The sequence below is a fragment of the Wolffia australiana genome, chromosome 3 (genome assembly GCF_029677425.1).
Source record: "Wolffia australiana isolate 7733 chromosome 3, ASM2967742v1".
Classification (NCBI taxonomy): Eukaryota; Viridiplantae; Streptophyta; class Magnoliopsida; order Alismatales; family Araceae; genus Wolffia; species Wolffia australiana.
Window position 1 is genome coordinate 22,607,218 of NC_135837.1, and position 72,089 is coordinate 22,679,306.

A 72,089-nucleotide genomic window follows, 5' to 3' on the forward strand; every position below is an offset into this window, starting at 1 on the left:
TTTTTTTACAAAATTGTTTCACTCACTCCTGACACCTTCCAAGTGTTTTAGTAACTGACATTACATTGCGTCTACTTCCAAGCATTTTCTTCAGGAGAATGACATGATAGAAAATACAAAGCATCATAAAGAGAGCCAGTAGACATTTCTACTATATTTAAATTATAAGAAATTCTCACCCATTTTGCGTTTATGGAAAGGCTTGACTTCTCAGGTGGAGATAAGGAGCAAACAGAACACAAGGCGTTGAGTTTTGGATTCTTAGTGAGAAAACAGTTGGAAATTTGAGTATTTGAAGTTTTGAGAGTATCTAATATTTATTGGTCTAAGTATTTAACCATTCAACGCAATATGGAGTAGGAAAAAATTGAATGTGGTGCCTGATCTCCCTTTCGAAATCATGCTTGCAGACTATCCTGCATCTTCCATATGGCAGAAAAACTGTTAGTATATTAATTTACCTGTCATAAGAACTGATTAATTTAGAAAACGCATTGAAGTGAAAGCCCCAGGGATTATTGAATGTAAATCTGTGTACAAACCTATGCAAACAGGGTTAGAAGCAGTGGGCAGTGGACCTTTATCGTTTGGGGACTCGCCGACTGGCCCACCTGTGATCGATATCAGGATGGTAGAAAGAGATAAAAGGTTATGGAGTAAATTAGTTCTCTATTGAACCAACCATTAGAAAGTAAATTGAATTACATTATGGGTGTACCCCTCCTCCAAGCTCACCAACCAATAGAAACTTTGACTCAGAGTCGGTAAACCAGCTGCAACCCTAATAGGAGCTGCTGAATTGGAAAAACTCAAGAGGCTCAAAGTGAGCAGCAATAATCTCAAGGCCTTTTTTATTGACAAGATAGAAAAGAGTAATTAAATGGAGCGTACAGATATCATATTTTTATTACAAAATCTAATTCATTTTTTGTAGACTATGGATTTCAGACCACATCCAACATACGAATAGGCAAAATAAATTGAGTTTGACACTAAGAGAAAGGTCCCATAAACCAAGTACCCTGCTAGAAGTTTAATATATATTCAGAGTTAATATAAATCTTCACCAAAAAACCCACTGTTTGTACATATTATATTCATACATGAATTAAGAATTACTAGAATTATTGATGTAGAGGAATACAAATCAAATCTTAGCAGAGTAGAAATCTGCTGCGTTCTGGCCTGTAGGTCTTGTCGCTGAGCATGTAACCGAAGCGATGCCACCACTATCTGTATATGATTCTTTTTTTTCGAACATTCTCCAGAATCTTAAATTGGAACTTCATATTTAGAACTTTCTTTAGCTTCAAAATGAAGGTTGAACTTAATCTGGATAATATAGGAATGAGAAGGGTTTATGAGCTGAGTGAGGGAATGAGGAAAAATCACATAAAACAAAATGGTAAGAAACTTCACCATTGAGCGCAGGCATACAATTCATGGTTAATCAGATAGCTCTGAGTTCAAGTGGCATTTCATCCCTAACCCTAAAATGTGAGCCTTAGTCTTCGACGATACAAGCATCGTATATAAAACTATAGCAAGTAAGTGATACGGGCCTACCTCTTTAGAGCCATAGCTTTGAGTGTAGGGTTATCTGGGTTATAATTAGAGCTTTAGCTTTGAGTGCTACGGATAAACACAAGGAATGGATGCCACTAATACATCAGTTCTTTGGTCCTTGAGTTTCCCCTGATATAGATTTTTTATGATAATAAATGATAAAATCCAGTCAATTAAAAATCTATTCCAAAGAAAAGAGTGCCTAATTTTTTTTTGAAATGGTGCCACCTTTGTGTTTTGGATAATATTAGCTAGCCAGCTAGATCTAAAGGCACTTGTGAGTCCATTTCTTTCTTTACAGAACACAGAAACGTTTGATATTGAACAAAAGTTCCAACCTCAATTTTATTTCTAGCCTATGTTTCTAATTTATTATCGTTATGATAATTTATATATGCCATTGACATGACATTCTATATATATTTTTATAAAATTATAGGGTTATAATTTTTTTAAAATAATAGTTTTCAAAGTAGTTCTTCAGATTAAATAGGTAGAAGTATGGAAGCCCTCTACCTGAGTGGACATAAAGATGATCAAAGTAGACTAATCATAGTTAATGACATATGTTCTGGTAAGAAGGCCCCTACTTCCAATCATTTGTGTTTTTGTCTCTGTTTTTTTCTTAGAAATATACATTCTTGAAATCCAGGGGGGAACACCATACATAGTAACTCAGGTCAAAATTCAGCAGCATCGTGGCCGGACAATGTTCAGGAGATTCCAAGAAATCCAAGTTGATTTCATGTACATCACAAACTTGACTGCGACTATCAAGTACTTTACCACAATTTATTATGACACAGAGATCTATTAAGGTCAACCCCAATTCTGCAAGGAATAAATAAAAGAGGAACGCAGATGGCAGCACAAATATCTTTTGAAGACATCATCAATACATCGATTATAAAGTGCATGATGAGTTGACGGGAGTAGTCATTGTGAATGGTTAAAGTTGGATATTTTGGCCATAATCTGTGAGATAATTTTTATGTACATGAGCCTTGAAAAATATAAGGCTCTTGCTTCTTTTATTTGCCTTTCAGACTTTCCATGGGGCATGACCCGCCATGAGGACAAAAGGAGATGTGGTCGTTAAAAGTGTATAGGGAATAATGGTTCTGCTCTGGGCCCCATAGTATTGTCCTATATCAGTTTTTTTCCAGTAATAGTTCACTTATTTACTGGTTCTATATAGTCAAGGTCAAATTCCAGTCCATACACCACTTGTTGGGGAGGAACAGGGGTGGGTTCCGGGGGGGGGGGGGCATACACACAGAGCAAGAGCAAAATGGTGCATTGTGGGTTGGGGGGACATGCTTCTTGGCTGCCCTCGAGGCGATAGAGGAGAAGAATGGTTGAAGATTTATTAAGGGAACACAAGTTCTAGTTTGGGATTGTCAAAAATTGGGAATGAAATTCTAATCTTGGACCGAATTTCTTATTGAGTAAATGTATAACCATTTTCAAAGGGAAAGAGACATTGCACATACGTTTATGTCACCTTGAAGGAGAAACTTGTGTGGTACTTTGTTAACATGCACAATGTGTCTCTGATTGATAATGCATGAATCATGGAAACAGTTAAGCATACTAGTAGGGTGAGACAATCTTGATTAGACTGTAGATCATGATCATGATTGATACTGATAGAACGGTAGATGATGATTATTAAAATAAATGGGGATCGCGATTGCAATCATCAATTCAAGATGCAAAATCATGATCTCATCAGTGATACAATAGCTGGTCAGAGCATATTTTGGAAATAAAATAATCACAAAAATCTTGGGCTCTATTGATCACACACATTTTAGTAGGTTAATATAACCATATTTACATTTTTATTTGTATTAAATTAATTATATATTATTGTCATCAAGCCTAAAATGATTAAATTTAGTTTTAGAATGATATTTTGAATTTTATGAATTTAAAAGTATTTTAATGATTTTTCTTGCATTAAATTCTGAAAGAACATACTTTTTTGAGTTGGACTATGATTTTTCATGAATTTTTGGCATTATATTAGAAGAGATATCATTTTTTCAAATTTATAAAATATATTTTTATCAATTAATATCTAATTTTGAATTATTTAATGGCTCTCTGACTTTTTCGAAATTGAAGGAGAGAGAAAATCAGAGGGTTGAGAATGATCCAAACTCAAATCACGACACCTGACAACCCAGAAGGATTTTCGGGCTGAAATTTTTAGTGGCTCTTCCTTTTCCCACCTCTTTCCATCTATAAGGTTGTATTTATAAATAGAGCCTCATATTTTTGTAAAAACCATCTTTGAACTTACTTCCTACTAGAGAGGCTGATTGAAAGAGAGGAAGGGTCTTGAAGGTCCATCAAGGTGTTCTTAGTGTTTTGATTGATGGTCATATAAGTGGAGAGGCTGATCTGCATCAGAAAAGAGCCTTGATCCCGACGGAAAATAGGGATTTAACGTTAGTGTTTTGACTTGCATTGGTTTATGGTTTATCTCTTTCACATATCTTTAGTTGAATCTACATCCTTATTTTCATCATCATCTCATTATCATCACTATCTTCCATCATCTCATCCAACCACAACCATATCCAATCTTGATCTTGACCTCATAACCTTTGTCTCATATAAAGCCCTAAATCATCTAGTCCATCATCATTTTCTCCATCTCACAACCACCCATCCATTCTTCAATCACATCCATTAGTTAGATCATTATCATTTCTTCTTCCACCATTCTATTTCACCATCACCCATTCACATCCATTCACATCCATTCACCTGTTCCATTATCCTATCTTATTATTCATCATCTACATCCATCATCACTTCACATCTTCATTTATCTCTCCCTTTCATTTACATTTGAGCTATCCACGTTCTCATACCTATTCATCATATTATTTTTCATATCGTCCTTAAAATAACTATCACCCTCTCACCACCTTGGATTCATTACATCACAATCTCCTATTTTATATGTATCTCATTTCATCCCTCTTGAATCATCATTTCAAAAGTATTTAAATCATAATATTTGTTCCCTATGGAGACGACCATAGCTCATCAGTAACTAGTCAAATTATTTTATGAGTTAAGGTTTATAATTTTTATTGATCAACTTGAATATCAACAAAAAATTAAGACCCTAAATTTGAGCTTATCAACAATCTGAAAAATAATTTCTGAAGTGAAAATCCTAACTGAATCAGGTTAAACTATAAAACAAGAGATGATTGAATCATATTGTATGGAATACATTCCCAGACCCTTTTTTTCTATAAAAAGTACCTTCAACATGTTCATGAGTTCACTCTTAGATTTATCCACATGTTCACTTCGACAATGGATCTCCTCTTTGATCTATTCAATTATTCTTGAAGACCTACTTGATCTTGCCGTAATTTTACCACATTGGAAAAAATCCTAATAGAAAAAAAAATAGGGACACAGCCAAGGTTGGTTGGCATGGGCACTGCTAACCTTCAACATGTTCATGAGTTCACTCTTAGATTTATCCACATGTTCACTTCAACAATGGATCTCCTCTTTGATCTATTCAATTATTCTTGAAGACCTACTTGATCTTGCCATAATTTTACCACATTGGAAAAAATCCTAGTAGAAAAAAAAAATAGGGACACAGCCAAGGTTGGTTGGCATGGGCACTGCTAATCTGCATTTTTAGGAGGTTAATCTGACCATATTTACATGCTTATTTCCATTAAACTGATTATATATACATGTTATCGAGTTTAAAAATGGTTAAATCCATCTTTAGAATGATGAATTCTGTGCCTTTTTACGTATTTTCTGGGACTTTTGTGGCAACATATTCTGAAATATAATAATTTTTGAGTCAAAACATAATTTTCCTGAAATTTTGACATTATATTCATAAAGATATGAATTTTATAAGTCCAATTAAACACATATATATTTATTTATTTATTAATGTTTTTTGGTTTCATATTTTATTTATCAGAATTTTAATATATTTTTGGGCTTTTATTTCTGGAATGCCATGTGTTGCCATTCCATTCGTCAAACGACGACCAACCCACCAATTAAGGTTAATGAATGATGACAACCAATTATTGATCATAGACCGTTATGACATCGCGATTAGTGATGCCATAATGGCATGTAATGCTTAACATTATTTTTCTTATTGTTTAAATCATAGGGGTGACGTGGCCCAATAAAAAAAGGAGCATTTTTTTCATGATAAATGCGACATAGAGACCAAGACTTAAAGACCTAAAATAATAAATTTCTCCCTTTCAACTGGTAAAAAATGACGGCGACATCTCATGTGTCATGAGACATGTGTCAAGCATGTGTCTTGTGGTTATTAGTCTATAAAGAGAGCACGCTGATGTGACATGCACTGATGCACAACCATTTCAAACACGACATACCTTATTAATGGGTATATTTTAACATTAAGTCATCGTGCCACATGTTGCTTCAAGCAAATATATTAGGTCTTGATATGTGATGATCCATAACTTCGATTGAGCTGAAATTTGAAGAGTACCTTCGTCTTATGCCTTCTATCTATCCATATGGTTCGATCTACCAATTGAGCTCCTGATCTTTGTAAAAGTGAAGTTGTAATGGTCCATCAAGTGTGTTCTTTGTGTTCTGAGTGCTTGGAGATGATCAATAGAGAAGTGGGGAGGCTGTTATGCATCAGGAAGATGCCTTGATCCCAATTTAATAAGGTAAGGACTCTTACCTTACATTGGCCATTCTTCAACACATTTAGGTAGATTATTCATCATTCGTATCCATCAACATCCATAATCTGTTGGGTTCTATAGGCCTAGATCTGGATGAACAGAACAAAACGATGCGCAGCGGAAGACTTTTGCGAATCGAACGGCATCAACAAAAATCATTGAAATGAAGTACCTTTGCACGAATCTCATTCATGATTTCTTTGATCCCGGAGCGACACTAGTCGAGCTGTTCAAGTGTGCAGCCTCTAGATGTATTCACGCGGTCCTCGGCGCGTCGGATCTCCTCCTTCTCGTTGACGAGCCCCGTCTTTCTCCGTCGGTGTTGTTACATCGTCCCGATCACATGAGGGATGGAGAGGGGGTGTGGGAAGAGTGGAGAAGAAGGGGAAAGGCCCCTGAACAATTCTGGCCTGGGTGAATTTCGTTCAGGGCCTTCCCCTATTTATACTAAGTGGGTATTTTGCATAAACCCCCCCAAAACTTAAGTATATCTTCCAACGTCCAAAATACCATTTGCGTGTGACCCTCTAGGCCCATGTATCAGTCCAGTTAATGACTCCAACGGCCCAATAACCTTTATTGGCCTTCCAAATTAATTAACTATATCATCATATAGATTGATTAACGTCGAATCGATTTAACCCAATCGATAGGTCAAGACTCCGACACGTGGGGTGCCAAGGTACACCTCGTGTCTTAGAAGATACAAAGGAGTGTGTATCGACTCCCTCATGGAACCTGTTCATCATCGGTTACCGTGTATGTATAATCCCTTATCCACTTGACACTCCTTGGACGACTTAGGGTATGGTAAACTGTCAAACCCTAATCGGTCATCCGAGTTAGTACTAATGCATTCAGAAATCATCAAAGGACTCTTCTCTTGATATTTCACTACCTTGGCCAAGGACTTCATCGTATCATCTTCCTTGAGCTGTCACCTTTTATACCAAGGGTGGACGATCCCATCTTGAACACTCAATCATCTTTCTAAACTTCTTGATATACCCGAACTAAGACCGTTTAGAATCCCATGATTAGAGACTTTTTGGGAATAGTCAAAGTACAACCGTCCGTCCACAAGATGTCTTTGGAGTCTCAAGTCTAAGGATCACTCACACAATCGTTACGTGAATTGACCTGATTGACAGTTCAGTATAATACCATTCAGGGATTTGTACGGATCAATTCAGTGAACCCTTTCCACTAAAGAGCACCCACTATCTATCCTTAGTGTCGCCACACTAATGGCTCACGTGCACTATAATGAATATGCTCTCATCATAATTCACTAAGTCCGATCATGTATTCATGGACTTCATTATACGCATCCCACGTGCACTATAATGAATATGTTCTATTAATGAATATGGAACGAGATGTGGAATGTGTGATTGACTTGCCGGCCACATATATTTCCATCATAATCATCCCTGTCCATCATCATCTACCATCACAGCACATCACCTTCTCTGTCACGATCTCATCACATCTCCGTTTTCTACTTATTTTAGAAAACTTAAATCACTAACTCCCCCATTTTATCCATTACTCTATTGCTACTTCCACCACGTTTCGCCTTTGCATTTCTACTCTTTCTCACCCTCACATCCTCCTTTATTCTATTAAACCCTAAGTTAGTGAACCCTAAATTACTAAACCCTAAATCACATCCTCCTTTATTCTATTAAACCCTAAGTTAGTGAACCCTAAATTACTAAAACCTAAATCAGATACTTCCTATCTTTATTATCATGGTTTGGATTTATAGAGTTCTTGGAAATCTCTCACTCAATCATAACTTACTTATCTCATCACTATGGAAAAAATAGAAATCGTTATGTTCATTGAAACCATGATCATCTGAGATAATGTCCATTTCCTAATTAGAAAATTTGGAAAATATAATGAATATCTTTGCCACTCAAATAAAATTATGTTATTATGGGCTAGAGATAATTTGTTAGAATTACTAGTTGGAGGAACCTAGCACCTCTTCTTTGATGCGATATGTTCTCATTATCCATACACACTCAAAGTCTTCTATGTGTCTCATCAAATACATGGTGTATGAGGCTATAATAGGGGAAATCACACATCATATTCAAGATTACCCTCAGGTTGTCCATCTCTGATAACACCCTAAATTCTGTGCTTAATTCAAGTAATTAGCACAATTTCATGCATTTAAAGAGTTTAAAATAGGGTTGTTATCATATATTTACATGTTAATTAATATTCTAAGTAAATTCCAATTTTTTGCAAATGTTTTATTAATTTATGAATTTTAAGGAATTTTTTAAGCTTAAAATAACTCTATTTAAATGAAAATGGCAAGTTCAAAAATTATTTTTAGTTTTATAATTAATGTGGGGGATGAATTACTGAATTTTTTAGATTTTTCTAGAATTTTATCAGATTTTTTGGGAGTCTGTTCGAGAAAGAAATGAATTTTTAAATAGAAGGATGGTATATTTATAAGGAAATTAGGAGTTTTAAAGCAATTCCTTAAGTCGGAGAGATTTATCTTAAATTTTGTTGCAAATATGTCCTTAAAATAGCTCTCGTTCGCCCATTGCAGGCGTAAAGATCCAATTAAAATATTTGTAGGGTTTTATCAAATTAATTGGGATTTATGGTTTTTTTAGGAAATATGGAGGAGAGAGAAAGCAAAGGGGAATATGCATAAATATTTTTTTGGCAGCATCCATCTGCGTGCGCCAATTTGTCCAGGGACTTTTCTACAAAATTTTGGGAAATCGAGTTACCAAGGCCATGTGGCGTAATCTTGGCCGTCGGAAATGAATATGATGGCTTTAATGCATTCAGCGAGAAACCTTTGTTTGGGCTGTAAGTTCACCGCCTGCGCTGCGATTACAATGCACATGCACGGGAGGTGACATGGCCAAATCTGATTGGCTAGAGGTGTTAAAAATGTACAGGTAAGTACATGTCAATATGTCTGGTGTTCTTTTTATTTTTGCCGTGAGAGGTGGCACCAAAACAACTTTAAAATGCGCCAGCCAATCAGGAGGAGAAATGCGATTGCATGTTCAAAAATTAAATTAAATAAATAAACATTGATCCAGTTGCCCAGATTGATCAAATTTCATTTATTAAGAACTTTTGATCCTGAGCTCAAATTTGGATTTTCTCGTCTCGATCTCCTATTTCTATGTGTATGGTTGAATCATTCATATCAAGCCCACATCGATGGATAAGAATTAATTATTTATGAGGGTAAAATGGTAATTTTTACCATTTAACCTAAGTGTAAAAGCATAAAATCGAGTTGAGGAAGTCATTCTGGAAGGGGCCGTTTCACATCTGCAAGACAGAGAGGAGAACCAGCATGGATCATCTGTATTCGGTACATTTTTTCATTGTATTTGAATTTTAGTGTAATTTGGATTATGTGTTAGTGAAATTTGTGATTTTTCCTATTGATCTTGGTCTGCATTTTTAAATTGTATGGTTTGAGTGGCATGTACGAGCCCTTACTAGGATTGAGAGGAGAGATTATGAAATTGATCTAGCTATTCCATTTGAACATTAAGAAAAAAATTTAAAAATGTTTGATTTATAGGATATATTAGATTGGCTTTATGATATAGTAGTTAGTGAATTTGGATACCCAATTCCCCAAAACAAACTAAAGTCAAATCTCCCTCTTAACCCCTCTACTCGACTCCTTTGATCCTTTCTATTGGATCAAAGAAGTCAATTTAGAGATCCCTAATTCTTCTAGTTTTCCCATCTCTTCTACCCTCCTTTCTAATTTCTTAATCTAATTTGGGTAATTTGATCTTCATTGAAGATTAAATTAAGTCTAATTAGGGTCAAATATTCAAGTAGATAACTTATTGAGTTCCTTACTAGCTTCCCTTGGACGATACATATACTTATCATTATACATATTTAATTAAGGTTTTATATATTTTATTGTATAAGCTAAAATCAACAACGGTAAGGGATAAAAAAATTTCATAATTCACCCCTTATTTTTGGCTTATAAATCTCCCTGATTTCAAATGCATACATGTAGTTAATGAATGACAAGATGGCAGACCTCCTAGGACTTGATTCATGTAGGTATTCAATGAGTTTATACTCTAGAGGTCACTAGTTGAGCTTTCTACTACTAGAAATATTTAGACAAGGTATAATTAGACCCAGGTTGTCACTCATATGTATGATTGTTGTTTTAAGAGAACCATTGCCTTGATGCTTCCACATAATCATTACTTTTATTGTTCTTCGATCCTCCATTTTTCTAGACACAAGTTCTAGAATGTGTTCATATATGTGCACGCATGTGGAGGGCCTACAGATAGAGCTTGATGCAGTTGAACACCCACTTAAAGATATCTGGATTGACACATCCAGGAACAAGAATATTAGGATCAGAAAACAACTTGATGAGACCATTAGATGACAATATAATAACTATCTTTAGTTGTGTACATGACCTAAATATAAAACTATTTATTCATCCCTATTAGGAGAATATAATCATGATTCCAGTTTTTTGGCAGAGGCAAGTGTTGATTGCTTATGTTGGAAAAAGTAATAGTGAAAAAAACTAAGAGGGGTTGACTTGATGCTCTTAAATTATCACCTCTTATCTTCCTCTAAATTTAATTTTTACACTTCTGTATTAACACTCACCACTATAATCGCTTTGAAACAGTGTTTTTCCCTGGTACCATAATTCACCCAAAAATAGTTTCTAAGACTCTAGACAATCTTTAGCCAAAAACTAATAATTCATTGAAGTTAGAGATTCAGCCATTAATTTTTGCACTCTGGTCTCATAACACAATCTGCAAATATCTAAAGTTATCATTTCTTTAACTCTTCCCATTGAGGCTCCTCCACGAGCATCTTTAAGTGGTCTTCTCTTCCCCAATTCTTTAATGAGTCTTAAAGAATCCTACATCTCGAATCTTCATCTAAGACTCTCCTAGAAAGGCCTTCCTGAACTTGGGTGCTTCAACCTGAAATGTTAGTATTGTATGTCCTTTCCTAATACTATTCTAGTTTTCTTCTCAATGTTTCAAATACATCTCCAAAACTAAAATTTATGTAGGTCTAATACATAACAGTCTTCAACTATTTCTTAAGGAACAACTGCTTCTATTTTCAACAGATTTATAGTAAAATCATTTTTAATATTGTGGAAAGTTCAATAACTGAAATTACAGAAATGACTCAAACAGGTCAGTTTAAAATAAACTTATGTATCATTACTGTAGACAAATGTGCATAAAGATTTCAAAAGAAATATGAATATTATCACAGAGTTAAGAACTGGTAAATTCTTCAAATTCAAACTTCTGATTCATTAGAGTAGAAAAAATTATAGAGACATGAATATTTTCAATTTATTAAAGCAGTATAAATATGAATATAAAATTTTATAGAGACTCTGGACAGTTTTGTAGAGAAATAGTGAGAGAAATTCAATTTTCAAAGATGTAGATCTCTCCAAAGCTTTTGATACTATAGACAGTTTTGCAAAGAAACATTGAATTCATTAAATATCTAGATACTATAGATAGTTTTTAGAGAGAGAATTAAAAATCACAACAATAGAAAGTTGTCGAGAAATTTTAGACTCATGAATCGAGTGTAAAAGAGAAACTTCAGATTCCATAATGAGTAGAGTTATAGAGAACTCTCAGATTTAACAATGAAGAGAGTTTCAGAGAAATAATCATCAGAATCCGAACAATGGCACATTCTCAAAGAGCAGTATATTCTTCTTGCTGATGAACACATTACAATATCGCTTTGGCCCTGTCTTTGACTCCACCCAATTTTTTGGGTGCTGCATCCTTGGGAGACTATGATTATTTTTTGTGTTTTCCTATCCTTTGCTCCATAATTAAATCCATGAACATTATTTTTAAGTCTCATTTCTGTAGTGAATCAATTCAGTAACATACCACAAAGCATTTATTCTTAAAAGATTGCACCCAGACTTTTAGCGGATACAACTAAATTGCTGGTCCCAAAAATTCAATTAGTATCAAGTGTTGCATCAATTAAGTTACAGGTGATGCTAATTACTGAGGTTATCCAACATTACAAGGTAAACATTATCCGAAGGTTTGAATTCACAAGGAAAAGCTTATAAAACACCATTATAGGGTGAGATGTTGCATTATATGGCCTTTAAGTGGATGAAAGAAAAGAGATCATACAATGGCATATTTTGAACGAAGTCAGAATGACATTAAAAAAATGATCAAATCACTTATGGATGGGATCCATTATTTCTTGTTTTCTTAATTGAGATGTGTTGAACTGCTCATGTGCAAAGCCTCTAAATGTATCCATCCAATCCCTAGCACATTGAATCTCCTCTTTCAGCTATGTGAACCTTGTTCATGCTCCATTGTTTTATTATGTTGTCTTGATCAGATTGGGAATGGAGAGGAGCCAAGGGGAGAAGGGAGAAGAAGGTAAAGGGCCCTAAATTTTTTTGACCTGGGTGCATTTTGTTCATGGCCTTAACCCATTATACTAAATGAGAATGTTTCCTAAAAAACCCAAAACTTTAAGTATATCTTTCGATCTCCAAAAGATCATTTGTGTGTGCCCCCTCTAGGCCCATGTATTATTCGAGTTAACAACCTTAGTTACCCAATAACCTTTTATTGGACTTTCAAGTCAATTAACTATATAATCATATAGATTATTTAATGATTTAGAGATTAAATAAAATTGATAGATTGAGTATCTAACCTGTGGGGTGCCAAACTACACCTCGTGCTCTAGAAGATAACAAGGATTGTATTGAATCACTCATGGAGCCTTTCTTTCATTCATGACCATGTAATTAAAGTCATCGGAGTTAGTACTGATGCATTTTAAAAATCATCAGAGAACTCGTCTTCAATATTCCACTATTGTGATGGAGGAGTTCATCACATTGGCTTCCTTGAGCTGTCTTCGATTATACGAAGGCTGGATGACCCCATCCCAACCTCTCAATCATCTTCTTTTGCTTCTTCATGCGCCCTAACTAAGATTGTTTATATTTCCATGATTAGGAACTCGTAGGTCATAGTCAAAGTACATCGGTCCATCCACAATACATCTTTAGTGTCTTAGGTCTAAGGACCACTTTTAACACATTAACATGAATCAACTTCATAAAACGTTTGGTATAATAACTTTCAAGGATTTTTATGGATCAAATCAATGAACTCTTTCTACTAAAGTGCTCTCACTATCTATCATTAATGTCAGCACACTAATGACTATGCGACCAACCTCAATCATCACATATGAGTGAGACTATATAGTGCAATTCTACTTGGATACTTAATAGTCCTCATTGAGTATCCTTCATTAATTTTTTTAAATAAGAATATTTGGAATATACGCTTAAATACTAGTGATGTCCGAATCATGATCTCATCACAATGCATATATTCATGGCCTTCACAAATTTGTATCATGTATTTATTTACTTCATTGTGAGCATCACACTTTCACTATAATGAATACATCATATTAATGAATAATGAAGGAGATGTAAAATGTGTTATTCGCTTGCTGAACACATATTTCCATGAGCGGATGCACCGTCATTATTTTCACCAGATTTTTAAAGTTGAAATAAATAGTGTGCCTTTGCGGTCTGCTTTACCCAACACTAGTGGCACTTAGTCATCCCATCCAAATCAATCGTAGTCATCCTACGTCAATTTGCTCAAATTCTCTATGAAATTGGCATAATTAGTTACTCCAAAATGAAATTTTAATGGTGCTGGTCCGCATAAGTCAAGGTATTCTAACTTCAGATGCTTAAAAGTCCTTTAATTTTAAGTTGAAAATGGACTTTTATTACTTTTCTGAGGTTTACAAATTTAGGGAAAAGGTGATAAGTAAGTTTGGATGCCTTGAGCAATTGTGCCTAGAGGTACGGGAATTGTGTTCACCTATTACTTTAAAATCCTATGAGGGCCACTAGTTCAGGAAATGACATATTGATGGAGAGCATCAAGACGACGCCAATGAGTCATCAGCGGAGCCGTCATCGCTGTCATCAGCATCGCCACTGGTCCGAGTCCAGCCCGATCGGCATGCCAAAGTGTCCGTGAAGACGCCCGGGGTTTAAATGCCCCCGGTAGAGCACGTCCGCAAGTGCATCGTTATGGTTTCGTCTTCGTCCGTATCGGTTTTTGTCGTCATTTTCATTTTTCACGTCATTTCATTTCCTCTGTCATTTAGTTGTGTTTTAAAAAAGGGGGGTCCCTTATTGGACTCCCCTTGTTGGACCCTTTGTAAGGGGCCCATCATGGCCCTATATAAGGCCATGATGGCCCCCACGTTCTCTTTTAGATCTGGAAGTGTTTGTTGCAGTTATTCTACGTTTTCAGATCTCATCCAAGGAGAAGAGAAGAGAGGAGGAAAGGAAAGAGGAAGAAGGTGAAGAAGAAGGGCAAATCGGAAGGGAACCAAGAGGAAGGGCTGGTCGTGACTTGCCTTTTGGTTCTCTCCACAGCCGATAATCACTCTACGATCTTCACCGTGTCCGGGTGGATTTCCTCGTTTGATCACTGGATACGTCCCTAGAAGTCATCGTATTGCGCCTTGGGAAGCATCTTCGATCGCTCCTTCTGCACGGGGAAGCCTCAGTCGTGTACCCAACAATCAATCTGCACGATACGATTATTCCGTCGTGACTGATAATCCACGATCGTGGATCAACGACGGCTATAAAAGACAACCCTGCGGACAACTATGGCCTGGCAGCCATTTCTTCTACAACGGTCACTGACGCAAAAGGGCTTCGGTGTTAATAGGACAAGCTGCTGGCGCAACGCGCTCATGCACCGACCTCGACTGCCAGGTTTCTCCTGTTAGACTAACAGATCTCAATGGTTGCTGAACTCACGCAAACCTCTCTGGGCACCGACGGCTACGACGTGAACGACCGGCTATGCTTGGTCAAAGTCTGATCATCGACGGCATCTGGATCAGCGCTCGCGCCCTCCAAGTGGCGCCCAAAATCACCTACACTGGCAGCACTATCAAGAAATTTGCAATATAGCGATTCCCTTGCATTTGATCACCTCCCCAACATGAATCCACGCGATCTGTTTGGTTCCACGGACCAACATATCGCAACATTGTACCGTAGGCGGTTGCACAGAACTGGGACCTGCCTTCGAGCTTTCTGATGGTGCTCTCAATTGCTGCCTGCCTCCGCTTGTGCCGACTACCCTAAGGCAGCGCTGACCAACATCAACGTCGCCAGAATCACTTAACTACTTCGACATAGCCTCCTGTGTCACCTCCCGCCACCAGTTGGGCGACGTCTATCCATCTCCGAACCGCTCTCATTGTACCCGTCTACACCGACCTTTGCACCGACGAAGATTTCAACGATGAGCGACGCCAGTGCCAAGGTACGCCGTCCCTTGCTCGCTCGTTACATTAATTTCTACAGTACATTTTTTGCTGCACTCCACCGCACTTGGGTTAGTTTAGGTGAGAGAAAATTATCAAGAAACTATGTGTTGAGCGTCTTTCTAGGTACGGGCTGATCCCGTTCGTTACGTGCGAGGCCCTACGGAAATTACTCCGTTCGGCGCCGAAGTCGCCATGGTCGCTCCGACGAGGGTCAGAAGGTCACCGTCACCATCAACAGTTGCCTGCTACGGAGCTTGGAGTTTGGCGAATCATCACGGGTCGGGGCCTGCACGTACATTCTCATAGGTTACATCGCATCACGTAGTTACATTTACTTAGGTGACTTATCCGTCGGACGACGCAATCGAGGGCGTCCGACATCACATATCCTAGAAGTAAAGGTCATAGTTAATGTTCCCCTAAAACCCCATAATTTCTTTTCATTCACCAATAATAATGAGACTGAAAGTAAATAAACACATCATTATGTGTAGTTAGTTAATGAACTAATAGTAGGTTTCTTCTAATTTAGGATAACATATAAAATATTTGAAAATTATGGGATGCATTGTTGAATGAAGAATTTAGATGAGAAGGCTTTATGAAATTTACAAGTCTCAAATATCGTTGGAGATCCTTTTGAAACACAAATCTTCAACAGAACTTATTGAGACATAGAAGAGTTTGTGGTCCGTCATCCTTGTGAATCTGATAAACCCAAAACATGGCATGAAATTAAACATATTTTCAAGGCAATTTGGGATCATTTTATGTGTATTATATCAAATTTACAAGCATTTTCATCTCATGCACTAAATGGAGAAAGTGATAAAACAATGCATTTTAATGTAATTTTTACAAAATTTACAAGTCCAAATATTTATTGGTAAAATGTGTTTAAAACATTGTTAGTGTTACTGAGATTAATGCTCCCTATGGTATGTCAATCTGAGTTTTTGCAGGGAAGAAGTCAAAGTTGAGCAAGGAAATAAAAGAGAGAATTAGAGAGGAACAAATGATATATTGAATTCATTTTTTTGCGTTAGGTGGACAACTAGGGCTGAGCCAGAGCGCAGAAGCACCCAAGCCAGGCATGGGCGGCCGAATGCAAGATGCTCAAGCCCACCCGCAGCCCGCAAGGGGAGGCAACCGGCACGAGCCCAACAAGCCCACCAAGGAGGCCCCACAAAGGCTCACGACAATTGAGCACACGGACATGGAAGAGGGAAGTACTTATTTCAATTATCATTCTCTAATGGGATTTATAAAGTAATTATTTTTCTAAAATTTGCCGACAGGAGATTATATCTTATTGTTTCTTTTAGCTCCATGCAACGCCGGGCAGAGAAGCAACAAAGGGTTGGGCTGCGATATTTAGAAAGCTAAAAGGATTTATGACTGGGCTTTAGACCAATCCGGCCCAAAGCCCTTATCATAAGGAGCCCGATTTAAGTATGTTGATATAATCTCTACTATTCGATCTTCTTAAGGAAAATTGGATGGCGAGATCTTCCTATTCTTATTTTTTTTTCTTTATTTTTCATTTCAAGCTTTCTGATTGGCTGTGGTCAATGACGAGGATGGTGGGGCCCTCGGCGGACGAATCAAGACGGTGGAAAGGGCTTATGGGGACATGATGAGTACGCTGATGTGGCTGGGGGTACACTGAGTTTAAAGAGGGTTCACGGCTATGATTTAATCACAGCAGTACACTCTTTTTCACGTGGCATCCAATGGCCAAGGGTAGTTTGCTCTATCGCCACCCCTGGCCATTGTCGTCCTTCGAGCGCACGGTGGTTTCCAGCCAAGGGGGAGCACCCTAGGTGATAGGATGGCCTGGGAGGATCCCCATGGCCAGTCAAGGTTATCTATGGACATGGGAGATCCCTCCCAGGCCTTTAAAGGGGCTCCAAAGGCCCAATTTCCAGCATCTTCTGATCCGGATTTCAAGCGACAGCGGAGAACTCTTTCGGTGGTTGTGTGAGCAAGAGGAGGGGCGTGACACCCCTCTAACTGCTCCTAGAGCTCACGACGGTGCCAGAGGAAGCTGAAGAAGACAAAGAACTGCACCAGCATGAGAGAGAAGAATGGGGGAAACCGCAAACTGACATTAGGGGGCAGCGATCGGCATTCCCACCCCCTGATCTTTGATTCATGGCAGAATTGATACTCTTCTTCACTTCATCTGGATAATAAACAATTAGGAACTTCTTTATTTTTTGATGAGTTTGATTCAGCTTAGAGATCCATCAAGTTTCATCGAGATCTGTGACCCTGACTTCTTTAAAGCATTTTATTGAACACCTGCGCTTCGTCGATGGAGTTTCCTTGATTTTCCTAAGTTTCTTAGTGATTTCGCCCTATATATAAAAATAAAAAAATATAAAACAAATATAATATATATATATGAAATATTACATCTATATAAATCGTACTTTACTATTATCATCGACCTCATAATCATATAATATTATATAATTCACTCTAAATCAGTGTTATTAATCTTAACTATATTATTTGATCACCCTCTTTGATCTAATTAAATACATTAAATAGTTCCTTGTTCTTTCCTTATTTATCTTAGTCTCAATCTTAAACTCTTAGCACATATCAATATTTCTCTAGCTTACTAATCTAAACCTAATTAATAATCTCTCTCTATCTATCAAAATTCTGCTCCATCCTTCGGTTTTTTCTCTTACCTCTTGTTACAATAATTATTCCTCTTAATGAACTCCTTACATTTTACTACGAATAAAATAACTCTTCACTATCTAATTAAGTCTTAATCGTCATTATTATTCTACCAATCACCTATATAAGATACAACTTACATTTAATCAAATACATAACCTCCTAGCTCCTATTCATAATATTTTGCTATTCTATCTATCTTATTAATCTTCTCTACTTCTTCCACTACTATGCTAATGTCATCTTTAACTATGACACCATTAATTCATCTCACTATCCTAGTTTCTTATTATCTTTAATATCCATAAAAATGATATAATTAATATCTGATATTCTCTCTCTCATACCCAGTTTTCTCATCCATTTAATATTTCCTCCGTTTACTAACTACTTACTTATTATATCCACTATCAATGAAATTATTAATCCTAATAAATATGATCCGGTTAACATCCTACTTATAACTATCTCACTCTGTCCTTTTACTACTACTTTCTCTCACTAATTATTACTTATTATCATATAAAAGCCTAACGTCTTCATTTCCCAATCGACCTATATTTACTTACTATTTTTCTTCAACTAGTTTCTTAATTACTATTATTACCTCTTCTTAACTATAACTCAATTATTAAATCCGCATCTAAAGGCCAGTCCTTGTGGAAAAACCCTTGCTCTAACTATACATCTGAGTGAGTTTCTATATTTGAAATTTATTTGATTACAATGACACAAATATTACATACAAATTTATTTGATTTAAGTAAATTAAAATTACAATGACACAAATATTACATACAAATTTATTTGATTTAAGTAAATTAAAATTACAATGACACAAATATTACATACACGATTTGCCTTCATCAAAATCCTAGAAGAGCCATACGATAATATCTTAATTTTCACATTCACTTATGTCGCCATCAGTTTTGATCTTTGGGGCCGGATTATCAAATTTCGCATTAAGGGAAATTGTATTTTGTCAGTTTGGGAGGTACTAAGAAGGTACTCGCAGGTATGCATGTTGGTGGCACACTTGATTAAAGCTTGAACAAGAGCTAAGGCTTTGGAATTTGGTGATCAACTTTATTTTTCAATTTGCAATCAATGATCCCTGAGGCGAATTAGTTATCAAAAGATATAGTATCCAAGAAGAGAGAGAAATATATATATAGAGAGAGAGATAAAGATTGAGAGTTACAGTGTATTGATCGTAAAACCCCAACTGATTAAGTTAGAATATTTTGCATTTATACTATAAAAGTGTGTTGTTATATGTCAGGTTAGATACATGGTTAAGTTATGTTTGTTGTGTTTGCTTAAGTCCTGTTATACTGTGTGTGGTTAAGATCCTTAGAGATGTTTCTATATATTAGATTTAATCCTCACCATTGATTAAGTTAGATTGCTGAAAGACTTCTTTTACCCTTCTAGAAAAATCCATAGAAGAAATGAATGTTGGAAGAACTAATTTAGACCCTAAGTTCATCTAAATATCATGCTCTTTAAAGGGAAGTGCAGTTTCCTTTTTTTCTAGATCACAAAATCCTTTGCTAGAGTTCTACATGCATTAGTGTACTCACTAACTTGGATGATAGTCATATGGAGTTCACCTTTTGAGTCAAGAGTGGCCCCCATGGAAAGACACACATAATCAGAGTCAAGAGTCTTCCCCATGCAAGTACACTTTCGTCGTTTGAATCAAGAGTGTCCAAACAAGAGAGCCCCTATGGCATCTTGAAAGAATATAATTTAAAATTATCAGAGGAAACAAGTGTGAGTAATGAAAATTTGTGTAAAATAAATAATCTAAAATCTATTAAATTTCAAAGCATGTAGCACAATTATTTAAGTTCCTTTCAATGCTGCTTTCACACAATCTTTTGGAAAAATCCACTAAAGAAATGAATGTGGGAAGTATTACTTCCAATGCATGTGTGAGCATTCATGTGTTTGAGGGAGACTCTAAGCTCATCTTCAGATGACACTCCAGACAAGGAATTAATACTTCTTCTTTGTAGATGACAAAATATTTTACAAGAGGTCTAAAGCTGATTGCCCACAGTGTCCTCTTCTGGGAGGGCATCACATTGCCTTTCTAAACTTAAGAATTGACACAATAACAGGACAGGGGTGCAATACATGAAAATTGTAAATAATACAAGGTATTATTTAGAAAAAACTTCAATTGAATAAATTGTGGAGCATGCATCGAGATATTGTGCTTCTTAATCGTTCCTCCCAATCTTGATTTAATATACCCTACTATAAAATTCCACAGAAGTACAATTTCAGACAAGGTGCATGTGTAGAAGGGTGACTTGAAGTTCAATGTAACCACATGAGAGAAGAAAATTTGTGATCTCTGTGTTATGTATGACCATTGCTAAGGGCATATCGATTGAAGTAGATTCCTCTTTTTCTCAAAAACCCCTTCCCAAACTATACAAACTTCTTCCAAAGCATACAGCTTTCTAGATGGATATGATGATATCTAGACAGATGGATCTTATACGAATCATATGATAAAGTACCACACCAATGGACATATAGGAATCCAAATATGCCGAATCGCTCATATTATGATCTTATACATCCTAGGTCTTCCCATTCCCCCATCTGGCTTATGTCCTTCATGTATAAGTGATCCACAGATCTACTTAACAAGACTAAGCAAGGTCAACACTCTGTGTCTAGGTGGGCACTTCAATAAGTTGAACACAAGAGACATAATATATATACAGATTTAAAACTGCCCACAAGCATCTAAGGTCTCCCCCTTCAGCCATCTGGCTTATGTTCTTCATGTGGCAATCAGACCAAGTGACTCTATGAGATTACATCAATACTTCCACGTAGTATGGGTAATGTAGGAGGCATTTATATTTTTCCTGAGGGTTCTTATAATTATGTCTGCTTAACTTTCAAATCGCTTCTGACCATCAAATAAAATGTGAACCTGTTTTTGTTGTAGATTTCAAACTATTTTGCAAAACCTTCGCAAGCCTCAGTCTTACCTTTTGACCATAGGATCAGAGTCAGGAGTGTCCTTTCATAGATATAGCTATTGCATTTCAAAAAAAGGGGAACCAAAATAATAAGATGACACAGGTGTGAGAAATAAGACTTGATTTAGCTATGAAAAACATAATTTGGACAATGAATAACATAAAAACAACTCATTTGTGGACCATGTGATGAACTGTCGTGTGCCTTTCTTATGCTTTCCCTTGACGTCTTCATATATCCTTCTGGAAAATTCCATAAATGAAATGAATATGGGAAATAGTTCTTGATATATCATGATGTGTGTGAGGGAGACCCCAGATTCATCTCCACAGGATACTCGTGACTTCTGGATTGTACATCTCTAAATATTTCAGTATATTTCTCCCTAATTGGCTGATAGTCACAAAAGTTGCCATCGAGGTATTAAACCTTCCCCTCGATGTGAGCTCTTCGTAAGATCAACATGTTATCCCTAGAGTAACTTTTAATCCGTTGAGCAACGGACTTTTCACCTTGCACCATCAGGCCACAAAGGCCAAATATCTTACACGCTTGATGGGTAGATCTTGCAGTCAAGCTCCATTCTGGTTTTGCATTCAAGGGTTAGTCTCTATCTGGCCTGAGGAAACCTTTGAAAACTTCAGTTACATTTTGAGAGTGCCACGTCCAATAGAAAATGTCAACCTGAGACTGTATGTTGGCGCATAAGTATTGACACAATAACAAAAATCCTGCTCCAAGAGTAAGTGGCACACTTAATGGGCAGTTTCTTCTGATCGTACTCTCTTCAAGAGTTGACTAAATAAGTCCTATCGGCCCTATCGGCCCTGCCTGACATGTACCTCAATGATGTCATCATCCTCCAAGCCAAGGCCGGCTGGTGTGGCAGATGGGTTGACTTTCTCCCCGTCAAAGCAGAAGACCAGGCTCTCGAGGTCAACCTGGGCCCACCTTGCATACATCTTAAACAGCTTCTCAAGCTTCTCCTCCTGTCACAAAAGTTAATATCAACACCAAGCTCCATGTATGGATCAACTTTTTTGTCCTCTCTTAAAGGTAGTACCTTGTTCATGCGGAACTGCTTTTGCCCGTCTTTGCCTTGAATGGAAATGAGGATTTTGGGTTTGTCTGACCCAGGTTTGACTTTTTCTTCCAAGACAGCTTCCTCGTCATCCGATCTAGAGGAGCAACTGGCAACTTCCCTCTTCGCGGATTCCATCACTGCCCTCATTACATCCCCCGCAGAGTGAGCAATCGACGTAAGTTCTTCCTTCTTCAACCTGGAAATTGGACCAATTTTTATTATCCACCCAAAACCAAGCAAGGTAGAAATAAACCAAAGATCATTTAGAGATATGCGCAAGTCACCACTTAATCGATGATCTCACATTAAGTTTGACCCAAATTTCACCGCCAGCACCAACCAATTATGCTAACATTGAGTGATTATAAACTTGAGAGAATGTCTTTGCTTCGGTGGCTGTTCTTCCACAATTTTGGACTCGCATTAGAAACGAAGATGTCTATACACAGAAGTAGAAATATAGTGAACGTATAACTGATCTAAAGAACTACATATTTAGTCTGTTAAGAACTCTGATTTTCATCACTGGATCAAAATTCATAAATTCAGAAAAGATTCCCGATATAGATCGACAAGAAAATATCAAGGGGAAAGCATTGGAGCACTGATTTCCCAGTTCAGAATCCTCATTCTACTGCGAGAATTTATTCTCGTCGGAGTTGGAATATTGCAAAAGCAGAAAACTGATTTGGAAGAATACCCGTCTTTAATCTGTAGGGAACTTTAATTTCCATCACCGGATTAAAATTCAATTAAAGAGAATAATCCAGACATTGATTCATGCGAAGAGATTAAGGAGAACGCATTGAAGTTCTTATGTCCTCATTCAGAAGCCGCATGCTGAAACATCGATTTCTTTACACCGGAGTGGGAAAATCGCGAAAGTAAAAACCGAATTCGAATATTGATAATCTTTAACATGTTTGAAACTTCACAAAGCTAAGCTCCCGTAGAATTAAGGAGATTAAGGAGAAATCATCGGAGCTCTTATTTTCTGGAAGAAACAAAGCTAACCCACCTAAGCTCCCGTAGAATTTCGTCCTCTGGCAAGGCCGATGAAGCACCTATTTCTTCCTGCGGCGGAGGAGGCAGCCAGTCTTCCTCCTCCTCCTCTTGATCTTTCTCTTCCACGACCACGGCGAGATTTTCCACCTTTCCATCCGTCTTAAAACATACAATCGCAGCATTAACGAATAAACTTAAATTACAAAATTTTGAACACTGGAATCAACCCTACAAACTCACCGAAGACTCAGAGCACTTCTTACGCTTCGCATTCGGGATACAAGGAGAGCAATCTATCTCTTCATCTGTCTCGTTCAATCATGAAACCGCTAATTAACGACAGGTCTCAGAGAAACGAACAGATGCGCAAGATTTACGTACCGCCATGAACGGAGAGAAAATCCACGGGCTGCACACGAGTGTAGTCGAAGAGAGGCTCTAGTTCTTCGTCTTCTACGTCTGCCTGAAATTCCACGGGCAAAAGATCATCAGAAACCCTAGAAAAATCCAAAAACATCGAATCGATCGAAAAGAAGAGATGAACATCAACAAGGGAGTGATCAATGGCAACCATGACAATCGATCTCCGTAGACTAGATCCCGCACAGCTCCAAATGTGAACGTCGCGATTGTTCTTTAGCGCCTTCAAAGGTTTTCAAACAAGAACTCCCTCGGCGTAAATCGCTTGACTCGGTCGTTTTATAGAAGCCCAATTACACTGCCGTAGTTGGGCTCTTGGTTGACAGTTGATTGGCCCATTACTTTAATGATATAATGAATGTTAAATACAAAGTTGGTTACAAATGAGTGAAAAATTAAAAACTAACCTGGGAAATGTAAGAAAAACTCCTGATGTTTGTTGGATCTCAAACTCTCTCCAGTTAATTATTGCATTAAGTTCATTATGTCCATTGTTCAACTTAAACCCAACAGAACTCCAATTCCTTGTATTTTAGCATCTATTGGATTCATCTGGATATCCTTTCTAACAACCGCAAAAGTCCACTCTGACTTGGCATATATATATATATATATATATATTACAATATCAGACCTTGCCCAATTCTATTATTCAGGTGAATCTAAAACTAATGGGTGTGTCATTTTATATGTGACTTAATACAGACGTGTGACCAGAATGGGGTTACACAAATTATTCATGTTCTTCAAGGATTGATATTGACATAGACCACATTATTAAATCCAAGTTGAATCAGTGTGGGATATATTATCCCAACTATAGCAAAACCTGTAGCCCAAATCCACAGCCCATTTACCCCTTCTCACTGGTCATTGACTTATTTCATCAACCCATTGGCACACACTTGGTAATCGGCAAAGGCCCCTGCCACAATCTGGTAGCCAGATGCACAGACCGAAGCCCATACTTGGATAAAATAAATTTTAAAATATTTTTATAGCCCAAATTATTAATGTAGTTGAAACCCAACTACTTTACGCTTTGAGTTAGAATAAAGAAATTTCATAACATGTATTATCATATAGGAAATAGTGATGTGCTTGGTTACAGCTTATATGAAACATGTTTCAACTTAATTTCATGATATTTTCAGCTCCGGGAAGATATTATTATTTGAGTCTTAGTAATATTCATTCTACATTGAGGATGCTTAACCAGCCCTGAGTGAAAACATGTCCTATAAATATGATCAAAATAAAACAAAAGGAATGTTAGCATATAAAATGACTTTGAGTGAAGAAAATAAATTTGTTTTTAACATCCATTGTTAAAGAAGAAATGATATTGTATGTATAATAAATACCAGGAACTAGATTCAAAGAAGTTGAGAGAAGAAAATAAAATTCAGATCATTGGAAAGAAAGTCATACAAAATGTATACATGAGGTATAATAAATCAAGAGAGTATAATTGATATATATTTTAATCTGAATTCGGTATTAATCCAAATTACACTGATTGGAGATATTTTGTAAATATCAATGAAAAATAAAATGGTGATCAGATTTTGTCTTTAGAAACTCTTTAGTGTAATTAAGAGGAGATTTTATTTATGAGCTTGATATAAAATATTTAAATGAAGCAGAAGATAGACTGAAAAGTGTGTAAAATTCATCACCACCTCATAAGGGCATTGATACCATATCATGTTGCACAAAGGTGCTGATTTTTTCTAGAATGTTTCTGCGTAGCTTTTTAATTAGAAGAGATATTCTCTATGAAGTTTTGTGACACAACATAAGCACATCCCTTCCATCTGTTAAGGATAATTTAAATCATCTTATGATCAATTGTCAACCTATTTAAGTTTGTAATATATTGTAATCATAAAATACATGCAGCTGGTGTGTTTACTATTGGGTTCTAGAGGCCTACATCTAGATGAAGAATTCAAAATGATCCGCAACATAAGACGTAAATGTAATTGTAACAACATCGATAAAACATGAAACAAAGAATCTGTGAACAGATCTCATTCATGATTTCTTGGATCTTGGAGCGAGATGGGTCGAGCTGCTCTTGTGTGCAGCCTCTAGAAGTATCCACATGGTCCTCAGCACATCAGATCTCCTCCTTCTCATTGACAGCCCCGTTCAATTTCAGTCGCCATCATTACACCGTCCTGATCCCATCAGGAATGGAGAGGAGTCATGGGGATAAGGGTCAAGAAGGGGAAGGCCCCTAAAAAATTTTAGCGCGGGAGAATTGTTTCAAGGCCTTCCCCTATTTATACTAAGTGAGTATCTTTCATAAAAAAGCCCCCAAACTTAAGTAAATCATCCGACGTCCAAAAGACCATTTGCATGTGAGCCTCGAGGCCCACGTATCGGTCTAGTTAACGACTCCAGTGGCCCAATAACCTTTATTGGCCTTCCAAATTAATTAACTATGTCATCATATAGACTAATTAATGTTGGATCGATTTAACACAATTGATAGGTTGAGTCTTTAATGCAGGACAACTAAGGGAGACGGGAGTGACGACGAGGGATGGATGACGTAGGACGATCAGGGGGAAGACGTCTCAGGTGACGGGAATGACAATGACGGTGGAGGATGATGGACGGGTTTGGGTAGAGGAAATAAACAGGCACAAAGTTCACACGATCGAGTTCAAAAACCTAAAACCGATGAAATGATGGTGGTGCAGCCCCGTTCCTCGTCGAGGGCGGGAGTACTGTCTTCAACCACCGCGACGATGCCAAAGCACCAAATCCAATACTCGAATTCACATCACGGGGAAAACTCACGATAGAGAGAATTTTAGGAAGTTCCAAATCAAATCAAATCTGTCGGCGGTGGAGAACTCTCGCGGAACATTGGGCAAAGAACACTTCGACACCAAAGAGTTCAGTCGTACCTCGGCACCGTAGTGCGTGAAAGAGGTTGCGGGGAATTCTGGTTGTGATGAGACTGGGCGATTCCAGGCGTTGAATGGCCCACTAGACGAGAGGGTCTGGACGTTCCGGGCGTTGAACGGGCTTGGCGTGGAGCGTGAGGGAAGAGCGAATACACACCGATGGGGATTGGTGCGCGTGAGCGCCAGCGCGGTTGGCGCGTGCGGGCGGGCCTGGGGCGGACGGCCTTGGGCTGCCCTGGGGCGGCCTTGGGTGGCCTGGGGCGGACGGCCTTGGGCTGCCCTGGGGCGGCCTTGGGTGGCCTGGGGCAGGCGGCCTTGGGTGGCCTAGGGCAGGCGGCCTTGGGCTGTCTTGGGGCGGCCTTGGACGACCCTGGGCGGGCGGCCTTGGGTGGCTTGGGGCAAGCGGTCTTGGGTGGCCTGGGGCGGCCTTGGTCGGCCTAGGGCGGGCGGCCTTGGGCTGCCCTAGGGCGACCTTGGGTGGCATGGGGCGGGCAGCCTTGGGCTGCCCTTGGGTGACCTTGGGCCCTGGGGAGGACGGCCTTGGGCGGCCTTGGGGGGCCTTGGGTGGCCTGGGGCGGGCGAAGTCGTTGAGAGGAGAAGAGAAAGGGAGGGAAGGAAAAGGAAGAGAGGGGGAAGAAGGACGGGCGAGAGAGAGAAATGATAGCCAGCGGCAACCAGAAGGAGAAGGGGATAGGAGAGGCTAGGGCAAGTCCTCCAAGAAGAGTCTAAGAAAAACTAGATTCTTGAATTATGACTTGCCTAACTTTTTCTTGACACATTTGCCTATACATATAGGACTTGGAGGAAAGAGAAAATACAAATAAAGACGAGCGATGTGATGAGCGACGTGGTTTTGCATCACGTCAGGGGGCAGTTCTGGATCTGCCTTTGGCGACGTGTCAGGACACGTGAGGGGGCGTGTGTGGGTGGAGACATGCCTGATGCTGGCATGTTGACTTGATTCGGTGACGATGGCGGCAAGTCTTCAACGGTCATGTTGACTTCAGACGACAGTAGTAACATGTCCGATGTCGATGTGTGGACGTCGTCGCCACCAATCTCCAACACGTGGGGTACCAAGCCACACCTCGTGTTCTAGAAGATACGAAGGAGTGTGTACCGTGCACGTATAATTCCTCATCCACTTGATGCTCCTTGGATGACTTAGGGTATGGTCAATTGTCAAACCCTAATTGGTCATCTGAGTTAGTACTGATGCATTCGGAAATCATCAGAGAACTCTTCTCTGATATTTCATTGCCTTGGCCAAGGACTTCATCGCATCATCTTCCTTGAGCTGTCACCTCTTGTACCGAAGGTGGACGATCCCATCTTTACCACTCAATCGTCTTCATGAACTTCTTAATGTACCCAAACTAAGACCGTTTAGAATCACATGATTAGAGACTCGTTGGGCATTATCAAAGTACAACTGTCCGTCCACAAGGCGTCTTTGGTGTCTTAGGTCTAAGGACCACTTATCAACCGTGACGTGAATCAACCTAATTAACAGTTTGGTATAATAGCATTCAGGGATTTGTACGGATCAATTCAATGGACTCTTTCCACTAAAGAGCACCCACTATCTATCCTTAGTGTCTGCACACTAATTGCTACGGAAACTACCATACTCATCACATGAGTGAGGCTAGCTAGTGCTATTCTATCCGGATACTTCGATGTCCTTCTCGTGTATCCATTGAATAGGAATGTTTTAGAATGCACGCTTAAAAACTAGTGATCTTCGGATTAGGATCTCATCATAATTCACTAAGTCTGATCACATATTCATGGACTTCATTGTAAGCATCACACGTGCACTATAATGAATATGTTCTATTAATGAACATGGAAAGAGATATGGAATGTGTGATCGGCTTGCCGACCATATATATTTCCATGAATTCTATCCGGATACTTTGATGTCCTTCTCGTGTATCCTTCAAATGGGAATATTCAGAACACATGCTTAAAGACTAGTGATCTTTGTAATATGATCACATAAGCCAGACCATGTATTCATAGCTTCATTATAAGTATCCCACGTGCACAATAATGAATATGTTCTATTAATGAACAAAGAACGAGATATGGAATATGTGACCGCCTTGTAGGCCACATATATTTACATCATTTACTGATCACAAGGAAATAACAAAAAGTGATAATGCATAAATCTATAGTAAAGTTAAATAATAAAAAATAATTAAGTACACAATGTGCTTTTTTGCATGGGTATTGGGGCTGAAACATAGAAAAAGAGAATAGGTGATAGCCCTTTAATTGAGATGAAACTTAGTATTGTATTTTGTCTCTAGTATGTAAGTAAAAGTAAATTTATGATCTAATTAGATTTATAATATTGAGATAAATAAAAAAACAAGTTGATTGTGGTTCAGGTAGAGATAACTACAAACTCAAGAAAAAAGTTTGGATTCAGGTAAAAACTTATAAACCAGGAGGTTTTTCACCTTTTAAGCTTAAGATTTATACTAAAAAAAATGATGAAAACAAATTGGGTTTAAATATAGGGATATACTATATGTGAAATAAATATGATGTAATAAATGTAAAATATTGAAGTGAGGTTTGAGAATGTGTGAATTGGTAGATAAAGAATTTAAGAATTGAATATTCATCTCTGATTTTATATGATAATAATTTTGAAGATTAATTCTTAAAGCAGTTTAGTGAAAATGCATAATTGTGATTTGATGGATGTTCAAAGTAGATTACGTTAAGTTAACCCTCATACTTCAGATCATACATTTTTATACACATTTATTCAGGAATTATGGAAATAAACATAATAACTTAATATGGTTCAAGATATGCAGTTCACTCGTGCATTGGATGACTACCATTATGTATATGAAGACATCTCACATTTGACCATCTCTCATGTCAGTTTGAAACTAAAGTAATTTCCATGTCTTATTTTTATATCTCATATTAAATGCATTTGACCTTTTGATTTGTGAAAACTATACATTAACATCTACACTTTTAAAGCCCAAAAAGGTGATTTAGCCCTAGTTTCAGATAACCTTCTCTCTCACTGAAAATTACACTACAAAGAGCAACCAGGAGATAACGCTACATACTATTTCTCATTTGTCAACAAGAAAAATCACGAATTCAGGACTCAAGATTTATATGACATGCGAACAAACATGTTTTAAGCTGTTGGCTTATGTAAATGTTTTGCACCACATTCTTTGCTAACATCATATCATATCCATTGGATCTGGTATTATGTTCTTAGGTGAAGTTAGAAGAAGTTACAAGGATAGCATTGTGACAGAGAAATCATGTCATCAACGACCTTGGCCTAAAGATCATCACTTAAAGAATTTTGCAAACAATTTTTGATTTTTTATTGAACATTAAAGTTATTACTAACATCATATATATCCATATAATCTAGAATCGTGACATTCAATTTAGGATTGAGGAAATTACGGGAAAAAAGAATAACATTAAAAATCACAACTAAAATTGAACAGTCAACTGATAGGACAATTTATCGGAAACTTAATCAAAGTTTCATGAAAATATTAACTTCTGATTAATCTTCACGTTCTTCTGAGTCCATGGATACTTTATTTATCTTTTTGTACAGTATTTTTAATTTTTCATGAAAGAGGAGGAAACATCCCACAGCACTCCATCAAGATTTAAAATGAGGAATATTGATTTCTACACATCTTGACCGGTGGTAACTTTGATCTTTAGCAACTGAGGAAAATTGCACCAATATAGAAGATGATAAATACATAATAAGGAAATAAGAAAAACTTAAGTAAATATCAGATTTATTGAACCATGTTGAATTATATTGAATGATTAATTCTCTATATAAATATTCGAGTATCTAAATGGCTTAAATTATCTGTATATGTGTGATAATTTTTATTAACTAAATACAGATACTTTAAATGAATCCTATTATGTTTTGGGGTCAACTAGGTGAAGGTTTTGGGTGCCGAACAAGGTTAGGATTTGGAGGTCAAGTTGAAGGAGGCTAACCATCATCATTTTGTGGATGACTTTGGCAGTCAAAGAATAATGAGCTTCACCAAAAAAAAATTTAGTGGTACTTTTATAGTTAGTTTTTTTGGGAGAACATTCAAGCATACTTGGTTTGTGTTCATAATCACCCAGGTTGGATACCCACTAACATCATTGGTTGCCCTTAGTTTTTTAAAGAAATAACAAATCATGATGTGTCATGTATCTCATTCACTAGATAGGTGGACATATCCCACATACTTTGTTAAATAAGATTGAATAAATTAAAAAAATATAATTCACTCCCCACTTGGATCATTCCTTATTCATTTTTTAAAGGAATTTTTTTTATAGAAATAAAATATTCAATTAGAAGGAAGTAAGGAAAAAGTGATATACCTCAAATTCGTGGTGATACGTTGATGGGAAAGAGTAGATCAATGGCATACCAAAGTCTTAAAAATAATATTAATTATTTATATAATTATATTTTGGTATATTTGATTGTTTTACAGCCTTGGTCACCAAGACAATGGACAGAGACAAAGTCAGGAAGTGTGTATCTAGAGAAGACATAGTAAACGAAAAAAATAGGGAACAATATAAACATTTATAAAGGTATTTTTATCAAACACCATTTCTTAGAATTCATTCATTGATATGTGATAAGCCTAAAAATTTTATGGTTTCATGAGATATAGATATGTCATTAGAGTTTAGACTTATGCAATAATAGTGGTAAATTTTAATTTTCAAAATATAGAAAGTGTCGGATCAGAAAGGGATTGGTCCATAGGAGGCATTTATCCAACAAAATTATTATTTCAATTTTGATTAAATATGTTATATGAAAATTATATTGAGAAGTATCAACATATAATCTCACTAGAAGTCAAGGAGGGGGCTTCTAGATTTGGCTAGCTTGAGAAGCTAAAATGGATGCCCCCTCTATTTATACTTATTTTAAAACTTTTCACAAAAACCCTTATAAATTAAGCACATCCGCCAACATCCATAGATCTTCGGCGTGTTGCCTTCTAGTCCCATGTATTAGGCTAGTTAATAATATTCATGACCCCATAATATTAATTGGACAACATTATTCATTAATTATATCATCATATAGATTATTAATCAAGGATCAATTAAAAACCCAATGAGTGGTCAAGATCTCAACCTATGGAGTGTCACACTGTATTTTATGCTCTCGAAGATACATAGTAGAAAATGTACTCTATCATGGAACCTTTACCTTCATCGGTTACCATATATATAATCATTCATTCATGAGAGACTCTCGAATAACTTGGGATATAGAACCTCAACTCTGATATCTCGACCACCTAATATAGGTAATTTAATGCAAATTTTTACTTAGAGTCAATATCCTCTTATACCAAGGGTGGATGATACCATCTTGACCACTCAATCACCTTCATATACTTCTTGCTATACCTCATTGAAGATCGATTTGAAGCCTAAGATTAGGGACTCGTAAGTCACAAAACATAGTTGTCCATTCACAAAACATTTTTGGTGTCTAGGGTATAAGGACCACTTATATGACATGACATGAAACAACCTGATTATTGTTTTTGTATAATACCGCTCAGGGATTCGTATGGATCATTTTGGTGAACTCTTTCTCTAAATCATATAATCTTTGTGTCTTTACACTAGTGGACACATCAGTAGACACAATTATCAGATGGTGTTATTATACTAGCGAACACATCATTAGCCACAATTATCATATGGTGCTTAGTGTCTTAGTGTCTTTACACTTGTGGACACATCATTAGCCACGATTGCCACAATTATCAGGTGGACCCATCTTATATTTAGTTGTGTCTCAAGAATCCTTTTAATAATAATATTTGGAATTCATATTTTAAGTGTACTAATTCCTATATTATTATCTCATCATAATTCAGTATGGCATTGTGTATATTCAAATACTTCATTATAAATAGTAGAAGAATAATAATGAATAATATGTATTTTACTAAGTTTTATCATGATATGAAAGCGTGGTTGTCTTGACATATACATAATATCCATCACAATATTCAAATTTCATATTCAAACCACAATCTTCCATCTGAAATATGTATTTAGCATCTCAGATCTAAGTACTAATTACATGAACATAGCATGAATCAATTTGGTTGAAAAGGATAAATCCATAAAAGGATTCATACAAATAAATCTATTAGTATACAATAATAGTATATTATTAAAAGAAATCTTTCCACAAACAACACATAGTATCTCTGCTTAGTATCTCCACACTAGTGTCTATTTAATCAACCATCTTCAAAATAAGAGTGGAAGTATACAATGCCATTATATCATGGCATTTTGATTTCCTTATTAAATTTGTATGAATAAGAACATTTATAATTTTTTTAAAAGAAGTAATCCCAGTATAATGATCTCATCATAATTTTATCATTATTGCATATATTATTGGACTTCATTATAAGCATCACATGTATGTATAATTCCATCAGATATTTAGCATCAAAGGTGTTATCATTAAAATAAAATGTCTTTCCTGAACCAAATTTTCAATGATCCTCTTTAATACTTGGTATGCCAATTTTATTTTATTTACATCATGCACTATTATCAATCACCATGAAATATATCAAGCCCATCGACTAAATGTGTAAATATATCAAATCCATTGAGCATAGAGGGACATATTTTTATAAATTAACTTAATATTATGTGTCTTGATTTGACCTTGAGATAAGTTGAAATCATTTTCCAATCCGAGTTTATTCAGATAAATGTAAATTAATTTCAATTTTATTATTTTTTTAAAAAATAGGAGGTTTTTACTACATTTGTGGACTCTTATAATGCTCTGGTCAATAGTTTAATTGATCATTGATATGATTGGCATCGTTTGGTTCACTTTTGATTGAACATTATACACATTATTATTACGCCAAGTTATTTTTTAACATTGAGTTGAATTCTCCACAATATTACTGTAATGATGTCTGAATTTACTTTTACTGAATGCAAAACCAATAGTCTAACATTTGAGAATAATAGACAATAAATGTAATTGAATAGCGAGATTTTTTAATACCATTAAATTGGCTACATATGAAAGTGATTAGTGACTCATCAGTTAATCATGAACTGGTTTACAATTGAACTTATAATTGTGATTAATGATTAAAATATTATACCCTATAAATATTTTTTACAGATAAATTCATAAATTTCAGAATTTATTTGTTATTAGCGGATTTAGACATTTTGATTGAATAAGTGAAGGCCGGAGGATTAAATGAAGGAATATGTTGAGGATAATCCAAAATATTTTTGGAGTATATTATTTTGAGATACATTGATAATTATTTGGAAGATTTTTTAATCATATCAACAAAATTATTGATATTAGTGAAATATCAAGAATTAGTTAGAGGGAGTTGTGGCTTGACTCTAGAGGAGTGTTTTTGTTGAGTTACAAAAGTATTTTGAGGTTGAATAATGAAAAGTGGATAAAAAACTCACTGAGTTGTGAAGAGATTCATCGAGATTCATAAGGTGAGTCCAGAGGGGTTGAGGAATTGACAAATACAATATCAACAAGGAGTCCAGAGCGGTACAGGATGACATCAAATAACTACTTATAAGTGTATGATATTATGTTTCTATGATTTATATTCTTTTATGAACAAATACTATTCACAATTTCTCGTTAAAATTATAAAATAATGGATAATTTACTAAGATCTGATTGTCTAGATTTATTCATTTAAGATACCAATCCACTCGACTCCTTCAAGTCAAGTGGATAAATTCTCACATTTCTTTGTATTTATTTTAGATACAAAACATTGGTGAATTTAATAAGAACTTTTGGGAGTAAAATGGGATAAAAGGAGAAGCCTAGATCAATAAAAGAACATTTGAGTACACCAAGACCATTAAAAGAAAAATTAGAGTCCACATCAAGAATACTTAGAAATTAGTTCAATTGATGCAATTAAGTTGATCTAAGAAAATTTTGAATCCACATGTTAATATTAGAAATATGCAGCATCAAGGATTCATATCAGAGGATAAAAGTCAGGTCATGCTGGCCCTCTAATCTTATTTAATCATAGTCAAGGGCTATGAGCATTGGAGCACCATTATTTGAACCTTTTTCTCTCATTTGTGGTCTATATCCTTGGATTTTTCTCTCAAATATTGTTGCCATGTTTATTCATCAACTTCCTTAGTTTTGAGAGAGCTATTAATATTCAGATATTCGATCTAAAGAAAATGCACCACTCAACCTGTTGGGCATTTGTCAAAGAGGTTAATGTGATGTTCCCTCTTCCCATACTTTCTCTCCATTTTTGAAAGGTTATTATTTTAATGGATAACCTATATATGAGCTGTAATTTGCTAACAAAATGTCCCAAAAATCCACTTCTATCACTTCTCTACATCCATTCAAAGTCACCGCACATCACCATGTCTCACTGCTGTATGGCCTGCAATTTCCACATACTTATTTGACCACTTGCAATAACAACATTGCAAGTTGACTGGGTTAATCAATTGACTTTGAGTCAACTCAATTGGCCAAAGCCAGCTGGTGATCAGTTGACCTGGTCGATGGAGTGAGCCAATAACAAACTGGAATGTTGTGCTCCTAATGCATGCAGACCAATCACGACATGCCTGCCCTCACACAACAGCGGCTAAGGAGCACCACAGAGCCAGTCAATGATATTTTAATTACCATTAATTTATTACATATTAAAAACATGCCACAAAATTCCCAAATTTTATACAAAACCAATATCAATAATAAAAATATTTAGTTTTCATTTTTTAATTAATTTTACTATTTTATTATTTTTATTTATATTGAATTCCTAAAAACACTAAAAAGTTGCAGAAATATATTTTAGCATAAAATTTTTATCTCTTTATCTGCTCCAGTGGATTCAACCCTAAGTAACACTGTATAAGGAAAATATAATGAATATTATTTTATAATTCATATTCCTTAAACGATATTTCTAGACTAATTCATGGTTTATTAGTGCACCAAGGTCAAGAAAGCTTACTTAACAAAGATGTATCAGTGACTCAGGAGACGTGTCTTGAGTGCTCTCAAGATGAGCAGGCACGTAAGATTTACAGAGTGATCTCCAAATGGTAAAATTGGGTAGGATTTGTCACACAATTGTTTGGAATATGGGACAATTCATTCGCAAATTAAGGTAAAAAATCTGGCTCAAAGAGAGTGTAATGTGAATGCATTTCAATAAATATAAAAAAGAACTTATAAGACACAAACTGGAAGCCTAATGCTTAATTTACCCTAAGTACAAATCACCACCACTTTTATCCAATAAAAACCTCCCCTTGGTGATCAATGCCACCTTGTGTACGACATCTAATTTATTTACCGTTGCATTCATTTTGCAAAATGAGTTGTATAAAATCAATACAACCCACAATACATATAGTCCTACTTGATTTCTTAAAATATGCTTGACTTAAAATTTAAGCGTATAAAATATTATAAATGTATTTTAAACTGGCTTGTTGGTGAATTTAGTGAATCACTCAAGAATTGTCCAATAAATACACCAATTCTCCTCTCCTTTTCTTTCATTTTCCATAGAGTATGCCTATCAAAGATCATACCAAGGTCGATCCCCTATCTATCATATATCTCCCTCTAAATTATCCACCTCAATTATCATGCAAAACCATGTAGGTAGCAAGGAAAATAAAACGCAAAAAAAATGCAAAAAACCAGTCATTACCCCAAAAACGTTTATTTTTCTACCTCTCAAACGCACAATTCTTCCTAGAAAACGAAGAACACAAGAAGAACAGAAAAGAAGAGGAGAGGGGGTAGCTTCAGAGCTTCCGAACTCGAAGTCCGATAATAGTAGGGGAAGTACGGAACAATCGCGTTTGGCGGCGGCGGCGCCGCCACGCCGTACGGAATCACCTTCGGCCGCGGCGGCGGCGGCGGAATATTCTGTCCGGCGAGAAATGGCGGCGGAAAAGATCCGACGATCGTTGGCGGCGGGAAGCATGGATAAGGGCATGACGTGGACGAATCTGCGGCCGCCACGGCGACCAGAAAGACGGCGGCGATCGCCGTCGTAGCCGCCATCGCCGCCGCCGCCGAAAAAGTCATCGGGAGAAAGCGCCGTAGCGCGTTACGTTTCTTATTTTTGTAGTTTATACGCCAGCGAGGGTGTTTTCGTCTTTTCCCTCTTTGATACCGACCTTGCGTAAAATATATAGTCCATAAAAAAACACCAAAAAATATAAAAATGGTGTGTTGCTCCAGATTGAAATATCTAGGTCCTTTCCTCCCCTCCCCCCCCCCCCTCCCAATTATTTACCGTATTTGGGCCTATTTTGTTGCAATTCACAACTGGATAACATGTAGGTGGAGATCATCATCTACATCTTGCGGTGATGTCATCAACTCAATGACATTGTTGGATGAAGAATTCACGGTGATGGCGTTGTCGTCAACAGGCGTCTACATCGTTGTCGAAGTCCCTAAAATTTGTTGTCATTCATGTCTATGTCAAAGATGTGCCAGAGAAAAGGAAGAATTATATGTGCCGGTCGTGGAGTTAGGGAATGGCAGGTCCGGGACGTGACGAGCCCGACGTGATGAGACGGATGACGATCTGTGACAGACGGTGACTTGCAGAAAGTTTCCTCACATCACCGTCCCGTCACACGTCCTAGGATTTCGAAATAAAACCATCACGTTCGCGTCACCGTCATGGTTTGCCGCATCCCGTCACGTCCCTGTCACCGGACGGCGTCGCCGTCACGTGTGATGGGAAAACAACCATGTGGAGGAGAGAGAATTGTAGGGCCATATCTCCAGTTATCTTTGGGTTGCATCCTTTTGCGCGCATGAATTAATACAGGGACTTTTCTGCAAAATGCCAAGAAATCAAGTTCGCGATACCACATGGCGAAGTCTCAGCTGTCGAAAAGCTTAAATCTTACATTTTAAAAGTTTTTTTTGGTCATTTTTTAAATCCATCACGGCCCTCATCTGTAACGGCGTCCCGTCATGTCACACGTCCGAGGCCGTCCGCCACTGTCGCGTCACCGAGTTCGTCATCCCTCACTGTCACAGGCCCCTAATTCCATCACATTGCCGTCACCGTGACGTGTGATGTGACGGGTGACGGCTGGCATTCCGTACTTGGAGTAAAAAGAGGAAGTCAGGATCTGCCCCGAGACCGTCGCCCACCACTTGACGCCGGTATTGGCTGTCACTATTTCTCTCTTCCTCGAAGGAGCAACTGTCGTGACAGACATTTTCATACAAAATTGACCACCAAAATACACAATATATAAACTTGTTATCTGACGATGATGACTGCATCGTCATCGTCATTGAGGAAGTCAAATGTTGACCGTTGACCTCATACAGGGCATTGACCGTCACCATAATTGCCATCATCAAAGGCTGACAATATTTTAATTTTAATTTTTTTGGAGATAGAAGAGAATATTCCTTCTCATTTCCCCTTTTTTGGATAATTTGCATTGAATCCTAGCCCAACATACGTTTCTTTTACATTGGCCGATGACGAACGGAAGACGACTACGGATCTCTAATTAACAATTTTTTCTTTAATTTTTGGAGAAAGGCGAGAATAACATTATGTCTCAATTACCCGATATAACGGGCTTATTAATTCTTCACGATTGAAGCCCATTAAAGATATTGGCGGCGCCACCGGCACCAGCGGCGGAGCACGGCGGCGATGGCTGCCGTCGCAGTAGTTCCAGCGGCGATGGCTGGTGGAAGGTCTTTGCTGAGAAGAGGTCGTTCTTGGGCTATGCTAGGCTCCAAGGAATTCAACTCTCTGCGATTCCCGTCCTACGCCCCTCGTAAGATTTCAGAATTTGCTTCGTCACCTCGCTGAAATGCGATTCTGATTTCATAATTTGCATCGTCGCCTCGAGAAAATGCAGTTCGGATTTCATAATATGCTTCGTCACCTCGAGAAAATGCGATTTTTAAGTTGAATCATCGTTTTTTCTGTCTTTGGATTAGTCAGGGTGTGCCACTCAGAGGTGGAAGCTTTCCGACCAGGCGGTGTCGTTTGTGAGGCGGGTGCTGATAAGAATGTCGTTGAAGCCGTCAAAAGCGCAATTGACATGGTAATTCCAGTTTTTTAATTGTATCATATTGCCTTATCTTGTGTGTTTATCATGAAATCATCATCTGGCTGCTTTGACGTTTAAATTCCAGTCGTTTTTTTCGTTTGAGAACATTGAGGAAAAATGAATGCTCACTCGCGTCTTGTAAGATTCTGATATCAACAGTTCCCCGGATAAGATTCAAGGGGATATCTTGGCATATGAAGTTGATATATGTTTTTATTCCACACTGTTTTGCTGAGACTATGCGAAATTCAACCGTTCATTGAAATTATTGGTTTTACAAATTGGGGGAAATTTTTATATCTTCATTTAAAACTTCTATTTTGCGTTTATTTGAATCCTCCAAAATTTGAATCTTGGATTAGGCAAGAAGGGCATCAGTGCGCAGAACTGTCCAACACACAAATTTTCTCACTCCACCTGTGGTGAAGGAAGCTCTTGCGGCTCTTGAGAAGTTGGCCGACATCAAGGCTGTGGCCCAGGGAGGGTACCCTGAAGTAATAATCAGCCTTTAATTATGATTCCTCGATTACAATGATTCACATTGTATTTTCCTTTAATTTATTTCCATTTTTTTCAAGGCTGAGCGTTGTCGGATTTCTCTTGGGCATCCAGACGTCTTAGAGGCTTCCCCAGATGTGATTTCTGCGGTGAGGTTGTGTCATATGTCTTTATTTATTTTCTTTTCATTTTGTCCAATTTAGCTCCTTCAATACCCTAGTTAAGTGCCATACAGCAAAAAAATTCAACCATTTGTTGAAAGTGAGGTCAAATTTTGATTGTCTCGAATATAACTTATATTCCCAAAAGAATTTCTGGGAAGTGAATAAGAAAATGATAGGTGATTGATGAAAGAGGCTTATCTCCGTTATCTCTCATTTTATAGGACGTCATCTTTTCATTCGTCACACTGACCCAGTTTGTCTAGTCACATATTGTCGAATGACTTTAATATCATTCGGCCAATTTTTAAAATAAAGAGTGACTTTTTACTTTGAACCTCAAGTTTGCTCAATCATCCAGAATCTCGGGGAATTTTCAATTTGATCCATGCGCTCATGGCGACTTCCTTGGAGCAATACTTGGAACAGGCATCGTAAGGGACAAAGTGGGGGACATATTGCTGCAGGTGGATGCTAATTTAACTAAAAGACGTCATCTTTGCCCTATGCCCCTAATTTTTTTTCTGTACTGGAGTCAAATAAAAAAAAATTAACGTTTTTACTCAGGGAGAAAAGGGTGCCCAGGTTCTTATCGTGCCAGAACTTGTTGACTTCATCGTTTCAACACTAGTGAAGGTCAACTTTCATGCCTTACTCTTTTGAATCAAACGTATAATGACACTAGTTACTTGTCAGGCGTTGTCTTTAAAGTAGGTTTCAAAATTATTTGATAAAAAATGGACTGTTTCGGATCCAATTGAAATCTATTGAATGGTTTAGATAGTAGATCAATCAAATGGTAATCTCGTGCATTTGATGAAGGTGGTTTTTTCGGTCCTTTTTGCCTGAATTTTTGGACCTTTACGCCTGAGTTTTGGCCTTTACATCTTATTTTACTTTTCTATTTTTTACTGGCCAAATCAATCGATCACACGAATTGATGATCGATATATTAGGATAAATGAGTATCAATCGATCAAGATTGATCAGTCTTTTCACCGATTTTTTTATACGATCCAATGTCTCATTTGATCCAATCATGATGTTTCCGAACCATAAAATAAAGAAAAAAGACATGGTAATAAATCAAATTTGTGCGATAACTAGAGGCCAATATTTTGAATTATATCTTTGACAGGTAGGAAATGTTTCAGTCTCGTGTACAGAGATTCCCCTGCTTGCACTGGAGTATGAACCTCCGAGGTGTGGAATATCGTCCTCGATTGCCTTCATCTGCTCAAAATCTTTCCAAACTAACTCCTCAATTTCATGATCCTCTTCATTTACAGGACAAAGTCATTAAGAACAGTGGAAGCATCTCTACGTGTCGATGCCCTCGCCAGTGCGGGGTTCAAGATATCTCGCTCTAAGCTTGTTGGCATGATCAGGTTTGATTTAATTATTAATTTCTGGTTTTCCATGGGAAAACCCTGAATTAATTGGCGTCATTGAAAAAACAATTATCAGTAATGGAGATGTGAGAGTTAACTGGTCAACTGTCACAAAGAATGGAGCTGCGCTCAAAACTGGGGACCTCATCTCAGTCAGCGGGATGGGGAGATTAAAGGTGCTTGCATGATCTTGCATAATCTTGCTGTTGATATTTTTTTGATCTATGTTTTTGGGGTCCTCTTCAATATTGAATTCCCCATTGGTTTCAGGTTGGAGAGATTGTGGAGACGCGAAAGGGAAAATTTTCCGTTGAACTTATTAAATATCTGTAAGAATAACAAAATGTGTAACCATCTGTTTTAATGTCTCTTCAATCCAGATGCTTTCTTTTTATGGCTTCAAATCAGGGATTTATGGTGATCAGATTAGATGATCGGATCGGATCTAAAGTTTCATTCAATCAGACGACCTTGATCCCGATCAGATCAGAATTATGATTAATTAGATCGTGATCTTGATTATTGACCCACTTGATCTGATCAAAAGTATTATCTATTGGGGACCCCTCTGTGGGAGGTGTAGGTTGATCTGATCGGATCTCGGAGACTGTCATGGTGACTGGAGATGTGACGAGTTGCCTGCATGATGATGATGTCATTCCGATGTAACATCCTGCCACATCACCCATCTGAACCTGACTATATAAAAAATGAATGCTCTCTCTCTTCCTCCCTTCAAGAGAGACAGGTGAATACCAAGATCAAGATATAGAGATAGATAGATAGATAGATAGAGAAAGAGAGAGAGAGATGGAGCACGAGACAACACACCGGGAAGGATGTTAAGACTCCCTCAAGATCAGTAGATCTTAGGTCGTCTCAATAGAAAGAATTACCAAATCAAGAAAAGAACAATACAATCTCCATGCCCGTAGTCTCCGAAGAGAGGTCAACGAAGAATGAAGAAAAGATAGGAATGCGATGAGGCGAATCGCTCTCGTCGCCCAACGAGTCGGAGGATCTCCACTCGAGCTAGATGCGCCAACTGACTTCCTGCTCCTCAAGACCCTCCCCGCCTTCTTATTTATAGGCTTCTTTTCCCGCCTAATGGTCTTCTTGAAGGTCGTCCGACGTGGCCGATCTTGTTCTCCCCTTCTTTCTTCTATTTTCTAAATATGTCCTCGGGAGGTTCATATCAGTACTTCCCCTCCCAAGAACAAAATTGTCCTCAATTTTGAAGTTAGGAAATTGTTTTTCCATGGTAGGGGCATCCTCCCAAGTGGCTTCGGAAGGAGGTAGATTACGCCACTTGACGAGTACTTGCATGCAATTTCGAGTGAATCTGTAAGATAATATTGCTTCCGGTCCCACCTGCCATTCCCAATCAGTAGAAAGATCAGATGTTAGTGGAAAAACCGTATGGTTATCACCTAGGGCCTTGCGAAGATGTGATACATGAAAAACAGGGTGTATTGCTGATGTTTGAGGAAGGTCTAATTTATATGCCACGGGCCCGATCTGTTGTAAAATTTTATAGGGTCCAAAGTATTTTGGAGAAAGCTTCTCACAGTGACATTTTGCCAAACTTTTCATCTTGTATGGTCTGATTCTAACATAAACCTAATCACCAACTTGAAATTGGACATCCCTTCGATGTTTGTCTTCTTGCCTTTTCATGTACTCTTGTGCCCTTGATAGTTGTGATTTTAGCAAACTGAGAGTTGCATCCCTTTCTTGGAGCATCTGGTCTAATGAGTCAATGGGGGATGGCGACGACCCATATTTGATGAGTGTGGGAGGGTCCCTCCCATACACAACCTTGAAAGGCGACATTTTGATGGATGAGTGGTAAGATGTATTGTAACTGTATTCGGCCCAGGGTAACCATTTAGTCCATTGTTTGGGGCATTCGGAAGAGAAACAACGAAGATAGCATTCTAAGCTTCGATTTGTAACTTCTGTTTGACCGTCCGTTTCTGGGTGATAAGAGGAGCTCATTTTCAGTGTTGTCCCTTGGTGTTTATGTATTTCCCTCCAGAAGGAGCTGGTGAATACACTGCCCCTATCAGAGACAATGGAGCGAGGTATTCCATGAAGTCTGACTATTTCCTTGATGAAGATTTCTGCAATACTCTGTGCGCTGAAAGGGTGTTTAATTGCTATGAAATGACTGTATTTGGACAATCTGTCTACCACCACCAGGATGGAGTTATAGCCCTGTGAGAGTGGTAAACCTTCAATAAAGTCCAACGAAATATCTTCCCAAATCTGTTGAGGAATGGGTAGGGGTTGGAGTAACCCTGCGGGACTAAGATGAGAAGATTTATGCCTTTGACAGATTTGACATTGAGAGACATATGTCTGAATCTGTTTCTTCATTCCTTGCCAATGGAGCTGCTGTAGAATTCTTTTGTAAGTCTTTTGAAACCCACCATGACCTCCCACCTTGGCGTCATGAAATTCGTGGAGGATAAGTGGAATTAAAGAAGAGTGCTTGGGCATTACTAATTTCTGGTTGTAAAATAGGAGGTCGTTTTGTATGTGGTAATGGGGTATGGCTGTCTTCTGTGAGTCCAATGCCTGCTTAATGGAGTAGAGCGTCGGATCTTCAGCATATTCCCTTATGAGTTTATACTTGTCTAGCCAATGCATAGTAGAGATAGAATTGCAGGTTACCTGGCCATCTTCCATGGAACGAGATAAAGAATCAGCGATCACATTCTTTTTCCCTGCCTTATACTTGATTTCAAAGTTGAAACCTAAGAGCTTAGAGATCCACTTATGGTAGTGCTGCGGAATTTCATGTTGGTCATTCAAAAATTTCAAGCTGAACTGATCAGTATGGATATAGAATTTTTGAAATAAAAGGTAGTGTTTCCACTTACGTACTGCCAGGACCACAGCCATTAATTCTCTTTCATAAGCTGATCTCATTTTGGTAATAGAAGATAAAGCCTTGCTGAAATATGCAATAGGATGGCCGTCTTGAAGGAGGACGGCGCCCAGACCTATTCCAGAAGCGTCTGTTTCTACCACAAAGGGCCTTGTAAAATTCGGTAGCTTTAGGATAGGGGTGGTTGAAAGGGCCTGCTTAAGTTGATTGAAAGCAGAGGTGGCTTCTTCATTCCATGCAAATGAGTTCTTCTTAAGTAAGGAAGTTAGAGGCTGAGCCTTTGAAGCATAGTTTACTACGAACCTTCTATAATAGTTGGTGAGCCCCAAGAAACCCCTCAATTGCTTAATTGAAGACGGAGTCGGCCATTGCACAATCGCATCGATTTTGTGGGGGTCAGTGGCCACTCCTTCATGAGATATTGCGTGCCCCAGATAGTCGATTTGATTCTGAGCAATTTGGCATTTCGCTGGATTCACCCATAACTGTTTGTCTTGTAGTACCTTGAAGACTGAGTGCAGATGATCTTCATGTTCAGAGGCTGTCCGACTGTATACCAATATATCATCAAAAAAAACCAATACGAACTTCCTCAGAAATGGTTTAAAGATGGAATTCAGAAGACTCTGAAAAGTAGCCGGAGCATTAGTCAATCCAAAAGGCATCACTGTGAATTCATAGTGGCCTGGATGCGTCTTGAAAGCAGTCTTTGGTATATCGGATTCAAACATGCGAATTTGATAGTACCCTGATTTCAGATCTAATTTTGTAAAGATAATAGAACCATGTAGTTCTTCCATCAATTCATCCACGACCGGTATTGGATAGCGATTTGATATGGTAATTTTATTCAGTGCCCTGTAATAAATACACATTCTCCACCCTCCATCTTTTTTCCTTATCATTAACGCAGGGCTAGAGAAAGGGCTGGTTGAAGATCTAATAAAACCAGATTCTAGCAGTTCTTGAACCACTTTTTCCAGCTCATTCTTATGCAAGTGAGAATAACGGAAAGGACGGACATTTGGGATTTTGGAGTTTGCAACTAAATGAATCTGATGATCAAATTGACGTTTTGGTGGTAGGCGTATGGTAGGTGTGAAAACCTTGGGATAAAGTTCATGAAATTTATGATGCTGGATATTCAGTTGTAGAGAATGTACCCTGGGAAGATGAGGATCGCAGGCTTCATACAGCTCTTTGAATTGTCTCTTGCTGCTTATGAATTCTTGAACAGTCGTAGTGGTCAATACTCCTCGAGGAAGCAATTCTGGATCAGTCTTGAGAGTGTGAACCCTGCCTTCCCATAGGATTTTGAGATTTAATAGTTTATAGTTGCTGTAAAACCACTCAAGAGTTTTCAACCATTGCACTCCCAGGATGATTTCCATATGAGGAAGTGGAATGGGAATAAGGTCTTGCTTCACCTGAAGTCCTTGCATCTGGATGGGGACATTTAGACAAATGCCTGCAGATTGCTGAAGAACGCCGTTAGCCAAAAGTATATCAAAAGGGGGTCCTTGAATCACGGTCAGATATAAGGTGGTAACCAGTTCAGACTTGATAAAGTTGTGGGTAGCTCCCCCATCTATTAATATTCTCACTCTGACCCCTTTAATGCTACCCCACAATTTGACCAGCCCATTAGGAGAAGCAGATTCTGAAAAATGAAATGCAATTTGAGCAGTAAAAAGAGATCCCTGGTTGATTGGAGTATCATCAGTTTGCATGTAATCTACTTCTTCTTCCACTTGTTGACATTCCTGATCTCCTTCTAAGACCATAACGAGGTTTAGATTTCTCTTACAGCGGTGTCCTGGCGCGAAGCGTTCATTGCAGTAGAAACACAGACCTTTGTCTTTACGCTGTTGAAATTCCTTCTCCGTGAGTCTTAAGTTGTGGCGTTTCCCACTATGCCCTGCTGGTTGCTGTTGCGAGACTGCAGGTTGATGCCTGCTAGTTGAGGCTACATCGGCACGAGATACCTGATGATAAGTTTGGTGATAGTTGTGATCGTTCAGAGGTCATTTGCCTTTGATGTCTGGAGCTTGAACATTGGGATAACAAGGATTATTCTGCCATGCTGAATATAGGATTCCCAGATCCATTTCTGCCTGCAAGGATAAATCCATAATTTCTTTAATTCCGTATGGTCTTGCCTTGAGGACCTCCCTACAGATTTCGGGCTTTAATCCCCTCAGGTATGCATTCTCCTTGACGTCCCTTTGTAGATGGGGTAGCTGTGCTATGATGCGTTCAAATGCCGCTCTGTAATCTGTGACAAACCCAGTCTGTTGAATTTCAAACAAGGATTTATAAAGACCTCTAACGCAGATGCGGTATCGGCTAGAGAAGTGCTCCTTGAATTCGTCCCATGTTTGCATTCCAAATTCTAATTCAGCATATTCAAACCAGTCTTGAGCTGCTTCAACCAAATGCAGAGAAATTAAATGCATTTTCTCAGCGTCTGGCATAGGATGCTGGCGAAAAAATCGTTCGGCTCTCTTGATCGAGCCGTCGGGATTTTCTCCCTGAAATATAGGTAAATCTCCTCTTTTAAAGACAGAATCCGTGGCTAACCTGGGAGGTGGTTGTCGATCTTCTGGAGGATCGCGTGGTGCTCTAGGATCTGGAGGGTTAACTGCATGTGGAGATGCTAACGCCTTCATATCTGCCATCTGCACCCGTATTTCCGCCATCTGCTCCATGATCCGCTCCAAGACCGTGTTAGTGCGTTTTTGGAATTCCAGATTGCTGACCTCGCCTTCCATAATTCGATTATAAGATCTTGACAACACAAGAGAACCGCGGAATGCAATTTCAAAAGAATCGAACGTGCTCTGATACCAGTTGTTAGGACTCCCTCAAGATCAGTAGATCTTAGGTCGTCTCAATAGAAAGAATTACCAAATCAAGAAAAGAATACCAGATTCCCGATGTAGAAGAGTCCAAGAACAATACAATCTCCACGCCCGTAGTCTCCGAAGAGATGTCAACGAAGAATGAAGAAAAGATAGGAATGCGATGAGGCGAATCGCTCTCGTCGCCCAACGAGTCGGAGGATCTCCACTCGAGCTAGATGCGCAAACTGACTTCCTGCTCCTCAAGACCCTTCTTATTTATAGGCTTCTTTTCCCGCCTAATGGTCTTCTTGAAGGTCGTCTGACATGGCCGATCTTGTTCTCCCCTTCTTTCTTCTATTTTCTAAATATGTCCTCGGGAGGTTCATATCAAAGGACATGGGGGTGGTTGCGCACACGAGAGAGATAGAGAGAGAAAGGGAATAATTTTTTTTTCTTGCCATAAATCATGCTTAGGTCTCAGAAAACCTAAATTAAGGCTTAAAACAATGTTTTTATTTGTTGATAAGGCCTTTTGTGATGGTCGGAGACAATGTTAGAATGATGTGGCAATGAAATGATCTGATGGCAATGAAAGGATATCTCGAACTTGTAGAGTTCCACTACCATGTTACTTGTAAGTTTGTTGGACAGATGACAGATGATGGATTATGTTTGCGGATGGATGGGACACGACTGAACGACCACATCCAGAGGACACCAACACGTGAGATTTAAGTTGACATGGATCGATGTTGCCATTGACATGAACACGAGCTGACACCAATGTCATATCATCACTGACATTAATGAATATAGTTTACATCCTCATTGACTATCCATCCATCAATGATGTCCACAATCATATAAATAGTCATCATCGCTTTCGTCTACAACAATTCAATATCCATGATAGTTGTTGTCCTCATCAATGACGGCCGTTGTCTTCGTCGATGTCGGTTATCATCGCTGTCGACGGCACCTTCATTGGTCTTCATTGCTCGAAAAAAAAATCATTGTCCTTGTCGTCAATAGTCATAGCCATTGTCAACAAGATCACCATTCCCCTCAACGACAATCATCTATGACAATGATCATCGTCTGCTCAGTCAGTTGTCTGCTCCAACAATTAACATCATTGTCAACGACAGTGGTTTTTGTCAAATGAAAGTCATAATCCATCCCTCATCAATGATGTTTCTATTGATGTTGTTAGTTGATCGACATCCACCATCACTGTAATCACACTCATTGATGCCATATGACGTGCTTGTAGCTCCATCATAATTGTGACACCATCAGGGTATCCTCGTAGATTAGACAAGTTTTAGTTTCAAATATATAAAAAACAATAAAATATATATTTGAGAGCATTATTTATCCAACTGTATTTTTGGTGACTATTTATTTGATTTTTCCCTAAAATAAAATACAATTTTTTGGTTATTCCCTAAATTTCCTCACTGTTATCATCATCTGAACCGTTGTTATCTGCATGTCATTTCTGCCATCAAATCGTTTGTCATCTTGAACGGATGAATGATGGTGTAAATGTTCCCATCCTGTCATCTCTTTATCCGATTTGGACGAAAGGACGATGATCAGTCATCAGTCTAACACCACAAAAATTAGGGTTTTACATTTTGGACTCAGGTCTGGTCAGACTGGACTGGACAGTACTCTAGATAAGGTTTAAGTCATTGCTAGAAACCGGGACCAGAGGGGGCTGTCAAACCTTACCACAGTACAAGTTTAATTTACTATTAAAATAATCCAGGTTAATTCCCTACGACAATTAATGGTAAGAATCAAGTAAAAGTTCTCGGGGACTTTTCAGCAATTATGCGGGTCCGTGTCGCCGCACGCATACATAACAGAACTTGCTGCGGGCCCCACGAGCATCTCCCGTTCCACTGCCTCGCAGAACATCAAACCTAACGATAATCTGTACAGGACGAAACGGAGCACGTAACGACAAGCGGAACGAAACCATTCGTCTCAATCCAGACCGAAAGGCAAGTGCGTCGTCCGTCCGGAACCTTACAGTCAAGAGCGGAGCTGCTTAGCTTACGCTAGTCTTGCGGGACAGTTGACGCGTCAGCTCCTCGCTTAGAATATAGAGAGTTCAGGATCCTGCGGGACGTGGCCGATGTACGGGGCGAAGATCATCCTGTCCGACGTCCGGAATCAGTACAGGCATGCGACGGGACGAGACGGGACGGAGAGAGAGCCAGTCCGACGTCCGAAATCAGTGCAAGGACGTGGACGGGACGGTTTTTTCGTTCACGTAGACGAAAACCGTCCCGTTCGGAGGTATCGGGACGAATTTCCGCCCCGATTTTCGTCCAACCTCGCGGAGCCGACGATTTTTCGTCCACGTAGACGAAACCGTACCGTCCGCGTCCCTGCACTATAGAGGAGAGCGATGGCGATGGAGTGGAGAAGCGAGCAGAGAAAAAGGGAGAGCCATGGCTGCGGCGGTGAACGGGGGGCTGCCTCTGCTGTCATCGCCGGCTTACTTGGAGAGCAAGGCGGTGAAGGAGACGCGAGGTCTGGTTTCGGAGCTGTGCCGGCAGTTTTACAGCCTTGGATGGGTGTCCGGCACCGGCGGAAGCATCACGATCAAGGTCCATGAAGACTCCATTCCAAAGCAGCAGCAGCTCATCGTCATGTCTCCCTCTGGTGAAATTCAGATCTAGATGTAGTTTTGATCTTGATTTGATGTTTGAAAGTTGTGATTTGTGTTGATCGTTTGGTTATTGGTGGAATTTCAGGCGTGCAGAAGGAGAGGATGGTTCCTGAGGATATGTATTTGCTCTCTGCGGGGGGAGATGTTCTCTGCGTGCCGGCGAAGAAGCCTTATCCTCACAGGCCGCCGAAGTGTTCCGATTGCGCGCCTTTGTTCATGAAGGTGTCTACATTGGTTTTATTTTTGAGGATTGTTTGATATCTCATTGTCGAAATTGAATGGCGATTGATGTTTTATCGTCATCATCATCTTTATGGTCCCTTTATGAAGGTATCTGAAGTAGTTTTTTTTGTAGAATTCTCTGATATACCTTCTTATTTCGTCGTGAATTCTTGTTATCTAACTTTATCATGATTGATCTTCTGTCTCTGTCATCATCTTCTTTTTGTCGTGAATTCTAATTATCGAACTCTATCATGATTGATGCGTTATCGTCATCATCATCCTAATCTTAATGGTCTCTATAAAAAGGTGTCTTAATTTGGTATATTATGAATAGAAAATCTCTGATTTTTTATTTGAAAGAAATAGAAGCCACTGATATACTTTCTTCTCTCATCGTGAATTCTAATTATTCAACTTTATTCGCAGTTGATGTTCTATCGTCATCATCTGTATGGTCTGTTTAAAAAGTTGTCAAAATTAGGTTTATTTTGGAAGAAATATTGATATGCCTTCTTCTTTTGTCATGAACTATCAAAATTTATTAACAGTTGATGTTCTATCGTCATCAGCGTTGTCATCTTTATGGTCTCTTTTTCATTCCCTTCATTTGCATCCGAGTTGATTTCTCCAGTTTGTTCGTTCCTCTTGCCTTGGCATCCAATGACCTGGCCTCTAGCATCATAGTTTCTTATGCTTTAATAGAAGTATGACTTATTGGGATTTCCGATTCATTCAGTTAATATTTGTTTCATCTATTTTAATTAATGTTTTTGTGGTTTTGATTTGAACTCCACTGCCCTCTAGGCTTATGAAATGCGCGATGCTGGTGCAGTTATCCACAGTCATGGATTAGAGTCTTGTCTTGTGACGATGCTGCGTCCTTTCTCAAATGAGTTCCGGGTAATACTTTGCATGATTTTCCATCCAGTTGTTCCTCAATGGAAATAAGTTATTGATTACTCTCTGTGACAATACTCACTTGCTTGAACCTTTCTAAGAATAAATTGCCTCATAAAGCCTGCTCTCTTCAATATGTTTGTGGAAATTGCTTTGCAGATAACTCATATGGAGATGATTAAAGGGATTAAAGGACATGGCTACCACGATGAACTTGTCATTCCAATAATAGAGAATACTGCTCATGAGGGCGAGCTCACGGAATCTCTTGCTAAAGCAGTACACATATTTTCTCTATTCGAATTGCTTCCTTTCAGCAATGCTTTAAGTCTTAACTGCTATAAAAGTTGATGTAAATTTGTGTTAGGCCGTTTCTCTCTGTTGTGATATCTACACGGGCGGATTATTATTAATTATAATTTGTTGATTTCTGACAAGATGTAACTATTTGTTTATTTCTGTATTTGTCCTTGGCATAAAAAACATTTATTTTAGCGCTGTATCTATCTGCGTAAATGTGACGGCTAAGAGAACAAATGGAATGTGTGGTCTTTTCTCAGCAAATAAACGAAGACTGGGACCATGTTATTTAGTTCACTTTGTTCGATGTGGATTAAGAAGCAGACTGTGCTTTTATTTTGTTTTCGTGGACACATCTGCATCTGTAGAAGTCATTAAATCATCCCATATGGAAGGGGAATATAATATTTCTGATTTTTCTAAAACGGATTAGACATTTCAGGCAAGCATTCCTTTTCATATTCATGATGACATAATATGGTTCTCTTCTCAAATCACAGATTGAAGAATACCCTAAAGCGACTGCTGTTCTCGTACGGAACCATGGAATTTATGTTTGGGGAGATTCCTGGATCAGCGCTAAAACTCAGGTCTGTACCAGATTTTGCAAAGTTGGACGTTTCCTTGTGTCAATGATCCTTGATGTGTAGTGAAACCATTGATTCTTTGTCGATCACTGTACAGTGTTGACAGCTTCTTAATTTTTTTCTCTTTTATTTCAATCGATTATAGTCTCTTGGTTATTTCAATCGATTGTCTTCTTAATTAATATATATTTTTAAAAGTTTCCCGTCTGAGCGAGAAAACAATAATTCATATTACTTTGTGCGTAACGTGAATTTAATGTTTTTCCAGAACTTATAGTTATTTTAAAATATCTACAGGCTGAATGTTACCACTACCTCTTTGAAGCTGTTCTAAAACTCCATAATCTGGGATTAGACTGGTCCACTCCGCTGCATGGGCCTCTTGAGAAGTCAGCAAGACACCGATACCAGACAATAACGCAAGCTGTCCCTCCGGATCAGACTTCTGCTCCTGAGCCATCTAGAGTAAATTATTATATTTGTTCCTTCGACTTTATTTTACAAAAAATTGTGGTCGTCAATGCAATTCTTTTATGATCATGGTTTGGGATTTGAACACCCTAAGTGTGGCACTTGCTCCATTTTAAAAAAATTATGACTATATTCTCTTTTTATCTTTATAGGTTTGTACAGCATTATTAAAGATGATGTTGTGTGATTATCAATTCAAGCAAAATATTTGCATTCTTGCAGCATTGCATTGTACTCGACATCGAGGGAACTACAACTCCGATTTCCTTCGTTACTGATGTTCTCTTTCCCTATGCCCGTGATAATGTACGGAAGCACCTGATTGCTACTTATGACAGTGCTGAAACACAAGATGATATAAAGCTCTTACGCGATCAAGTAAGAATCAATTGACCTGAATGCAGAAGTATAAGGGTTTTTTTCTCTTTTATCATATCTGTTGTCGTTGTATAAAAATATTGCGTTTTATTTTCTTTTGGTGTTAGAAATATTTTTATTAAAACTAAATCCGAATTTATTTTCTCATTAACAAATTCAGAGGAATCGGTATTTACATACTTATTGCTATGTTTATGTTTACACATTTTTCATGCCGTTAGATTATTACAGCCCTTTATTTAGTTTTGATATCTTGATATATCTTCTTACCCTCAATTTCTCCACAACCATAATAATCCGTATAACTATTATTTCAAAGGTCTTGGAGGATCTGGAAAAGGGCGTTCTTGGAGCCGTTCCTGTTCCTTCGGAAGATTCAGGGAGGGATGAAATAATCCAAGCACTTGTGGCTAATGTGGAGTCAATGATCAAGGCTGATAGAAAAATCACAGCTCTGAAACAGCTGCAGGTGATAGGGACTGTTAATACATTTCTGTCATTCATCACGTAGACTTAATTTTATCATTATTTTATTTTTATAACTTTATATAGGGGCATATTTGGAGGACTGGGTTTGAGAGCAAGGAATTGCTGGGAGTGGTTTTTGATGATGTGCCCGAAGCTCTGAGTAAATGGCATGCCTCTGGAATCAAGGTACCTCAAAATTTACAGCACTAGTCTGGAGCGTGATATTGAACTCTTAATCTGATGTTCAACACTATTTTCTTACTGCCAATATGATGCAGACCTTTATTTACTTTTGTATCAAGAAAGGGGATTCTTCTTCAAAAAAAAAAATCAAGAAAGGGGATTGAGGATAGGATCAAATGATCCAATCTATGATCAGTTAGATCAGGGCCTCAATCTGATCACTGAAAGATGGCAGTCAGGTGTTGATCCATTCACGATCTTTGCGTTATGATTGAGTGTCTCCATTGATGGATTGTGGGGACGATCTGCTACGAGGGGCAGAAAAATGGCCTGATTGGAGATCCAAACACCAGTCATTCGACTTTTGCCCCTTTGTATTATTGAAATTTCTTGATCGGAATGGACTGGTTACCCTAATAGAGGAGGTATAGATTGACAAGGGGACAAGAACACAGAAGATGCAGTGAAGGCGAGGCTGCTCATAAAATGGAAGAGATGAGAACTGAAATGCATCTTACTTCTGCATAATTTCATTACCCTCCTAAAATGAGTGTGGCCCAATTTGAAGGAAAACATGTAGGAAGGGAAATTATCATAATAGCTCGAATGGGATACACTGCCAAAATGGGGTTATAGGATTGTCTCCCAGTATTGTGAAGTGTACCTTGTTGAACTCCATAAGAAGAGGTATAGTGTGGAAGAGAGAGAAAATACAGATGAAGAAGAGAGGCAGGTAGAGAAAAGAGCAGGGCAGCTGGAGGCATCATGCAAACATGAAAATCAGGCAATCTGATCAATTCAAAACCAAAACCAATCTATTAGAAGGTTCCTCATCCTTGTACGGAATAGAAAAATTACAAGAATACTCTTACTTCTAACTTGCAACCTTAGTTTCCTTCTTTTTGAAATAGTTTTTCATCTAAACTAATGGCGGAAAATCTTGTCCCCACAGGTTTACATTTATTCCAGTGGCAGCAGAGAGGCGCAGAGGCTTCTTTTTGGGAACACCATCCACGGAGACCTGAGGAAATTCTTGTGTGGTTTTTTTGACACCACAGTGGGGTTTGTTCCCATTTTTCCATCTTTTTTCCCTTGGATCATGATGATGATGATGGCCTCCACCACAACCATCATGATCACCATCATCGTCATTATCATCATTGTCATCATCACCATCTTACTGATCTCTGTTGCCATCTGTCGTTTCTGTCAGGAACAAGAGGGAGATTCGCAGCTACTCTGAGATTTACCAGTCTTTGGGAGTGGATAAACCCAATCAGATTCTGTTCCTTACGGACGTCTACCAGGAAGCTGTTGCAGCCAAGGCAGCGGGTAATGCTTTGCCTTCCATTTCTTCCACATCTTACATCAAATTATGATCTTATATTATAACACAGAAATTTCAGATCATAGTCCTGAGGTATCCTTTTTTCTAGAGTTATTTCCTAATATGATATGTTTAGTGTTTTATAAATTCGTTTTGGGTTATCAGGTCTGGATGTAATTATCTCTGTGAGGCCGGGTAATGCTCCACTTCCAGAGGACCATGGATTCCCCACTATCACTTCTTTTGCAGAGGTATGAATATGTTCTTTTGGTATATATATGCATGAACGAATGAATATAACCTGAATACATTTATTTGTATGATTGGCTTTGAGGAAGCTTAAATGGCCAGATTATTGATCTAGTGAAGACACCTTATCTATAATGGAATTAAAGCTCATACGGAAGAATTATATCACTTTTTTTAGGTTTTATGACTTTCAAAGGGAGATCAATCCTCTTTACATGAATATACTCGTTTATTAGTGGGTTACTGAAGAATGACATCTCAATAATGAGTATGCCATCTGCAGTTGGTGGTAAAGTAGAATTAATTCATGAAGGAGTCAACCTTGGATCATTTTCAAATGCCCAATGAAAATGCCTCTTTTGAAAATGGGATGAAATTTTTTTGTATATTTGAAAATCATGTATTATCGAAGCTTGCCTTCCATAAAAGTTTCTAATGTTTTTAAATTATCATTTTACCTAAACTTCTCATTGTTTCAGTAATTCTTTCTATCTTCTCCCCCTTCACGTTTTTCTCGCAATCTCTCTGTCTGTCTCTGTCCCTCCCTCTCTCAATCCATCAGATTTCAATATATATATTTTTACGCGTAATACATACATAAAATTGGGAATAATGTCCAAGAATTGATTAAAGAAAATTGCCTTCAGTCCACTCTTAAAGTTGGGTTATTCCCATGCCCTTAATAAACTGAAACAATTCATTCCGAACCCAACAAAACATCTCCCCTCATCTAAAATATCGACTTCTTAGATTAAACGGCATATGATCATTCTTTCATAAAATAAAAGATGCCAGGCATGAGAGATGTGAGATAAAAATCATGGGCATCCTCCAAATAAAGTAGGCCAGTATAGTCCAGTGTATTACTTTATTTGATGTAATTTAGAAAAGTAATGATCTCCACCTCTACAAGCATGGCTGAATTCCAAATTGTTTTTTTATTCTTCTTCAGGAACATATCTCCTTGTAATCTGGTTGAACCCATGATGTAAAATTTCAGGTTCTTCGTAAGTATAAAATGATAATTCCTTAATAAACCTCTTTATCTCATTGAAATTCCATTCAGGAGGAATTATTCTTGAAATAATATATTTAAGAATATGTACATACCAAGGGGTATTCCTTTTTACTCCGATAAATGCTGATCTGGAAATTTGTATTTTATAGTGGTGTAATGTTCCATTTTTATCTTAGATAAAAGGACAACTCAATATTCTCACATCCCGTCATATCCTTAATCTCTATCTCAAGTTTTTTGAATAGTAAAATTCACCTACTGCGCATACATTTAATCTGTTTCGTTTTCAGTAAAATCTTTAAAGTAGCATGTCCTGAAAAATAACTACTTTAAATACCAATAAAATAATATCCAGAGTTTTCCATAGAACAGAATAGCTAGAAATTCATTTTCACTTTCATAATAACCTAGCCAAACTTACCTGCCCTCAGCCTTATTCTCTTACTGTCCCAAACTGCTCGCACTTCAAAATCTGATGCATCACACATTAATTAAAAATGCAAATCCCAATCTGGAGTTTAGAGAGTGAGTATCTGTTTGATTGCATGTTAAATACTGTTCAAGTAAATCTTGTTATTTTCATCAATGATAAATTCCTACATATTTAGACAGAGTATTAGATAATTTTTTTATAAATATTAGTAAAATCTTAAATGAATCTCTTGTAGAGGCCTTTGTGGAGAAAACTCCATATTCTTGGTAAACCTGTGCTTGACAACTTGATACCCCAGCACTAATTCCATCCTGACCTAAGAAATGAGAAATTTTCCAACTCAGAACCAAGTTTTTTCAAGACAAATGTGAATAATGTTAGTTAGGTATCTGGGCATGCCTCAAAAGAGGCTCCAACAATCATTCATAAAATCCCAATACAATCACCAAGTAAATTACAAAACATGGTATTTATACATCCTTAAAACAAGGTAGAAGCATTAAGTAGTCTAAAGGCTTTATTTTTTAAGCATATTTTTAAGACATGTAAAATTGTTTCATTTTGACTATCAGGCTGAAGATTAGTATGACTTGAATAACCATCAAGACAAATATGTAATTATTCCCATATAGATTTTCCCCAGTAAAATCAATAAAAGATACAATAACCTGTCTTTTTTTGTTGCCAGATTGATATTCATATAACCTGTATGTACTCTCTGGTTAGTGGTCTGCCTACTTTATACTTCTTTTGCTTTTCATTTTTATCCATGTTTATTCCATATTTTCTTTGGTACAATATGAACAAGAGTTACCCAATAGCTATCCAAAATGTCATAGGTCGTATCAGATTTGAACCATTTAAGAATTTATACCTTTAATACATCTAACATATAAATATTCAATATCTTTGAATCTCCCATGATGGTCTATAGCCTTCATCAAAAATAATTTATGTTCACAAATGTGAGAAGGAATTGTTCTAACATCATCAAAAGAACATACTATAGCTGATTTATGGATTTTCAAAGCATCTTTGGGTCATGTTATTATATAAGACTTCAGTCAAAATAAATAATAACACAACCTGTTTATAGGACCTTGGAACAAATAATTCAAAGAACGTAAATGTTTAACATTTAAAGCTCAGTTCGGAAAAGTTTTAAGATGTTCAAGGGGTTATTTTCCTTCTCCAATTTCCCACACAAGAAAAATATCATCTTTAAATTCATCATTCTCCCTAACTATATCACAAATATGAAGCTCTTCATTATCTTCATAAGTTTGGCTATATTTACATTTACCTACACATCTCCTACTTCCATTTTCAGTACTCATTGGCATTAGTTGTGTCAAGGAAAGGTTTATCCAAAACGATAGGAGCATGATTCAAAATTTTAGTTTCCTTTGTATCAACCATAATAAGATCTATTTAAATATATTATTTTCTCCCTTATTAAGTGTTCTAAAATGTCAATGAGAAAATTGAAATTCTAATGTGAGAGTGTGATCCCAGAAAGCCAACCACACATTCCATATCATGCTCCAAGTTCATCAATAAGAGATATATTCATGGACAATTGAAATACATGAATACATGATCAGCCTTAGTGAATTGTGATGAGATCGTAAGACATAGATCAGTAGTCTTTAAGGATGTGTTCCAAATATTCCTTTTCTATCCTCACTCATATGATGAGTATGGTCAATCCCATAACCATTAATGTCGAGACACTAAGGATAATTCACTGAATTGGTTTGTATTGAGTCCCTAAATGTTATTATACCAAACTATCAATCAGGTTGATTCATATCACCATTGTGAAATTAGTCCTTAGACCTGAAACACCTAAGACATCTTGTAGACAGACAATTGTATTTTGGTTATAACCACCTAAGAGTTCCTAATCATGGGATTTTAAATAGTCTTAGTTTGGGTGCATTAAGAAGTTCACAAAGATGATTGAGTAGTCAAGAGGGGATCATCTTCCCTCGGTATAAGAGGAGACATCTCATGGAAGAAGATGTGATGAAGTCATTGACCAAGGTAGTGAAATATCGAAGAAGAGTTATTCCATGATTTCCAAACACATAAGTACTTACTCGGATGACTGATTAGCTTTTGATAGTTGATCTTACCCTAAGATGTCCTAGGATCTCAAGTGGACGAGGGACTATACATACATGGTAACTAAATACAGACAGGTTCCATGAGTAAGTCGATATACACTCCTTTGTATCTTCTAGAGCATGATGTGTAGCGTCCCACGGGCTGGAGACTTGACCTATTGATTGGGTTAGATTGATCCTACTCTAATTATTATATATGATGATATCATTAATTAATTTGGAAGGTCAATAATGGTAATAGGGCCTTGGGAGCCATTAACTTGGCTGACACATGGGCCTAGAGGGTCACTGCATGGAAACATCAAATTATCTTTTGGATGTCAAAAGATATACCTAAAGTTTGGGGTTTTTGATGAAAAATATCCACTTAGTATAAATAGGGGAAGACCCTAAAAATATTTCACCCAATACATAATTGTTCATGGCTCATCCCCTTCTTCTCCCTTCTCCCCTTGGCTCCACTCCATTCTCTATGTGATTAGGATGTCGTAACGATAATAACAGATTGTGAACAAAGCTCATCATGGTGATGGAGGAGAGTCAACATGCCATGGACTGCCCGGATATGTATGGAGGCAGCACATTTGTGCAGATTGACATGACTCACTCAAGGATCCAATAATCATGGATGCAGTCCATTCCTAGGTGATTTTATTCAATTGTTTTTAATGATATCCTTAAAAGTCTTCCACTTCCAATCATTCATAGTTTTGATCCAGATCAAGGTGTTAAGCCCAACACTTTGGCCAACATCTCACTATGGATTTGATGGCTCAAATTGCGTTGCATTGTCTGTGGGCTTCATCAAATTTCTCCAAGCACACAACAAAGAGCCCCACCTCACACATACCCCATGATAAAAATTTTTGCCAAATGCAGCAACGGATGCCCTTGAATGTGGTTATCATCACTTGGTCGCTGAAATCTATTGAGACCTCCATCCGTCCAAACAGTATCCACTCATCTTCTTGGAAAGAAGATATGATACATTGTCAATAATACATACACCCATCATCAGAAGATATTGTGCACTTATGAACAAATCTTCAAACTTGATCCAGTATAGTTGACAGTTCAACAACATTATCCCCCACTCACCTTATTCTTGAATGAACTCATCTTGGACATGCTCTTCAAACAAGAGCTTGTTGTGATGATCTATTTGTGGAGCTTGCAATTCTCCCCATCCTTCCAAGAGTGCAATCAAGTTATCACTATTCATATTACTCCTACACTTGATGAGGCATTTTCCAAGGTCATATGTGTCACTACCAACCAAACCATTTCTAACATACTACCACCCACCATTGATACTTCTACAATGGTTTCCATAGGACGCCGTGAATACGGTCACAGTGGTGAAGGTGGTCATGCCTATGGTCATGATGATGGATCATGTCATCAGAACCCTCCCCTTTATGAGCATTGTTGTAGAATGAACCATACTCCAGAATACTACTGGCAGAAATACAGCAAAACAGAATGTGCCCAAATTACTACACTTACCCTCCTACAAGACTAAATTTCTATGATGCTTCTTCACTTTTCCTATGGTTTCCATAGGACTACAATGTTTTTATGTGGGTCAAGAATACTATGGGCCAATAAACTATCCAACTTCAACTCACCTTGCCCCACGTCCATGCACTTATACCTTAATCAGCTCTTAGCATACTTTGTGCATCATTAAGCTGGGACAACATCCCACATGTCTAGTAAACGTATGATCTCTTGAGGCTTTACTCCCATTCCACCATTCAAAAAAATTCTACTATTGAGGGTTGCCATCACCCCCACTTTACCTTTAATTAATATGTTATATGTATGTGACATTCTTGTCAATTACTATCCATCACTGTCACCACTGCCACCACTTCAACACTACATTATGTCTTCATTTGTCCTGCTCCATTGTATCTTTAGGACTTGAGGATGGAAAATAGTATTTTTAGGGGATGAAGTTGGAGTTGAGTCTATTTACTTGTCCCAAGTCATCTCCCAATGGAACTTGTGGCATTGTCCTTTTGGAGTTGATTATTCCATAATTTGGAATCACAGTAGTGAAATTCTTGCCTTGGATTACTGGGACCATAAAAGAGCTTTAATGAATTCTTAAAAGAGCTTTAATACTGGGACCAAGGTAGTGAAATTCATTACTGGGACCACCCTTACCCTTTTCACTTGTGATTTATGTCAATTGGATAACCATCATCATGCTATCTGAAAAAAGTTGGTTTAATTTCTAGAGATCCCCCTTCTGCCTTGATTCATTGTGACCTGTGGGGTCCTACTCGAAGCACCTCTCCTGTTCACCATTTTTACTACATATTCTTCATTGATGATCATACCCATATCAAATGGGTATATCTCCTGAAAGATAAATGTGACGCCTTTTTAGTAGTCCAATGCTTTGTTCAATAAGTTTCTACCTAGTATTGCATGACTCTCAAAATACTTTACACCAATAATGCACTTGAATATCTTCAAAGTATGCTCCAAGAATATTGTTCTTGCCTTGGAATCTTACATCAGACCTCACGCCCATGAACCTTGTGTAAAAATGGGTTTGTTGAATGCAAACATCACCATCTTTTTGGAATTTCTCATGCACACTTTTATGAGCTGGGATCTCTTCATTTCCTGGGAGTTGATATCATTCTCACCTTCCTTCCTCAACCATATTCCTTTGTCTCTACTAGATTGAGGAATTTACTTCTCAGCATATCCACCTCAATTTTATCTATTTGACTTTCCTCTTCATGTATTTGGTGTTTACTTTTGTTCAAGACTACCACTCCAATTAGTCAAAACTTTTCTCCCAAGCCGTGAGAGCTGTGCCGAATGGGGATTACTTTTTGATTCAAGGAAATAATGTGTCAATTGATGTTCCTAGTTCTACAATTAAATATTCTCCTTAACTCCCAAAGTCCAAAGAGAAATCACTAACAGTGAATCCAAAACTAACAAAGTCAAATTCTATTCACCTATTGCCCCTCATAACAAATGGCTTAACCCCAGCCTCAAGTCTGGTGCCTTTTTCTTAGATACCCACTTTCCACCTTCATCTTCTCATTACCATCTATGAGTAAAAATGACTTTCACCCAACACCATATCTTTAGTTTTTTTTCTTTGCTCATCTTTCCCCTAATTTTTGTCTCCATCCTATCTTAAAAGAGCTTTAATGAATTCTTAAAAGAGCTTTAATGAATTTAACCTATAAAGTTTTAAAAAGCTTTAAGATACTCTTAAAAGAGCTTTAATGAATTTAAAAGAGAAATGGACTTGCACCCAACACACTATCTTTGACCAATAGAAAATATTAAACTTTAAGTATATCTTTTAAGGTCCCAAAGACAATTCACATGTGACTCTCTTGGCCCATGTATCAATTTAGTTGGCGAATCCAATGACCGAATAACCTTTATTGGCCTTCCAAATTAATTAAATATTTCATAAAATGGATTAATTAATGATATATTGGCTAAACCCAATAAATAGGTCGAGTCTTCAACCTATGGGATACAAAGCTACACATCATGCTCTAGAAGATACAAAGGAGTGTGTATCAACTCATTTATGTAACATGTCTATAATCGGTTAGCGTGTACATATAGTCCGTCAACTGTTTGATGCTCTTAGGACAACATAGGGTATGTTCAACTACCAAACGGTAAGCGATCATCTGAGTTAGGACCGATGCCTTTGAAAATTATCATATAAATCCTTTACAATATTTTGTTACCTTAGTCAAGGAATTCATCACAACGTCTTAATTGAGCTTTATCAAAGGGTGCGCAATCTTACATTGGCCAGTCAATCATCTTTGTGAACTTCTTAATGCACCCGAGCAAAGACTGTTTAAAATCCAATGATTAGGAACTCGTAGGTCACAATCATTGCACAATCGTCCATCCAGAAGTGATCTTTGGTGTCTCATGTCTAAGGACTACTTACACAAGCATGACATGAATCTGCCTGATTGATAGTTTGGTATAATACCATTTTATGATTCATACATATCAATCGATGTCTTTTTTCTAAATAGCACCCACTTTGTATCCTTGATGTCTCCACAATAATGGTTATGGGGCCAGCTTTACTCATCATAAGATTGTCATTAGATAGTGTTATTCTATCTAGAAAATTTGATGTCCTTCTCGAGTATCCTTTGAATAGGATATTTAGAATACATGCTTAAAGATTAGCAATATCTGTACTTTGATCTCACCATAATTCCATAAGTTTGATCATGTAAGCATTACAAGTGCATTATAATGAATACATTACATTGATCAAGATGGAATAAGATATGCAACATGTGATTGGGTTTCCAACCGCATATATTTCCATAAATTATCATCTACCGAAGCCACACCTTTCTCACCCCTATTCCTATGAATGAATATCCCTTACAACACACCGTTCTAAAAATCTTGTGAATGCTTTCTCTCGTACAGTCAATCCCTCCGTATTTGTTAATCGCTCGGAGCGTTTCAATGTTTTTTTGATCCAATTCGTATGAACAAGTAGAAAAGGCAAATCCAAATGATACATCATATACAACTTGGTTATTGAAGGAGTGAATAGATTCACCATTCCCCATTTTTTTGTTCTTTGGCATTCTGTCACTAGTGACTTTAATTTATTTGAGATCAAGACCAAGAGAGCATATCAAATAATGTGTATCAGTGCCTTAAGTTTATTTCGAGATCTTGGCCAAGAAAGCATATCATATCATGTGTATTAGTGCCTCAAGTTTATTTGAGATCTTTGCTAAGAGAGCATCTATGGTTTATTTCTTTGTGGTAACTTGGGAGTCAATGGAATAGACCAGAGCTTTAAAGAATTTCATTTGTCTCCACATGGTGACCATGCAAGAGGTTAGCAGACAATATGACACTCATACCATTGGTACACTTTGATAATTAATCAAACCAAAACCTTGGCTAAAAGAGTAAGAATCCAAATTATAGGATAGAGCTAAAACTAGAATAGACAAAAAAATTAACCTCCCATGAATACAATAAATATACAGTTTCTGGAAGCTTGAGATGGTAGCTTCTCAACGCATACACTAGATTTCCAACCTCCTTTATTCCTTCCCAAAAGCTTCCCTAATTATAATCCTTAATTTCCTAAGGGGGAGTCATTTGGTCCCAGGTGAGATGTTAAACCCTGCATGTAAGGCCCTCTAATGAAAAGTGTATGTAATCGAGCCTATGATGTATTTCAACAATAATTAAAAACCCAACTGACAAACTAAAAAAATTAGGATTAATTCATCATTGATGTTTTTGAGATCAATCAATAAAATAGAAATTTTACTCAAGTAAATTTATCTAGTGATGAATATAGATCATCTCTACACGGAATGGTAATTAATGACTTATTATTATTTACATAATGATTAGTGAGATGAGATACATATAACATACGGGGTCGAGCGATGAGCAAGTGTAAGGTGAGACAATAATAATTGGTAATACAATTAAGATGAATATGGTATATTTTGTCTTCATTTACCATTAATCACCTAGTTGACTGAGGGCCTATTGTGCATGGTCACAACCCGAATTAAGGCATGCATTACTTTGACCATTCATCAAAACACATATTGAAGTATTTTACTAAAATGCCCTTCAAGCTTAATATTCATAAGGTTTAGTGGATGAAGATGAGATCTGACTCACACCCCTAAATGCTCTGTTACAACCTTGAATTTGAAGAAACTTCTTTACCGCCTAATATCCCAATGGTTTGACTTCAACCTCCCATCAAATACCCTAGCCCATTGACGATCATACCATTTGATTCATAATATCTTTGCACATATGAAATATGATATATTTTTCAGTACTTAAAACTGGATCATCATGGAAGTCAAGAAAAATAGCTGAAAGTGTGAATTATCTGAAAAATGGTAATTCATCAATTTTACTTCATAACATCGTATTCACTATTTCCATGCCTAAAATCATGCTACACACATGGAGTTATTCCTGCATTTATCATGTTACCAAAAAATTAAATAAAACATCCAATTGAACTAATTTGATATTACTTAATTTTATTACACAGAGTTGAGGGAAGATTTTAAGGGCTGGTGATCACCATTCACTGTGTAAGGATATAGAATGGGCCTTGAATATTAACATAATTAAAATTAAATCTGATTAATATAAAGTTTCGCTCTATTATGCTTTTGAGTATGATGTAATATCATAGTGTAACATGACATGCGAGGTGGTTGATATGATATGCACCATCCACTACAGAAGTCTAGAGAGAAAGCTTTTTCATTCTTCTTAGTTTTAGAAGTACACTAAGAATTTTAATGATGAATAAATATCATATTATGTAGATGATGGGTGGACTAGATAAGTTTTTAAAGGAAGTGCATGTGATGGGGGAACCTCTTGTCAACAGCACCAAGGGACGTCAGCAACATCTTTGAACAGCCCGAGTTGAAGTCGGTGAACCCAACTTCAAGTATTCAGCTTTATGTTGGGTCTTAAAAGGTTCATTCTTTATTTTCTTGAAATTTGATTTCTTATCGAATCGAACCATGTTTGGGCCTCTAACCTTTTCACTATTTTCACTCTGTTTGATGTAGTTTGTGGGGAATCCTCGTCACGCGATGGTTCCCCTATCTCGGCCCACTTAGGCATCCTCCCTCCTATATAAAGGGACGCCATGCCTAAGGAAGCCTTGGAGTTTATTGAATTTGAAAGTATTTTTCTTCAATTGGCTCCTGCCTCCTTCCTTTTGGGAGTTACCTTTACTCCTTTCCCAGAGTAGATCGTGAGAGTTTCTCACCACGTCATTTCTTCGTCCACGTTGCGAACATTCTGTGCGGGGGAAATGGTTTGTCACCGCCATTCAATCCTCTGGTATCATCTTAATTGTGCCATGTCTTCTTGAAACCAATTCCAAGAACGATCCTGCGCCCTGCTCACCATCCTGCAAGAATGCTCCCGCCGGTGCTCTTCCCTGCTCGATCGCCTACGCTGCCCACCGATAGCCTTGTTCATTGCAGACCACTCCAAGAATCCGATTCTTGGAATTAACCTCCAAGAACCCTCTTCTTGGATGCAGCTGCCGTTGTCGTCTGCACCGCCAGTGGTGTGCAAGATTGCCGCCTTCGACCGCGTCGCGTCCTTCCACGGCTGGGCTCCAACGCCATCGTCCCCAAGCGTGCCAGCGCCATTCGCCCACAAGTGGCAGCCCCTGCATGCCCGCGCATTTCCACGCTGCGCGCCACCCCTGTGCGCGCCTAGCGCAGCGCCCATCTGCATGGCCCGTGCATGCCAGATCCGCACGCCCGTGTGTGCCCAAACCGTGTGCCTTCCCACGCGCGGGCTCCATAATCGCGTCCTCTGCACAGTCCCAAGAGCGCTAGCGCCGTGCGCCCCTACGTGCGTCCGCCCCGCTTGCCCACACCTGCCCCAAATCTCCCTTCTATGTGCCCACCCTCAACGCGCACTTGCACACATGCACACCTGTGCCCCGAAGTGCACAAGACAGCCATTCATCGTGCTCCTGCCGATGACCCGCGATCTCAGTACTCATGCTCGTGCCTTTGTCATTACTGCCACATGCCTTCATTCCCAGCCAACACCGCCACGGACTTCAGGTATTAGCCCAACAGATTCCTTCTTCTCCTCTTCGCTTGAAGTCAAATTACCTCTTTTAGTGCTGTCGTTCATGTGTTCCTCTGCCTAATATTGAAAGTTGTGATAGGATTAGCCACCTACTTGTCAAGAGGTAGCATATTCTTGTGATACGACTAGAGATTAATGGTAGTGGACATGGACACCTCTGGGCATTTATGTGCCCCTCATTAATTAGTCGTCTGGTAGGTCCAAAGGGATGTTGGGAAGTCTGGGTTTGATTAGTCAAACTTCGGATCTTTAATTGGCTCTCTGACTAGTCAGCACTGCTGCTTATCGTCTTGTTGATTTTATGTGCATCATCCATTCATCATTCTGCATTGCTAGAGTCAATTTTATCTTGCCGTTGTGTTGTAACACGAGCCGACCGATCCCGGCATTCTCCGTGTTACATCACCATGAGTCTCCCTTTTATACATTTTTAAAAAGATGTATGGTGATGTGGCATGCTTTGACGTGCCATGTCAGATGCGCAGGACTATATTAATGTATATTATAATATTAAATCATCATTCCTCTATATTTGTCTTTCCCAGAATGTTACATATAGCGTAACGGGAGCTGTTAATAAAGAATAATGAGGATGAATCTGAGCCAATTATCACATTCACTGCTATCATTTAAAGACAAAACCCTAGTGCTGGTGTGGCGGCAATGATGTCAATGACGAGAGAGAAATATTCATCCCAGATGAATGGATGAGAATCATCCAACTTCCATGCTCGATATCTAAAGATCTAGAACTCCAATTGAGCTGAAATTTAAGGGTAGCTTCACCTTTATATCGCATATCCATCCATTTGGTTGAATCTGTAAATTGAGCTTTTTGATATTTGAAAATCATCTTCAAGCTCATTTCCTCCTAGAGAGGCAAATGGAAAGCAAATGAAATTTTGAAGGTCCATCAAGAGTGTCTTGGTGTCTTGAGTGCTTGGATAAGGTCAACAGATAAGTATGCCTTGATCCTGGAAGAACATAGGGATCTAAGGTTACTCTATTGCCTTACATTGATCATTCTTCTACACATTCGTCTAGATAGATCATATCATTCATCATCCATCCGCATCCCTATCTATCATCATCTACCATCCACCTCATGTATCACCTAAAGTGTGATAATCTCATCAACATCTTCATCCCCTCTTTATTAATCTAAGAAAACCTAAATCACTATCTTCCTCCTTTTATCCATCACTCTTCTCCTAATTCCAGTACCTTCATCACTACATCTCACACCATCATCTCTATCACGTCACACCTTTAAACACTCCTATCTTATATTAAACCCTAATATATATATATCATTATCTTAAACATTTAATTCTCATTTCATCTCATCATCACTTCATCAAGACTTCATTCATTCTTCTCTCTCATTTTCACTCACTTTGATCTCAATCCATCATTTTTGCAATAAATGTCTCATTCTTCTTAAATAATTGTTATCCCTATATCTGATAATTATCTTCATCCTACTGCTAACTTTTACCTTGTAAGTATTTACAACATAAAAGAGATGAAAATGACATCGAGCAATTTACTCTATTGAGAAATTTCCTTCTCATCATCTCAAATTTACCGTATTGAGAAATTTATTTAATAAAATATTTTTTCTATGGATATGACCCTTGCTCATCATTAACTAGTCAAATTATTTTATAAGTAAAGGTTTAGAAATTTGATTGATTAAATTCAAATGTGCAATGACATAAATTTAACCTGAATTTGAGTTTTTCAATCAACTCACATGTCACTATAAAAAATATGGACTCTTAGATGCTTAATAAAATAATAAAACACTGAACTAATTTAAAAAAGAAATGAAAATGACCCCAATAACTATATCTTATAGTTTAATTATTAAGGGTAAATTCGAATTATTTAAATTTACAAAATAATTTTTGAAATTATAATAATTATTTAAATGCCCTATATACCATTTCTGAGGCAATATTCGTCTCTCTATGTCTCTCTCTCTCTCTTAACCCTCTCTCTTTAAGAATAAAAACTATCTCTCTCTTCCTACAAACGAGATATTCCTGTGAGCCACTTTAAGGGACTTTAATCCTTCATTCACATGACTTATGTTTCAGTTCTTGTGGAACAGGATGAAAATTCACATAAAATTATCATAATCTTTAAAATCCAAGTGTTGTATTGGTACTGAGAAAATATAAAGTTACTGCCAACTGCTTTTAAGAGAAAAGAAGATGTTGTTTTTACTCCGAGTTTTAGTTATATTATCCTTTTACATTCTTTGATTTAATATTTATAATTCTTTAAAATAAAATTAATAATAGAATATTGATAATTCAGATTTTAGAGGTAAGTAGTGATGATTTAACCTTACTAATTAGTGTCGTTGGTTTATTTGATTTAGCCTAGGGAGAGTAAGGGTCGATCCATAGGGAGCAAGGGTTTATTCGAATGAATTTGCACTTTACTTATAATTTTTTAATGAATTTTAGAATTGGGTTTACTACCTATGAAAATAAATAACTAACTAAATAAAATATAAAAAAATAAATTTAAAATATAATTAAAATATTTATAAAAATAACATGGTGTGGAATTTTTTGAGCGTGGTCAGATGCATTGGAACCGTCTGGATGTTGGCTAGCTTCTCCAAGACAACCAGAAGACAACGAAAAACAGGTAAGAGTGAAAAGAAGAAATAGGAAGGTAACCTCTTTGTCACACCCTCCAAGTCCCAAAGGACTTCTTCTCCTTTCCACCAGCTTCTTCAGCCCTGGATGCTTCCTTCTCAGCCTGGCACTCACTAAGGTGAATGGATCTATGACTCAGTTGCACTTAGGCCACCAAAAATTACTTTGGATTGAATCACAAGATGAATATTACAATAGGGTGAAGGGGTTTATATAGGGAGAGAGAGCAAATGAGAGCCATTGGAATTTTAAATACAATGGATGGCCAGATCTTCTTTTCTGGGTTATGATCCACGTCCATTATGGTCCTCCAATCAGCATTGAGACCTTTTAAATACCCCAGGGACGTTCACGACTTCTTTCCTTAATTAGCATTAAAAATGCTATCTTTAAGTCTCCACGCTTGGATGATTTATGGATTGAATGGCTGGATCTTCTTCTCTGGCCTGGATCCACGTCCAAGGGTGTCCTCCAATCAGCATCCAAGCACCTTAAATGGTCATAAATAATAATGACTGGATGTTCCCCTTGCCCTCCTTTCTTTGGCCCAAGATGCCTCTCATAGTTGGCTTAATGGAGCTTCTTTAGTGTGCCTTTAGAATAGAGCCAGCAGTCTTGATTTGGGTCTCCATTCTTGGCCCAGGTTCATGGTTGGGCCTGCTCCTTTGGGCCAAATAGCATCAACTTCATTTAATTATCCCCTTTAGTTATGAAAGTTTCACCTAATTCCTGCATCTTCCACATAAACTATGAAGAGAGTGAGATAAAGATAAGTGGGGTTAAGTGGGGTTAGTCCCACAAATGACAATAATTAACTCAAAATTATAAAAAGGTGATTTTATTCATGATTTTTCACAACTTAACATAAATTTTGATAATATATGCAGATAAAGATAAAGAAGTAGATAAATTAGCTAGAAATGCACATATTTATTACTATCATTTTGGAGTCATCAAATATCCCCCAACTTAGATCATAACCAAATAAACAATCAGTACTATGCGCATTTCAGACACAGTAGGAGAATACCTCTAGAGGCTGGACATATGAACAAATCAACATGACATTTTTTGAGAAATCATGGATCCAATCTGCACAAATGGAGTTGATCATTGTTTTTAAAGTCTCAAGAATTTCATAGTTTATTTTTGTAAAATAGTGATAATATTCCTAATTATCCTTTACACTGTTTCAGATATGAATAATTGTTAAGTATTCACCAATTGACAGTTGTTGAGCGTGGCTTATTATCAAACCATAAAATATAGGAAAATATTTAATCATATTATTATCATATTTAAATGGTTCCCCATCAGTTCGCAATAAAATCCATGCTTAATTGGATTATTCAAGCCTGATCATCATTCGAGCCTGTTGAGGAAGAGCTATATCATATTGATGGTCCATTTATTCGATTTTTACTTCAAACTTAGTTTTGTTAAAATGAGTTGAATTCTTAGACCATCAAATTTTAGGAATCTGCTAAGAGTCCAACTCAAAAGTACCTTAAAGCAGAATGACTCACTTATTTAAACACTTATATTAAAATTTTTGAGAAAATTTTAATCAAGGGTTTTAAAAGAATGCAAACCATGTTTAGTTGACACCTAATTTAAAGGAACCTTTTGGAGCTAATTTGAGGAGAAATGAAAGTGATCTCATGGATTTTATATGGGAATAAAAGGAGCATTTATTATTTTTAATAAATATAAGCCAAATATGTTGAAAATAACATCATCAGGTTTCCTGTAATCACTGATCACATAAGTCAACAAACCCCTGCATAAAAGGATAAATGGTTATTGTTGATATAAATCATGATAATATAAAGGCATTAGTTTTAATGCTGAAGGTTGATTTTGATCTTAAATATGACTCATAACAAGTACTGGCTCATGGACTTTTAGATGGCCTGCCATCCGTTCCAATGTCCTCAACATAAAATTAATTATTTTCCAAAAATAGTTTATATTTGAGGATAATATTATAACACTATGTTTTCATAAAATATAATACTTTCTCTCCCCATAAGAAGATTGTTCACATTCACTCTTAAAATCATTGTGCAGAAACCTCATTGAATGGAGATATCCATAAATAAGAAATAAGATAAAAAAAAATAGGAAAGAAAGAGGGAATAAGACTTCAAAGACTCATTATGAGTAAATTAATGTATATTGAATTCTACTATTCCATATGATACTAATCATATTTGATTATTTACATACACTTAGAATCAATTTTATTGTGTAGTAAGATAAAATGATAAAAATTGGATGGTATTAATAGACAATCCAAATTGAGAAGACTACTGATTAAAACATTTTCGTGAAATGAGGAACAAATTTTGTAGCTTTTGGGCATTGATGATCCCCTTATTAAAAATTTCCATTGTATGCTTGAGTTTTTAAATCAAGCACATGACCTACTTTCCTATTTAACAGGAGGCACATAGAAATTCTAACATTTTGGTTACTACAGGCCAAAGTAAAAAAGGAAAATAATGTTGAAGAATTCTTTTTGGCTGCCTCTAATGTTGCTCTTTATCACAAATCTTAAAGATTTCACAGGAAATGAGCTAAATAGCAAGCAAGCGAAATGGTGGTGCCGATAACATGCCATCATGACATTCATTAATGCCATTTATAATCAATTTTAACTCCTAATTCATACAAATTTGATGCACGTTAGTAGGGTTCGCCCGTCCCGATATCTGTCCGATATCCGGTATCGGACAACCGATATCCGATATCCGGAAGAAATGGGACGGGGCTGGATATCGGATATCGGTCGATATCCGTCTATAAGGGGTTAGACAGATATCGGTATCGGATATTAAGGGGGGGAGGACGAATACGGTATCGGATACCGGATATCAAAAAACCGATATCCGGATGTCAGAGACGGATACCGGATGCTGGATATCGGTTTACAATATCGGAATATCGGAACCGGTATCGAATTGTTTTATTCTATATGAATCTCAGTAAATATATAGAGATTAATATATTTTTTTTCTTCCATATGGGATAACAGGATTCGAAGTTATTGTAAACTCTGAAACCCGTTATCCCATATGGAAGATATTAGAAAATTTTCTTTGTATATATTAAATGAGGCCCATAAATCATTAATGTTAAAATAATATCCATATCAATTAACGCTACATTTTAGGAGCATTATATTTATAAATTAATTTATTAATTAATGAGTACGCCGTCCAATAAATAGATCGAAAGATTTCTATTTCCTTCCATATGGGATAAAGGGATTTTGAGTTTTAACACAAAACCCGAACTTATCCCATATGGAAGAAATTAAAAACCTGTGACTGTATATAAGAAATGAGTTGAATAATAAAGTAGAAAGCTCTCTTGCTACACCCGTGTCCACGTTATCTGTATGAAATCAAAGATACCTTATAAACAAAATATTTTTATTATACTTCGGTGCGGATATCGGTTTTTGATATCCGCATCCGATATCCGATACCGCATCTGTCCCCTTGAGACGGAGACGGATGCTGAATTGGGACGG

General features: G+C 37.5%; 4 protein-coding genes and 1 long non-coding RNA gene across 7 annotated transcripts; 3 read left to right on the top strand and 2 right to left on the bottom strand.

Moving 5' to 3' along the window:
• Positions 1-14,675: 14,675 nt before the first annotated feature.
• LOC144701339 (uncharacterized) lies at positions 14,676-17,984 on the top strand. 3 transcript variants are annotated; one of them, XR_013580997.1, is made up of 3 exons: positions 14,676-16,015; positions 16,700-17,189; positions 17,288-17,984. It is a non-coding gene; the product is annotated as an uncharacterized LOC144701339 (long non-coding RNA). The 3 variants fall into 3 exon arrangements; XR_013580996.1 differs by having other exon boundaries at positions 14,676-15,733; positions 15,861-17,189; XR_013580995.1 differs by having other exon boundaries at positions 14,676-17,189.
• A 4,170-nt stretch (positions 17,985-22,154) lies between these two features.
• Positions 22,155-24,210, bottom strand: LOC144701341 (Ubiquitin-like superfamily protein). The gene is made up of 6 exons (XM_078573134.1): positions 24,104-24,210; positions 23,914-23,995; positions 23,773-23,837; positions 23,546-23,691; positions 22,507-22,723; positions 22,155-22,432 (listed from the first exon to the last, which is right to left on the bottom strand). Exons 1-6 carry the CDS (start codon positions 24,104-24,106, stop codon positions 22,262-22,264), a joined length of 684 nt encoding a protein of 227 aa, XP_078429260.1. The 5' UTR covers positions 24,107-24,210; the 3' UTR covers positions 22,155-22,261.
• A 14,395-nt stretch (positions 24,211-38,605) lies between these two features.
• Positions 38,606-41,531, top strand: LOC144700449 (RNA-binding S4 domain-containing protein). The gene is made up of 10 exons (XM_078571854.1): positions 38,606-38,798; positions 38,965-39,071; positions 39,440-39,571; positions 39,656-39,729; positions 40,098-40,203; positions 40,304-40,372; positions 40,875-40,939; positions 41,026-41,124; positions 41,204-41,303; positions 41,398-41,531. The coding sequence occupies exons 1-10, from the start codon at positions 38,672-38,674 to the stop codon at positions 41,458-41,460; spliced, it is 942 nt and encodes a 313-aa protein (XP_078427980.1). The 5' UTR covers positions 38,606-38,671; the 3' UTR covers positions 41,461-41,531.
• Positions 41,532-41,588: 57 nt separating this feature from the next.
• On the bottom strand, positions 41,589-46,791 carry LOC144701451 (uncharacterized). Its single transcript, XM_078573259.1, has 7 exons — positions 46,053-46,791; positions 45,873-45,986; positions 45,184-45,680; positions 44,017-44,646; positions 43,804-43,917; positions 42,330-42,498; positions 41,589-41,800 (listed from the first exon to the last, which is right to left on the bottom strand). Exons 1-7 carry the CDS (start codon positions 46,789-46,791, stop codon positions 41,589-41,591), a joined length of 2,475 nt encoding a protein of 824 aa, XP_078429385.1.
• Positions 46,792-49,293: 2,502 nt separating this feature from the next.
• On the top strand, positions 49,294-54,748 carry LOC144701342 (haloacid dehalogenase-like hydrolase family protein). The gene is made up of 12 exons (XM_078573135.1): positions 49,294-49,542; positions 49,635-49,771; positions 50,579-50,674; positions 50,831-50,950; positions 51,472-51,561; positions 51,856-52,023; positions 52,252-52,407; positions 52,727-52,876; positions 52,960-53,061; positions 54,011-54,120; positions 54,272-54,390; positions 54,551-54,748. The coding sequence occupies exons 1-12, from the start codon at positions 49,329-49,331 to the stop codon at positions 54,640-54,642; spliced, it is 1,554 nt and encodes a 517-aa protein (XP_078429261.1). The 5' UTR covers positions 49,294-49,328; the 3' UTR covers positions 54,643-54,748.
• The last annotated feature ends 17,341 nt before the right edge of the window (positions 54,749-72,089 follow it).

Bases quoted from the DNA above. Each gene is read 5' to 3' on its own strand.
- LOC144701342 (XM_078573135.1), top strand. From the start codon at position 49,329: ATGGCTGCGGCGGTGAACGGGGGGCTGCCTCTGCTGTCATCGCCGGCT. The intron at 50,951-51,471 runs GTACACATATTT...CTCAAATCACAG, and splicing joins CGGAATCTCTTGCTAAAGCA to ATTGAAGAATACCCTAAAGC. The intron at 52,877-52,959 runs GTGATAGGGACT...AACTTTATATAG, and splicing joins CAGCTCTGAAACAGCTGCAG to GGGCATATTTGGAGGACTGG.
- LOC144700449 (XM_078571854.1), top strand. From the start codon at position 38,672: ATGGCTGCCGTCGCAGTAGTTCCAGCGGCGATGGCTGGTGGAAGGTCT. The intron at 39,072-39,439 runs GTAATTCCAGTT...ATCTTGGATTAG, and splicing joins TCAAAAGCGCAATTGACATG to GCAAGAAGGGCATCAGTGCG. The intron at 39,730-40,097 runs GTTGTGTCATAT...TCAATCATCCAG, and splicing joins GATGTGATTTCTGCGGTGAG to AATCTCGGGGAATTTTCAAT.
- LOC144701341 (XM_078573134.1), bottom strand. The intron at 23,692-23,772 runs GTGAGTTTGTAG...GTATGTTTTAAG, and splicing joins AGAAGTGCTCTGAGTCTTCG to ACGGATGGAAAGGTGGAAAA. The intron at 22,724-23,545 runs GTGGGTTAGCTT...TCCAATTTCCAG, and splicing joins GAAATTCTACGGGAGCTTAG to GTTGAAGAAGGAAGAACTTA.
- LOC144701451 (XM_078573259.1), bottom strand. From the start codon at position 46,791: ATGGAAGGCGAGGTCAGCAATCTGGAATTCCAAAAACGCACTAACACG. The intron at 44,647-45,183 runs GTACATTCTCTA...GCTACTTTTCAG, and splicing joins GCGATCCTCATCTTCCCAGG to AGTCTTCTGAATTCCATCTT. The intron at 43,918-44,016 runs GTACGTAAGTGG...GAAATTCCGCAG, and splicing joins TAATGGCTGTGGTCCTGGCA to CACTACCATAAGTGGATCTC.